Below are 69289 nucleotides of genomic sequence, written 5' to 3'. Positions count from 1 at the left end.
ATTATTTTTATGGTTGGTTTGTATCCTGATAATTATTGTAAAAATGGCAAAACCTGATCAATTTATAGTCATAATCAGAGTGGCTACAATGACACTAAAAAAAAAAAAACCGGGTTTGACCCGGAACCCAGAATCCGGTTATTTCAAAACCCGGGTACATCCGGGTTCCGGACCGGGTCTGATCCGGATTAACTCGGGCCGGATTTCGGCCCGGATTTTGAGACCCAGTTCCCGGCCCGGGTTCACCCGGGTTCCCGGGTTGGAACCCGGATGAACAGTCCTATTTGCATCATTATTTAACATGGTGTACAAACTCAGATGTAAGGAATTTTATTTTTAAAATTTTTTAAAATTATTTAAATATTTATCTTAAAATAATATTTTTTTTCTTTAATAAAGGGTCTATTCATGCAGTCTCCAAGTGCAAATAAAATTTCTCTTAATTTTAATAGCTATGAAAAAAAGTTTTATTTCATTTTTTTCATACATTTTGAGTTTTTATTAAAGGAATTTTCCTTTTTTTAAAATCGAAATTAAACATGATATATATATATATATATATATGATATGTCTTTTCTTCCCAATCATAAATTGCTAAAAAAGATTTTATTACTTACTCAAAATTTTAAGGTTTGAAATAAAAATATATTATATGTATATATTATATATAAAATAAATCTTATAATATCAACTATATATTATTCGTATGAATTTCTTAAATGATATTAAATATTTAATAAATATTATATATAAAACAAGATTATATAATTATCTGTCCCATTTAAGATCTTAAACTCAGTAATTAACTACCTCCACCCAAAAAAAAAAAAAAAAAAAAAAAACTTCCATGCATTTTTATCTTCTCCACTATAAAGCCTTCACTGGGGACGTATCCCCGCCATTTTCTTTAATCCATCCATTTCGTTCAACTCTCTCTCTCTCTCTCTCACGACTATGGAGCTCTTCTCTGCCCATTCCTTCCTCCTCTTCTTCCTTCTTTCTCTTTACGTCTATCTCCTCCTTAACAGTACTTCCAAAAAGAAATCCATCAACCAAGGTTTTAAGTTGTATCCTATACTTGGAACGCTGCCAGAATTTTTACAAAACCGACACCGTTTTCTTGACTGGACAACAGAAACTCTTAGTAGCTGTCCCACAAACACAGCTATATTTCGATATCCCGGCAGGAAAGGTGTCATCACCACAAAGCCATCCAACATTGAGCGCATGCTCAAGACCAACTTCGACAACTATCCCAAAGGCGACCGCTTCATAGCTCTTCTGCACGATTTTCTTGGCCGAGGAATCTTCAACTCCGACGGAGAACTCTGGAAGGTCCAGAGAAAAACCGCTAGCTATGAATTCAACACCAAATCCCTACGCCACTTTGTCATGGAAAACGTAACCGTGGAGATCAATTCGAGACTTATTCCGATTCTAACAAGAGCCTCGGAAACAGCAAGCGTCTTGGATTTGCAAGACATTTTGGAGCGCTTTGCATTCGACAACGTTTGCAAACTGGCTTTTAACGTCGACCCAGGCTGTCTCGGCGGTGATGGAACCTCCGGAGCGGAGTTCATGCGGGCTTTCGAGGACGCTACATCGCTTAGTTTCGAAAGGTTCATGTATGCCATCCCAGTTATGGCGAAGATTAACAAGTTTCTAAACATTGGACCAGAGCGAAGGCTAAGAAACGCAATCAAGACTGTCCATGAATTTGCGGATGATATTATTCAGTCGAGAGCGGGACAGAAGGTTGAAAAAGAAGCAGACCTATTGTCCCGGTTTATGGCAAACGAAGAAAACTCGCCCGAATTTCTCCGGGATATCGTCATAAGCTTCATTCTTGCAGGACGGGACACGACCTCTTCGGCTTTGAGCTGGTTCTTTTGGCTCCTGTCGTCGAGACCTGAAGTGGAGCGAAACATATTGCAGGAGTTGGAAAAAATCCGAGTTCAGAATGGAAAAGATATAGGCGATTCGTACAGCTTTGACGAGCTCCGGGAGATGCATTATCTGCATGCGGCAATCACTGAAGCCATGAGACTGTACCCCCCCGTACCGATAGATAGCAAAACTTGTCTAAATGACGATATCATGCCTGACGGCACGTTCGTGAAGAAGGGTTGGTTTGTGACCTACCACACGTACGCGATGGGGAGGATGGAGAGCATATGGGGAGAAAATTGCCGCGAGTTCTTGCCGGAAAGATGGCTAGAAAATGGAGTGTGTCGGCAAGAGAGCCCGTTTAGGTTTCCAGTTTTCCATGCCGGACCGAGCATGTGTCTGGGAAAAGACATGGCGTATATTCAGATGAAATCAATTGTAGCATCAATGATGGAGAGATTTGAGATCGAAGCAAAGAATAAGGACAAGGATCTGGAGCCTTTGTTGTCATTGACTTTGAGGATCAAAGGTGGCTTACCCGTGAATGTGAGGAAGAGAATATTATAAAGAATAAGCATCAAATCAGCAAGGGGGCACTAGCAGATATCTCCAAGTATCAAACCTAGAGTCAAGCATATTGTATATAGTCAGCTGTTATGCATGTTTTACTCCTTTATTGTAGCATTTTTTGTTAATTGCTTTATTTGTGTATAGTTTCCTTATAGAGAAGGTTGTAATTAATTAGGTAGATGACAGCTTGTAAAGCATCTATATATGTGAATAAGATACATCCTCTCTATCTCAACGCGTGAGATAATTTCATCTCAATATTTCTTTAGAGATCAGCATGTGTGGATGCCATCAATTGATCATCTCCACATGAATTATAAGGTTCAAGTTATACAAAACTGATCAGATTTCCTCCCATTATCGATATGAATGCATGAACTATTTTCTATAATTTTTTTTTTTTTGTCTTTTTGTAAATCTTAGACCTAAAAGGCGGAGATAATAAATAGTTAAGAGTCTTATAATATTTATTGTAATTTATGCAAATGTTTTTAAAAAAATATTTTAGCTTTTTTTTCCAGCTCATTGGGAATTAAATAACTGGTGAAACGGGACAGTTCCACGAAGTTGTTGATCACGGAGGACTTGCAAATAAATAAAAATAAAAGGATATAATATATATATATATATATATATCAATCCCAACCTTCTAGTTTCCACCCGACCGAGAGTATGTGTATGTGTGTGTGTGTATATATAAACACATACATGATATGGTAGGTTATATATATACCATGCATATATTTATTTTATAATCACCAAATCATACGCAGCGATTAGTCATTTAACTAGTGATTAGTCATACGCAGCAAAGAAAAAAATAAGTCATTTAACTCGTGGCTGATATGAAGCCGGGCTTGGCCCAATTAAGAGAATACCCAATAACCGCTGCAGCCTGCTTCTGACATATAGAATTTGTGATCCACGACATTATTAGAGCTTCAATATCTAGTTTAGAATTGGACCTATCCTAAGTAAACTCAGTGATCATCTGGGCCATGGTAAGCCCAATTCACCAGCAAGCAAAACTCAATGGTGTGGGCTCAATGTAGGTGGGCTTTTTTCAATATTCATTAATGGGTTGGTGGTCACCAAACCCAGAGATAAAATGATCTGCCATTATATTTGGCATTTTCCCAATTTTTGTTTTGGTAAGAAATATGGAGCTTGAACTAAAAATCTTATGCTTGGAGTTATTGGGGGGTAATCATTAAGTCCCATCCTATCTTTTCCACTATAAAGCCATGCATTATACGTGGAAAAGCCCTCGCCGCCGCTGCGTACTACGTATGCCTTCCCTATCCTTTTTCCTTTTCCTTATATCCAGAAATTTTGTTCATCTCTCTCTCTCTCTTCATTAATCAAACTCCAATTGGGTCTGATGAGACTGGGCCAGAGCCCATTGCACAGCCCACTTTCTCTTCAGCCTGATAGAACAAAACCATTCATTTTCCTCAGGCTGGGTTAGAACTCAGGGCTCAACCACTTTACTCATCTGCTAATGAATTCAAAACAGATAAAAATAATTGATAAAAAAATGGACTGGGCCAAGGCCCACGGCGCACAGCCCAAACCCATTTTCTTATAAACCGTACGCATTATGTATGTCCTTCTTCCTTAGGAAAATTGTTTAGCGCCGCACCAATTAATTTCTTCTTCCCTCAACACGCACACAGCACCACATCTCATGGCAACTCAAGAATGGTCCTCACCGGTAAGGAGGAGAACGGCAAGGCTTCCCTAACCTCGACCTTTTGCCGAGATCCACCTCATCTTTTTTTTTTTTTTTTAATAGTAGGAACTGTGGGCAGTGGGTTTGAAAGCCCTCTACCGCCTTTATAGAGACGCTGGTGAGGAGAATCTCAGCCTTCTCACGGCATTGGCCTCTCCCTCAGTTTTTTTTTTTTTTTTTTCAAAATAAACAAACCCGAGGAAAACTACCATACAACACCCATTCAGTTTCCATCTCAAATACAGTGTAAAACCATATAACACAATAGAGGAAATATAAATTAACACTCAATCAAAGGCAGATGCAAAACACGACAAGGGAGAAAACGATACATTCAAAACCAAAATACATTAAGCAATGTCTGTGTACTACTACGTGGTTCTTTCATAGAAAACACATAGTTGATGTTTCAAAACGTCATCATAATTTTACGTGTCAGATCAAAAGCTAATATTTTTAGTCTTTCTAAATATCATAATACACAAAAGCATATGTATTCACTATATATTTTATCGAGATCATAAAAAATCTATAACTTAAAGTTCTGATACCATATGTTAAATATTTTTACATGAACATTAATTATCGGATCTTTAATTTTATATGATTTATAATAATAATAAATGATAAATAAATGTGTGCCTTTCTCCATCAATTCGATGAAGAATGAGATCTGGCTATGAAAGAAGGATCACCCTAGCAACTTTACCTCTCAAGTATCTCACGATGACAAAAGGCACTCTGATGTTGTAGGTGAGAACTCTTTAACCCCTCAGTGCTATTTATAGATTTCTGACTATCAAGAAATTTCAGATTTTGTGTTTGACTATGATTAGAGATATAGAATTTTAATCTTATCTCTTAGGAGTTTTCTTATCCCATTATAACTCATCTATTAACTGATAAGTTTTGAACTATTTCAAACTCTATTAAGATGCGTGTGTGGGACATAGAATTTAAATAAAATTCTTACACTCTTCTCTGCCCAATCCTTCATCTTCTTCTTCCTTATTTCTCTTTACGTGTATCTCCTATTTAACAATTAGGATATTTCAAGTGTACATATGTCGTTAGATTATTAAATTGGTTTGTTAGTCAGTTAGGATATTTTGGTGTATATAAACACACCCGATTACTGCATTGAATTCAAATTTTTTCGAAAAGGGAAAATTGCTCATTCTTCATCGACTCTGCCTCTCTTTCAGGTATTTCTTCTTCTTGGCTTACCGTGCTCTGGTTGTTGTGCAAGGCCCTTTGTTTTAATTTCTTACATGGTATCAAAAGCTAGTGAGAGGTAATTTCGATGGCCGAATCCAACCCTAACCTTCAAACTCCACCCAATTCGCCTACAGCCAACCCTCCACCACAATCAACCAACCACAATAACACTCATATCTTGACTCGCTACCTCAATCTCTCTGACCCCTCCAACCCTTTTCGTCTGGACCATGGAGACAGTCCAGCCACTACCCTTGTTCCCAAGCTCCTCACCTCCGATAATTACGCCAAATGGTATCGGGCCATGCACCATGCTCTCTGTGCCAAGAACAAGCTTGGTTTCATCACTGGTTCTTTACAGCAACCTACAGATCTTTTGGACCCCTTACTCGATCTATGGGACCAATGCAATGATATGATGGTCTCATAGATTCAAAATTCCATCAATCCTCTCCCTCGTGATTCTACTCTCTCAGTCTACACTCAACTAGGGATATAAATTTAAACCGCTTAACCGATCCGGATTAACTTACCCAAAGTGAAACAGTTAAGAAACAGAAGCTTTCCATTTGAGTTTCAAAATTATTCGGCTAATTTGGTTAATACCCAATAACCTAATTTAAAGGCCAAACGTCTGTGTTTAATCATTTATTCGAATCTCTTCCTTCCAGACTTCCAGCAGACACTCAATCCTCTCCTTTGTCACAGCACTCTCCTCTCCCTTGGCCCTCGCAAGACTCAGTCGAAGCTTGCTTTCCTTACAGGCTCTTTCTTTGTCTTACAAGCTCAATCCTTGTCGCAGATTATAGACTCAGTCGAAGCTCGCTCTCTCTGTATCTCGGTCTCTCACTCTCTCAATCTCTCTATCTAGTTCTGACTGAAGGTATGGATGATCTAAACCATTAGGGTTCTTGAGTTTGGGTCAATCTTGGTTGTTGAACTTTTGGGTAAGGTTTTTCCGTTTTCAATTCTAAATCCTAGGCTGAAAATGCTTTTCCATTAGTTTGGGTCGATCTTGGTTGTTTTCAATCGCTGCAAATCTGATTTTGGTTGGGTAAAAATGGTTGTTTGATCTATTTTGTACGATGTTTGACTTCCTGACTACATTATGAAGAAAAAGGAAAATAAACTGCTCACTCACTTACACAAGTTGAATCAATCTTTGCTGCTATAAGTTTCATATACACAAATACTTGTATGCTCATAAATAATGAAATTTTTATCAGTTGATGGTTTTCTCATTTTCATTATTGCAATTGTTTCAGTTTCATGTCGATGTTCAGGTGATTAATACTTGCCCATGTAGGTTAATGATGAGATGAGCTTACCAAATGGTGTTACGTAGGGGTGGGCAGCGGGGCCCCGGAACCTGCTGCCCTGCTCCGTTCGCCCCGCCCCCGCATAGGGCGGGGCGGGGCATCCGCACCTTTAGGGTGGGGGGCGGGGCCCCCCGGCCCATATGGTGGATCCCAGCAGAGGCGGGGGACGGAAACGACCTCCCCCCGGTCCGTTTTTCCCCTGCCCTGCCCCGCCCCGGTTATTATATATATAATATATATTATATTATATATATATATATTAATAAGTTTGCTTATATGAAACGGCGCCGTTTCATTTAGTGGGTTAACCCTAAGTCCCCAGTCCCCTCCCCTCCCCGTGTCGTCCCCTCCTCACAGCCGAAACCCAATCTTCTCGAAAGCTCTCTCTCCCTCCCGTCGCCCCCGTGTTCCCTCCTCCCTCTCGCAACCAGTCGGTCCGCCACACGCCGTGTTCCCTCCTCCCTCTCTCTCACACTACGCACGGTACATGGTAAGTTAGCGTGTTCTCCTCCTCTTTTGATTTTCTCTGTTGATTTTTTTTTTATTTTTTATTTTTTGAGTTTTGATCTGAGATTGGAGGAATGATGGGTTGAATCGGAAATGGAGGATGAGATTTGTGACTTGTGTGCTGTGGGTTCGTGAATTGTGTGATTGTTGATTTGTTTCAAATTTCAATTTTTTTGGATTCATTGGATTGTTTTTTCTTTTTAATTTCATTGAAACCCTAACCCCTAAATTGATTTAGGGGTTAGGGTTTCGGATTGGGACCCTAAATTTAATTTAGGGTCCCAATCCGAAACCCTAATTTTTTTTAGGGGTTTCATTGATTGAAATCCCCAAATTGAATTAGGGGTTTCAATCAATAAAACCCCTAAATTGATTTAAGATTTGGTTCCAATCCGAAACCCTAATTTTTTTTTAGAGGTTTTAATCAATGAAACCCCTAAATTGATTTAGGGTTTCGGATTGGAACCCCAAATTAGGGTTCCAATCCGAAACCCTAATTTTTTTAGGGGTTTCATTGATTGAAACCCCCAAATTGAATTAGGGGTTTCATTAAATTGATTTAGAGTTTTGGATTGGAACCCCAAATTGGAGTTCCAATCCGAAACCCAATTATTTTTTTGATGTATGCAATTTTTGATGATTGTGTTGGATTGCATTGAATTTTTTTTTTTTTTTTGGAGAATCAAGAATGTCTTCGGATTTCAGTGATAGCTCGCCTTCCCCAACCAACACCCCTACCCCAGAACCTAACCCTACTCCTACCCCTATAACGAGTACATCTTGCCCTGCCCCGAAGCCCACACAGGGCAAGAAACCTATATCCATAGTTTGGTAACACTTTACCAAACTAGAGGGTGGTGACCCCAACAACCCACAAGCTAAATGTAATCACTGTGAAAAAATGTATAGATGTCACTATAGAAAACATGGTACATCCCAGTTGAAGATCCCATCTAAAGGAACAATGCAAGAAGAGTCCAATTTTAAAATCTTTAGTAGAGAAAGGTCAATTTAGACTAGATTTTAAAATGGTAGATAGGAGTAGTGGGGCTGGGGGGCCAACATTGAAGGGATATACGAAGTATAACCCCGATGAGTGTAGAAGGAAGTTAGCTCGTATGATTATCATGGATGAGCTGCCTTTTCAATTTGTGGAGAGTAAAGGGTTCCAAGAATTTGTCCAAGAGTTGGAACCGAGATTTGTACTTCCTTCTCGTCACACTATGGCAAAGGATATTAAGAAGATGTACATCTGTGATAAAGATGTTTTGAGGGGCCAATTGGCGGATTTGGTAGTTTGCCTCACTATTGATACCGATACTTAGACTTCTATCCAAAATATGAATTACATGTCTTGATTGTACATTTTGTTGATGCTGATTGGGTTCTGCATAAATAGATTATTAAATTTTGTCAAATAACTGATCATAAAGGTGAGACGATTGGGAATGCCTTGGAGGCCGCAATAAAGGATTGGGGGTTGAAAAAGGTTTTGTCTGTGTCAGTTGATAATGCATCGTCTAATGATGTCGCCTTGGGATATCTAAAGAATTATCTTAAATATGCAAATAAGACATTCTTGGGTGGTGAATACCTGCATGTTAGATGTACTGCACATATTTTGAATTTAATTGTGACTGAGGGGTTGAAAGATGTTGATGACTCAGTTGCACGACTTAGAATGGCTGTGAAATGGGTGAGGTCTTCTCCTTCTAGATTGGAGAAATTCAAAATTGCTACAACGGCTGCGGGCATAACATTAAAGAAGGGTCGTTGTACTGATGTTCCTACCGGATGAAACTCAACCTTCTTGATGTTGGAGGCGGCCCAAGAATATAAGGCAGCCTTTCAATTATTGGGTGATGAAAACATCCAATATGTCAAATACTTTGATAAGCACGGGGGATCACGAAAGCCTAATGATGATAATTGGGTGGTATTTTCTACTTTCGTTGATTTTATTGGATTATTTTATGATGTCACATAAAATATATCTGGTTCTTTGTACCCTACATCCCATGGATTTTGTCAACAAATATGTAGGGTAAAAGAAGAATTAGAAGATATGCGTAAGGATTCCAATGAAAGGATGGGGGGGATGACGGTGACCATGATGCTAAAATATGACAAGTATTGAGGACATTTGATTAGAATGAATATTTTCTTATATGTGGCTGTTATTCTTGATCCCCGTCTGAAAGCTTCAGGCTTGTTATATGGGTTGGGACTTGTTCACGATCAGGTATGGACTGAACTTATTAGTGAATTGGCTCGAGATACCCTGAAAAAATTATATGATGAGTTTAATGCAATTAAGGGTGGTACTACATCGAAGACACATACACCGACCCCAACGCCTTCTACAGACATCGTGACCGGGCCTCCTACAAAGAAGCGCAGAATGCCGTGATCTAAGACCCTCGCACAGAATTTCACACTAGTCCATCAATCTATGGAGGTCGTTTCTGAATTAGACAACTATTTATCAGCGGATATGGTCTAAGATGATGATGATAATTTCGATATATTATGATGGTGGAAGAATGTCTCAAAGAAATATCTCATCATTTCTGAGATTGCCCGCTGTATTTTGGTCATCCCTATTAGCACCGTTGTCTCAGAGTCAGCCTTTAGTACCGGAGGTCGTATATTGGATCCTTTCCGTAGTTCATTGTCTCCTACAATTGTAGAGGCATTGATATGCACACAGAGTTAGACGATAGGAAAGGATATTCATGTTTTGGATATTTTAGATTTTACGAAGACCGATGAAGGTGGTGATCAGTTTGGATCTGGACCACCTGGTAATTGTTTTTTATTTTATTATTTTAATTTATTTATATTCATTTCCATTTCATTGTTATTAATTTTAATATTAATTTTTATAGTAACACACGAGACATCTAGCACTTCTGTAACATAAAAATGTGCTCAAGTTCGGGCCGCCCCAACTGTCACACCCATTGACTCAAAGACAAGCCACAGCTGACAAGCCTCTTTAGAATATTCAATTTTTAATTATTTGTTCAAATTTTGTATTCAATGATTTGTAATGTTGATACAATGTCCCTTGGACACTTTTATGTTTGTAATTTTGTAATTGTTTAGCCTTTCAATTTTGTAATAGCTTAGTTATTATTATTAGTTTATTACGTATTAGACTTTTAGAATAGTAACTTTTATTAGCCATAAAATCAATTACCATTCATAACACTTTTTTTTTTAATCTGGTTTTTAAATTTTTTTTTCCTTTTTACTTATAATTTTATGGGCTGAAAAATGAAAATGATCTACAAGCTTTTTTTGGACCAAAAATACAACCTTGTGAGCCATTTTTAATCCATTGCTGAGGTTTCTGGGCCCAAAATGGCCCAGAAATTGCTTCTGGGCCATTTTCGGCCCAGAAAGGGGGTGCGGGGGGCAGACGGATTGCCCCCCCCACATCGTACCCCGTCATACGGGACGGGGTACCCCGCCCCTGCACACCGGGGGCGGGGGACGAGGAAGCATTTCCCCATCCGCCCCATGCAGGGGCCGGGGGGGGTGTCTACCCGCACCGTATGGTGCGATATGGTGCGGGTAGCACCCCTAGTATTACGAGGCTTCAGCCAAGGGCCAGGGACATGACCATCACACTCGGAAGTATGCAATAGAAGTAGGAATAAGATGTGATGTTAAGGAGGAAAAACTGGAACTTTTTTATTATGACGAAACTGAATTGCATGCTCATGAACTTTCATGATTGTAAATGAGGTCGTACTGGCAATAAAGATCAGAAACCTTTGAGAACATCCCAACTCAAATGGATGCAAAGTTCCACCAAATGATTTTATTACACCACGAGTTGAACCATGGAAGTGATTATGTTCTAAATCTACATGTAGATGGGGGAGAATCTACATCAAACCTTGAAACAAGGCTGAAAGCTTTTTACCTGCTAAACTAAAGACATTGCGATTGATACATCACATGGTGATGTTAGGCTACTTTTGCTAAACTGAATTGACTGCCTAGCAAGTCTTGGAAGCCAGCATAAAGGATATAACAAGGTGTTGAGATTGGCAATCTCAGCTTCTTAATTGAGTGACAAATTTGAGCTAAAAAAAAAACTCAGTGATAAATATTTCATTAGCAAAGGGTTACCACATAATATTATTCCTAATCTCAGCTGCTTAATCATATGAGCCACATCTCTAACACAAGGTTTTGCCAATTTCTTTTTCAATTTTTACCTTTAAAACAGAAAAAAGAAGATAAAAAGCAAACCAAGATGGCATACAGACTGATGCATGGCGGCATGTGCACAAAGGGACATGAAATATATATATATATATATATATATATGATGCGAGATCCTATCATGCCCTTTTAAGCTTGATGATAAACAATAAAGAGAACAAAAATATATTAATTGAGATATAATAAGTGGCCAATCAATACTTTATTACAGAAAAAGGATGGTTTTCTGCTAAGCCTTTGTCGATAAATATAAGCCTTTGTTAATTATCTCATTTTTCCAAAAACTTTTCAAAAAATATTTTCACAAAATTCAATTAAAAAAAACATCTTAGAAAGTTCCAAATATGCCTCAAAATTTTCATTAACTAAACATAGGTAAATCTTTTTTGAAAAATCCTTAGAGATACGGATATTTTTTTTTTTTCCTGATCTCCATGGTAAAACGTACTCCCGTCTCTCTATCACGGCCTTTGTTGTTTTTTTTTTTTTTTTTGAAATCATCAATCAAATCTTTATTGAAAGAAACTTAATACAACTTAGCCATTATAGTATTTTTCCTTCTGTATATCCTGTATGATATCTACTGGACATTCTTCTATCCATACCCTTTCATTAGTAAAAGTAAAAGCTAGTTTAGCTAACTTGTGTGCTATACCATTTGATTCCCTATACACAAATTTAACCCCCCAATTTGGTCTTTCAAGCAACACCTTTCGAACATCCTCAATAATATTCCCATACTCAGCCCAAATTTCTTCATCACTGTTTACTGCATTAACAATCACCTGGGAGTCACCTTCAAGTATTACTGAAGAAAAACCCAATTCTACACTTAGAATTGCAGCTCTCCTTAAAGCCAAGGCTTCAGCCACCAATGGGTTCTGTACATGATCACAGATGGAGCAGAGGCAAGCCAATAACTCACCCTCTGAGTCTCTGATAACCACTCCAGCACCCACCCTTCTGTTCTTTGCATCTACAGCAGCATCCCAATTAACCTTAACTGTCCAACCTGCAGGTTTTTCCCATTTTGTTTTCCTTCTATCATTCGACCCCTTCATAACTGCCTTCTGTTGATCCCTTTGAGCAGAGACAAACTCCCTTAATCCACAACTTGCAGCTTTTATAATGCTTCTCGGGTCATCAAACTTTTTTTCAAACAGCAATGAGTTTCTTCTAAGCCAAATCTTCCTCATAATGCAAGCCACCAACTCAACCTCCTCCCCTTTCAACTGTGAATTCAGTTTCTCCCAAACAACCATAAAATCAGTTTCAAGACAACTCCATTTCTGCACAGGACTACCTTCTTCTGCCGAAACATCTGACGTGGCAGGGCAACACCAAATTACATGCATAGTTGTTTCAGGCACCAGTTCACATACAGGACATCATTCTCCACAATATGCTTCTTATACAGATTCTGTCCAGTGGGAAGTAAGTCATGGCTTGCCTTCCACAAGAAATGTTTTACCACACTTGGGACATTCAAACCCCATATCAGATTCCATCCATTACCTGGATTACATCCTACCGAGGATTCCCCTATTCTCCTCTTCATTCTTTCATGTTCTAGATGGTAAGCATTCTTCACAGAAAATTTACCATCTTGTGATCTACCCCATCTACTCAAAGGAATGCCACATATAGCCTCAGCTTCATCTGCATTAAAAGTTTCAGCAATGAGTTCTTTCTTCCATCCCCTGGTATCATTATCAATAAGCTGCTGTACTTTCGCATCACTTGACAGGTTTCTAATTTGAGATTGGACACTGTGAGTAATTCTGGTTGGTAACCACTTGTCTTTCCAGATCTTTATACTATTGCCATCCCCCACTCTCCATAACATCCCTTCTTTAATTAAATCTAGAGAGGACCACAAGCTTCTCCATACAAGAGAAGGACCATACCCCAACTTAGCTTCCAAGAGGCCCTCATTTTTGAAATACTTCTCTTTCAAAACTTTTGTCACCAAAGCATTCGGATCTGTTAACATTCTCCAACATTGCTTATCAAGCATAGCCTTATTAAAACCTTCAAGGTCTCGGAAACCCAGCCCTCCATTCTTTTTTGATTCTCCCATTTTAAACCAACTCCTCCACTGAATTTTCTTATCATCCTGCTTATGTCCCCACCAACATCTAGCCAAAAGAGATGAAATCTCCTTACACAACCGTCTAGGGAGACTGAAAACACTCATAGCAAAGGTAGGAATTGCTTGAGCTACTGCCTTTAATAAAATCTCTTTTCCAGCCTGTGAAAGAAAAGAATTCTTCCAACTATTAATTTTTGACCAGATCCTTTCCTTCAGATTTCTGAATGTAAAGTATCTTGATCTCCCCACAATAGCTAGAAGACCAAGATATTTTTCATAACTCCCACAAACAGGAACTCTAGCAACTCTTAGGATCTGTGTTCTAGTAGCAGCAGCAGTATTTGAGCTAAAGAAGATGGTGGTCTTCTGCAGATTCAGACATTGACCCGAGGCCTCTTCATATACTTTTAATAAACCTTGGATCTTCAACCATTCGGTAATCTTTGCCCTTCCAAAAATCACACAATCATCCGCAAAGAGTAAGTGGTTTATCCTCATTCCTCCTCTGACTATAGCCACCCCCCTTATGTCCCCTTTTGATTCAACTGAGTTAATCAAGGCACTAAGACCTTCTGCACATACAATAAAGAGGTAAGGGGAGATGGGATCCCCTTGCCTGATTCCTCTAGTAGGTTTAATCATCCTTCCAGGTTCCCCATTAACAAGTACTGAGTAAGAAACTGTTGTCACACATCTCATGATTAAAGAGATCCACTTCTCACCAAACCCCAACTTTCTCATCACAGCCTCCAAATAGGACCACTCTAACCTGTCATATGCCTTTGACATATCAAGTTTGAGAGCCATACTTCCAACCTTACTTCTTTGTCTTGTCTTCATTGTGTGCAAGGTTTCATAGGCAATCATAACATTATCAGTTATGAGTCTTCCCGGGATAAATGCACTTTGATTGCTAGAGATAATGGCAGGGAGCACTTTCTTCAACCTGTTTGCAAGTATCTTTGAAACAAGTTTATAAAGCACGTTACAAAGACTAATAGGTCTAAACTCACTAGCAACCAGAGGATTTTTTATCTTAGGAATCAAAGCTACATGAGTACAATTTAAACCCCTTTCTAAATTGCCCTCCCCATTAAGAAAGTTTAGGACAGCCTTACTTACCTCCTCCCCCACGATGCTCCAGTAAGCTTGATAGAAACAAGCTCCATAACCATCCGAGCCTGGAGACTTCAATGGTCCCATCTGTTTCAAAGCTTCCTCCACCTCCCTTCTTGTAAACTCTCTTTGAAGATCTGCATTCATCTCGCTAGACACCCTAGGTTCCACCTCTTTGATTCAAGCTTCTATGGCTGCCCTTGAGGGTTGTGTTGAGCAGAAAATACCATTAAAGTACTCATAAAAGACCTCTTCTATCTCTTTTTTTTTTGTCACCCTGCTTCCCTGAGAGTTCAATAGCTCCTTAATCTGATTTTTTCTTCTTCTCTGGCTAGCACATGAATGAAAGAATTTTGTATTCTTGTCACCTAGCTGATACCAAATCCTCTTTGCACGTTGTCTCCATTTTAAATCTTCTTGCTCTAACAGGAGCCCCATCTCACCTTGTAGCTGCTTGATCAATTCAATATTATGAGGGCCTTCATTATCTAGTTCAAACTTTAACCTTTCAGTTTTTTGCTTCATAGCAGCACCAAAATCCTTATGTCTTCTTGAACTCCATCGAGTCAGGTCCCCTTGACAATTCAACAGCTTTCCTTGTATTCTTTTTAAGAAACTATCACCTGCTACCCATCTCTTCCAAGCTCCATCTACCACAAGCTCTCCTTCTTCATCTCGAATCCACTTTGCTTCAAATCTGAAAACTCTCCTCCTCATTTTTTGCACTATCAGTTCATGCCTCATATAAAGCAGGAGGGCTTTATGGTCAGATTGTGCTACTGGTAAAACCTCAACTTCTCTAAATTTGAAGGATTCAGACCATTGATGGTTTGCAACTGCTCTGTCCAACCTTTCTTTTGTAAAAGTATTATCACCATATTTATTACTCCAAGTATACATACTGCCCTTCCACCCCAAATCAAAAATACAATTTTCTTCCAAAACTTTTCTGAACTCTTCCATTTGGGTTTCTGATCTAGGTTTCCCACCCATCTTCTCTGCTTGACAAACAACTTCATTGAAATCTCCAATGATGCACCAAGGCTGATCTGGTGAAGGCTTTAGTAATGACAAAAGCTTCCATGACCCTTTTCTCTTGCTTGCTTCAGGATGCCCATAGAAACCAGTAAAAATCTATGGTGGTTTATTTTCCTCACTTTTTACAATTGCATTAATATGGTAAAGGGAGAAATTGAGAATCTCCACTTCCACCTCTTGGTTCCACATCAAAACCAATCCCCCTTTTCTACCCAAAGCCTCTACCACAAAACATCCCTCCATATACAACCTCTTCTTTATACCTTCAAATCTGCTTGCACCTAACTTTGTTTCCATTAAAAAGACCATTTTGGGTTTATTTTCATTCACTAATAGGTGAAGGTTTTGAACTGTCCGAAGATTCCCAAGCCCTCGGCAGTTCTAACTTAGTATTTTCATAATGGTTGGCAGGGCTGACAAGCAGCCTCCGCCAATCCCAAAACCACACTTTCATCCCCCTCATTAGTATCCCTTCTACTCTTTTTTGAGATGCCCTCACAACTGTCATCAGAAAAATCACCTCTCAAACTACGTTTTCCCCCAACTGAGGCCTCCTTAACATTACTTCTTCCTACAATACGTGCCCTCCTCTTCCACCTCCCCTTTTCTAACACCTCCTTTCCTCCACACAATCCTTTCTCATTTTGAAGAAGCAATTGAGAATTAGACTCAGATTCAGTATACAAGAGACCCTCCTTAGCAGTTGCCAAAATTTGAGCATCATCCATCCCCTCCCTACTTGCATTATCAACGATCTCATTTCTCTCAGTTTTTTCTACAAACACCTTATCTGCCCCTTCCTTTTTTGCTTCACACGACCCCTTACTTTTTTTTAAAACATCCACCATCTCATCCTCAAAGACCTCATCAACTGGTGTAGTTGAATATCCTGCTTTTGACATCCCTCCCTTACCCATACTACCACGATTAAACTCTCTTTCTTCCTCGGCACATCCTTCTCTGGAACTATACCTATTATTTTCTGTAATATTCCCCCTATCCGTGTGGTAAGTTCGAAGCCAAGTACCATATTGAGATCCACCACCCCTCCCATCCAATCCTACACAACCTTCTGCTCCATGTACTAATCTTCCGCATTTGAAACAAATTTTAGGAAGTTTTTCATAGCTCAAAGGCACCCAAATTTTGGATCCCAGCACGTTCGCAGTTCTTCCCCGTGCTATCGATTTCCTCAGGTCTAATTCAATCTTCACTCTCAAGTACCGTCCCCATCCTATCCCATCTTCACGTACGTCTACTTCTTTTACATTTCCAATAGTTTTTCCAATCTGAGTTCCAACTTCTAGATTCATACAGGCCAATGGTAAATTGTTCAGATGCACCCAAAAGGCTTCGTAGTCAAAATTCATCTTCTGTGGAAGGGTAAAACCATCAAAAGGTTTCAACAATAGTAGTTGATTGTCAAACAACCAAGGTTTTCCGTCCAGAACTCGCTGTTTATCCTTCTGGTTGTCAAACGTTACTACAAATAGATTTGGAAGAATATCATGAAAAGTGAATGATCCTGCCAATCTCCAAATGTTATTCATCGTAGATCTAATCACTTCCTTGTTAACTTTACGATCTGAGATCAGTTTTCCTACAAGACTCTTATCTCCCTTTGCCTTCACCCTCCCCAAGTGTACTGCATTAAGATCAATCACAGCATTCTCCTCCTCTGTTAGTTGCAGTTTATCCCATCTATCCTCTAGATCATCCATCACTACCTGAAGTAGACTCCTCCTCCCCCACTCTAAGAGCAGCCGAGACTAACCCTTCACCCAACCTTTCTCTCCAGAGAAAGCTCATAAAAGACTCGTTACAAAGCATCACGGCCTTTGTTGTTGGACGTTGATATGTTCGCCTCTCCTAGGGGCTACCGTTACTTATTTTATTGTTTTTTATTTTTTTAAAATATTTTTTTAAAAATTTACAACATTATTAAAAAATAATTTTTTTAATTATAAAATTAAAAAAATAGAAAAAAATATCAACGATAGCGAGGTGGGACAATCACATGGATTTTCGTTGTTGGTTCGTTCTTTTACTATTTGAAAAAACTATTATTGAAACTTTCTTGCCAAGCATTGTATATGTTATTCTATAAAATTTGTTTTCAATTAAAGAAAAAATATTCAACTAATTTATAGCTATATTCAACTTTCTCGGACAGTGAAATACATCTGTCATTCGCATGGTATAGTGGTAGCTATATTCAACTTTCTAATCGTATGCTGCTTTTATTCAACTTTCTCGGACAGTGGGATCGATCTGTTACACAATGCCAGAAATATATTCATACACTATACTTGCATGATCCAAAAATAGTGTCAATTATATAATATTTTAAAAATTTTATATATAATCATACGTATTTTTTTATATATTTTATTAATATAATTAATTATTTATTAAAAAAATTAATATAAGTGTGAATAGAATTGAGTTTTAGGTAAATAACAATAGTTGGCAACATCTACTTCAAGTCTTCAAGTATTATTATTATTATTATTATACCATAAATGTTTGACGTACGACTGTCTCACCAATCAAAAGTTCAAATCAAAATCAAACCATATTGTGATATATATTGGTGACTCACCACTCAGATAGAATTACTTAATAAGATTTTTTTAAATAAACCTTATATAGTATGTTTAGTATTTTCCTATTATTATTTCATTCTTTTTTTAAATGAATTCTCTCTCTCTCTCTCTCTTAATATGTCTTTAATTTCCATCTTTGAAAGAATAAAATTAAGGAAATTAGTATATTTGCATCATTATATAACACGGTGTACGAACTCACACCATTGGTGTTACTTTCGTGTTATGCTATGGATTTTATTCCTCACAGCGTTGAAAAAAAAAATTAATAATTATGAATAAAAGTTTTATTTCATTTTTTTTCATACATTTTTTTGTTTTTATTAAAGGATTTTTCATTTTTTTAAATTGAAATTAAACATGATATATACATGATATGTCTTGTCTTCCCAATCATAAATTGCTTAAAAAAGATTTTATTGCTTCGTCAAAAGTTTAAGGTTTGAAATAAAAATATATTATACATATATATTATATATAATATAAATCTTATAATATCTACTATATAATATTTGTATGAATTTCTTAAATGATATTAAATATATAGTAAATATTATATATAAAGCAAGATTATATAATTATCTGTCCCATTTAAGATCTTAAACTCAGTAATTAACTACCTCTACCCAAAAAGAAAAAAAGAAAAAAAAAAAAAAACTTCTATACATATATATCTTGTCCACTATAAAGCCTTCACTGCGGACATATCCCCGTCATTTTCTTTAATCCATCCATTTCGTTCATCTCTCTCTCTCTCCCGACTATGGAGCTCTTCTCTGCCCAATCCTTCCTCCTCTTCTTCCTTCTCTCTCTTTACGTCTATCTCCTCTTTAACGGTACTTCCAAAAAGAAATCCATCAACAAAGGTTTTAAGTCGTACCCCATACTCGGAACGCTGCCTGAATTTTGGCAAAACCGACACCGTTTTCTTGATTGGACAACAGAAACTCTCAGTAGCTGTCCCACAAACACAGCTATATTTCGACGTCCCGGCAAGACAGGTATCATCACCGCAAACCCATCCAACATTGAGCGCATGCTCAAGACCAACTTCGAAAACTATCCCAAAGGCGACCGCTTCATAGCTCTTCTCCAAGATTTTCTTGGCCGAGGAATCTTCAACTCCGACGGAGAACTCTGGAAGGTCCAGAGAAAAACCGCTAGCTATGAATTCAACACCAAATCGCTGCGCAACTTCGTCATGGAAAACGTAACCGTGGAGATCAATACGAGACTTATTCCGATTCTGACAAGAGCCTCCGAAACAGTACGCGTCTTGGATTTGCAGGACATTTTGGAGCGCTTTGCATTCGACAACGTTTGCAAACTGGCGTTTAACGTCGACCCAGGCTGTCTCGGCGGTGATGGAACCTCCGGAGCGGAGTTCATGCGGGCTTTCGAGGACGCTGCATCGCTTAGCTCCGGAAGGTTCATGTATGTCATCCCAGTTATGGCGAAGATTAACAAGTTTCTGAACATTGGACCAGAGCGAAGGTTAAGAAACGCAATCAAGACGGTCCATGAATTTGCGGATGATATTATTCAGTCGAGAGCGGAACAGAAGGTTGAAAAAGAAGCAGACCTGTTGTCCCGGTTCATGGCAAACGAAGAAAACTCGCCCGAATTTCTCCGGGATATCGTCATAAGCTTCATTCTTGCAGGACGGGACACGACCTCTTCGGCTTTGAGCTGGTTCTTTTGGCTCCTGTCGTCGAGACCTGAAGTGGAGCAAAACATATTGCAGGAGTTGGAAAAAATCCGAGTTCAGAATGGAAAAGATATAGGCGATTCGTACAGCTTTGACGAGCTCCGGGAGATGCATTATCTGCATGCGGCAATCACTGAAGCCATGAGACTGTACCCCCCCGTACCGATTGATAGTAAAGCTTGTCTAAATGACGATATCATGCCGGACGGCACGTTCGTGAAGAAGGGATGGTTTGTGTCGTACCACACGTACGCGATGGGGAGGATGGAGAGCATGTGGGGAGAAAATTGCCTTGAGTTTTTGCCGGAAAGATGGCTAGAAAATGGAGTGTGTCGGCAAGAGAGCCCTTTTAGGTTTCCAGTTTTCCATGCCGGACCGAGAATGTGTCTGGGAAAAGACATGGCGTATATTCAGATGAAATCGATTGCAGCATCAGTGATGGAGAGATTTGAGATCGAAGCGGAGGATAAGGACAAGGATCTGGACACTTTGTTGTCATTGACTCTGAGGATCAAAGGTGGCTTACCCGTGAATGTGAGGAAGAGATCAGCATGTGTGGATGCCATCAATTGATCATCTCCACATGAATTATAAGGTCCAGGTTTTACAAAACAGATAAGATTTCCTCCCATTATCGATATGAATGCATGAACTATGTACAAGAGAATTGTCATGTAGGAATCTTAGACCTTTATTTTTTTAATTATGTAGGAATCTTAGACCTAAAAGATTATATGATCTATTTATGAATAATTACTGAAAATGAGAAGCATCTTCAAGTTAATTAGATGGTTGAAGATACTGCCACGAATGCTAATTCTAAAAACAATAATTCTTTTCATTATACATACAAAATGATATTTTCACTACTTTAGGTTATTAGAAACTATGTATAAAGAAAACCCCTCGAGTGCATCCCACTTTATGGTTGAGAAGCTGCCTCCAGCATCCAACCCCATTCCATTTACTTAAATTGATAGGGCATCCCAAAACCAGATTCAAATATTATTTTTCAATCTGTAAATAACAGTGTTATTATAGCACACACCCATTAATGGGTCTGGAATCCATTGTTTCATCTGCCGCCCCGTTTTTAGAAAGGCAGGAGCTGGCATTTGAGGTGGAGCCATTGGACAAATTCAGCAATTCCTTGACACAAACACGCTGTACAGTTTGAAATAAGAATTTTGCTACATACAAACAAAATCGTGTACTAATCTACATACTAATACTAATTCATTCATATTTAAAATTTAAATTAATATTATTTTCAATTAAATCAACTTTTGACCAATCACATTCAATTGATGCACATATTAGTGTGCAGTTGTGCTTGCAACTAGATTTTTCCTTAAAATAAAATAGAAACTATTACAAAGCTCAGAGAGTATTAAATAACAAGAAATCAAATTTGAAAGAAATTATCAGGAAGCCTCTACATAGAGCTGTAATCGATCCATTGAAGAACCCTTACTTCTCATGAGGAAGCCTACATGATGGCCATTTCAACAGAGGAAAAGTGCCAAACTCGCGAATAGAAGGCTGGCACCACAATCATTGAGACTGTGAAAGCAACACAAGTACAAAAAGCAAAGTGCTAACACGTTCTTTCCCGACAATAATGGACTGACTAGAAGTTTCTAGGAAAAATCAAATATAAAAGATGGAAGCAGCAATGCTTTTACATGACCTTAAATTGATTAGGCAAAGGAAATGTGAGCGAATTTTATCATACCAACATAAGTCAAAACGAAAATCAAAGAATCCTACTCATTCTGAACATCAACAAGAAAGATACAAAAGTATATGTTCAAAAGTGGGGAAAAAAGGAGTTCTAATCTAGATGCAAATATATAACTCGAGCTTTTTTTCTGACATGAACACTCGTCAAGGTAGGACTTTTCAAATCCACCCAAGACTCAACTTCAGAAACACGAATCCACCAGCCACAACTGTGTATTAGGTAATCCAAGGGATTTGCTAGTGCAAAATCTAACCTAGGATGACTGAGTCTATAACTCATTCCAAGCCTACCTTCTGAACTTTAGGTTGCACCCTAATGTATATTTCAAGCCTTATTAATTGAAGTCCTTCAGTCTTTTCTTCAGTATATCCATTGATTTCTTCCGTGCACTTTGCTTCGCATTCCTGCTTGAAAGGCTTCCAAAGATCCCATCCGGAGAATCCTTGAATTTCTCATATATACTGGCCACCTTCTTGCAATCCAATGCATTATAGTTTTTCTCCCTTGTCACTGGATTGATGAAGTCATCTGGCTGGCTGCTTAACAAAAGATTTATCAATTGTCGCGCTTGTATTAAAAAGCCTCTAAAACTACCTTCCTTGTATATTTCACTCAGACCAGTGCTATGGAACTTCTCATCTGCAAAAGACTCCAGCATCTTTAGATCATTATCAATACCCATAACAGCATTAGCATTGAACCGCTTGACGCTATCACTGAGAAAAGCTGCCACTATTGAGTTGGATATATGATCAAGAGCTCGACCTCCAACCTTGAAGAGAGCATCTAAAGGTAAAATTTGTTGTGCTGTTGACATAATACTGTCAAGGTAATAGATCAGTTCATTCATATTCTCATTCCCATTCTGAGCTATTTCCTCTGAATTCCAATTGATACTTTCTGTTAGTGTCATAAACTCATCTAACTTGGAGTTCACCAAACTCAGCAAAGAATTGTAGGCTACATCCCTTGAAGCTCTGAGAGTCACCTTGGCATTTAAACTAGCTTGAGGCCTTTCAACTGATCGAGCAGGCATCCCACAAAGTTGGGCCGCATATCGAAGAAAAAAATCACAACTTCTTTCAAGAACAGATATGTTCGCAGCAATCTGCATGGCCTGAGACACGCCAATGGTGCCACTACTAATTGTATTTAGTATTGATTCATTTAAAACATCACTCAATATTTTGTCCAGATACTTCTTCACAACATCATAAACATTAGAATGCACCCCGTGAGACAAGTAATCAACAGACCCTTTAATGAATGATCTTATAATGCGGCAGGCATCAGGTACCATGGAGGAGAATGGCGCAATATAAGGGAAAGCTGGCATTATATTTGAGGTCTGGAGGTTAAATGCCAAAACATTATTCTCATAGTCAGTATCTTTTTTCAATATCATCTGCTCATAGGTGTCACTGGCAATAATATTAACAATTTGTTGACGACACTCTTCCAAAAGAAGCTCATAGTATTTGTCTCGACTCCTATCAAGCACCTCCAGAAGTGGACCAACCTCATACCCAAATTGTCTAAGAGTAGATCCAAGAAGTGTGACGTAATCCTTCACCAGGAGAAGGTGGGTAGCAGAATCCATATGAGAGAACTGTTCCTCCAACACCGATGTCATTTTAGAAATAGCAATTTCCCACATTGTCTTGACCTGATCAGCTGACAACAGCCCCCCAGCAGTCCTCAGGACCCGATCCTCCACTATAAAGTAACCAGCAATTTGAGCCAAAAAGGTCTGATAGGATTCAACAAAAGGTTGTGCAGAAGAAATTTGCAAGTCTGAACTGAGCTGCAATACTCTGTTTTTATAGTAATATTCACGAAACTGCTCTTGGATTCCAAGACAAGTATGAATGTGATATGCCCGGTATAGAGGTATCAGATCAAACTTCAATACAGAATCTTCATCAATTTCCTCAACATCTAACATATATGCAAAATCTCCTAAACCAAATACACTCTGTTCCTCGGCTTTCCTCTGGCATTCCAGCATTTCATCATCCCTCTGGCGAGCTGATGCAGCATGGCCTATTGCTGTCTGTCCAATATTCTTTCCAGAACTCCGTATGTGAACTAACCATTCATTAAACTGACTACGCACTTTCTTTTCAATGTGCAGTCTAATCACTGGAACTGTTTTCTCTATCACCATTCTTAGTGCCTTGACAGGAATATTCTGCAAGTGATTCTTTTCAATCAAATCCAGAGTCTTCAATGCAGGGTAAAACTGGCCTTCAGATATATGATTGTTACATTTAACACAAAGATCCAATACCAGCACACAAAAGTTAGACATTTTAATAGATTCAGTCACATTCTTCTTGATGGAATAAGATTCAAGAAGCTCCTCAAGTTTTATTAAAAGAGCACTGCCAACCTCTTGCAGTTTAAAATTATCACTTGAGAGTTCACCTTTCAACTCTTCAGCATCAACCAGCACACCGCGAAGTTCATCAACTGCCAAAATGAATTCCTCGTAGTGGGTCTTGCAGAGCTCCTCTATTTCAACTTCCTTCTTCTTCACAACAGCTCTTAGCTGGTGAAGGAGCGCTTCAGGCCGCCCCATCTCAAATGCGTGCCGGACAATAGGACCCAGATCATCTCCATTCCCAATCAAAGTTGCATTGACCAATTCCTCTCCCGCATCCCCATTTTCTGCAACAGGTCTCCTCTTTGGTTTTGTATCCATTTTTCTGATCAATCCTAGAAATAAAAAAAGATGAATAAATAAAATGGTAAAATGAAAAATGTCCAAATGGAAAACTTCTTGTTACCTATAAAATATATCTCAGAGACCCACAACTCTGATGTCACCTGTACCAAATCCTTGGAAAACCTTTTTCCATTACTCAAATGGATGTTGTAACCATTTGCGTGCGCATATGTATAGGGTTTAGAAAGTTCATTCATAACAAATATTATAACAGTTTTTTTTTTCCTCAAAAGATATTGACCATTATCGTACCCACAACATGTTGACAGTAAACAGTAATCCCCCAGCGGGGGACGCGACTACGATAAAGAATCAATAAAAATCATACTCATCCTAAGATTCCACAGAAACCCCCCCCCCCCCCCCCCCCCCAAAAAAAAAAAAAAAAAACTTTGGGGGTCCAACTCTTATAAAGAAAATGAAATGATATTCTTCAATTGGAAAACGAACAGGGAAAGAAAAAGAGTAATTAAAGAAATGGGAAGCATGCTTGGAATAGACATTTACAAATGGGCTCCAATCAAACAAATCAGTGAATAATAATAAGCAATCACTAGACGCATACTTAGAATTAGATATCAAGAAGATGGAGATATGTGCTCCTTTTAACCAACCAAACCCACAATCAACGAAGATAACAAAAACAAGAAGCAAAGCACAAATCTGCTCCCACCGAAACGGGTTGAACAAGCAAAACAAGAAAGAAAAAGAAAACAGAAACCACGAGAAGACCAAATACATTCAAGGAAAGGAGAGCTATGATCATGGCACGGACTTACTCACCGTTAGATACAGAAGCTGGTCGAAGTCCTCCTCAAAACTAAAAGGGTTTACAGAGAAATGAAAAATTATCTGCGAAATCGTTCTCCCTTTCTCGTTATTCTCGGGGGATCTTCTTCTCACCTTGTCTGCCGTCTACTTTGTCGCCTTTATTCCCCACTACTGTTTGTGTAGTACCGCAACACTTTTTTTTTTCGAAAGCGGGAATTGCTAATTCCACGCCTTGTTTTACGTTTTCCAGTGTGTGTGCTGGCCATTGTTTTTTTCATTCAACCTCGTTTTTAATGTGGTATTTAAAATTACAGAAAATATACACTTAAAATTAAAACCCCATTCTTGTTATCTCCAAAATTTATAAGATTGTATAGAACAAGCAAGGCTAAGCTGTAAGGATTACATTCCATTATAACAGTCATTTGCAAGCTTATTTATGGAAGCTCACCATCGACTTTTTATAATAATATTTATTAAAAAATTATATTCTCAAATTAATGTGTAAAACATACGTAGTGTTTTGATTTGAGAGATAAATTTAAAAATTTGAATATTATAAATCATTTAAGTGTTGTGTATGGTTAGGAGTGCAAGGACTGGAAAAATCGACCTGACTGGACAAAATCAAACTTTAGACCGGTCGGTCTCGATCCTATAAATTATGGACCGAAACCATTTGGTCCGATCTTGGGGTATATAAATTTTGGACCGGACTGAACTCATATATATATATTTAAAAAATATTTTTAATAATTTAATATATTATTTTTATATAATAATTATATAAGTTAATGATATAATTTTCATTTAATTTATTATTATTGCCCATATAAAATATTTTTTAATGACTTAGTTACATAATCTATATTAATAATTCAATTAATTTTAATTTAGTAATTTTAAGTACTTTTTTTATTAATTTATTTAGAAAAAATTAAAAATTAATTAGATCAGACTGAATGGTTCTTATGGATGTTCAGTCCATTCCAGTTGGGAAAAAGTGATGGCCAAAATTTTCAGTCCATCACCCCCAAACTTGATCGGATCGATTTACACCTCTACGTATTGTGTACTCTTCACACCAACTTGAGAATAGAATAATTATATTTCTTCATTGATTTCTTCTACTTATAGTAGTCTTACACTACACACCTACTAACGTGGATTTGTATTTGTTTTTCCTCGATAAATGTGTGGTGTAAGATTGCTTAATATAATTTTTCTTCGTCATTATATATCTCACCATTCGATAATCTTTATATTTTTATGGTTTTTTAAATAAATATAGAAACTTGAAATGATATTAAATAGAAAAATATAAAAGTAATTAAATAATTGTGTAGTTACTAACAAGATAAATCCAACCATTATATTCATATTAAATAGTTTAGTTTTTCTCGTACTATGATTTAGAATATATATATTGTAAAATATAATAGATATAAAAGTGATAAATATGGTGTTAATATAAATGATAAATATCAGAAGATTAAAACGTCTCAGTAATTTAATTTTAAATAATATAAGTAATAGTGTTTGAGCAAATCATATAAAGAAATAAAAATTAAATGAGCATACATCTTATACAAACGCAATTGTTTCAAGCAACCTCCGCACATCTTCAGCTTGTATCCTGTTCATTGTCTCGTCGCCGAAGTAAACTATGATTCATATCACAAGAATCTTGGATATGCTGCAGCCTTGGCCTCCTTTCCCACCAAGATTTCATGTGTGTTGAATCAAGGAATGAGACTTCTAAGAAACTGCCGACCAAATTAAAGACGGATTAGGAAATATCTCTCTCAACTTATCCAATCCATCATGTGCTTTTTGTGGGTCTGTTCTCCAGAGAAAGCATCTCTATCTTTACGGGTTAACTTTGCAAGAAATATTCTCTCCCCCCCTTCCTGTATAGAAGATTATCCTCTCAACTACACCTTCCTTCAAGGACTCATTCATGACTACAAGAAACCAGTTCCAACAAGTACAACTTTTGCCTAATCCATGTCTCAACTTACCGCATACAATTGAGGGGAAACAAAAGGAGGGCGGTGCCGGTTATTAATCAGGTCGACATTGCTTGGCATCTACTACTTTCAGTTATTTGTTTTCCATAGAATGTTGCATGGCTTAACAATTTGCAGATTGACTTTAGTACATTTCTTAAATTCGATTCTCCCATATAAACAAAAGTGCGACCTTAGGTCCATATATGATCTACAAATGAACCACGATTTGCTCCATCTTCTCAATTAGAATTGCACCATTATGTATCATATGGTGTGTTTGGTCGGAAAGAAATGCACGTTGCTTTGAAAACAAGAAACGCAACATGGAGGAGAACTTCTGTTTTCAAACTTTAATGCTTTGGTTCTCCGCTATTGTACTAAATGGGACAATGTTCATGATTTTTTATCTTTAATTCCTTGAGCATAAAATGTATCTGTGTAACTTATGTATACTTCCTGTACACATGGGTCACGCCTATTATATTCTGAGTAATAATATTTATCTTTTACTTATTAAAAAAAAAAAAGAATTGCACCAAAACGCTTGCCCCTGTATATCAAGTAATATGGCTGCAATCAGTAAATTGCCCGATTGCAAGCCGTGTTGCCTGCCAACTATCGATCTATCTACACCTATGAATGTTACCTCAGGGAACAACAGGCGAGAGAGAGAGACGAGCTAGCTTTTTAAGGTATTGCATCTCAACTGAAGAACATTACAGTATAACTTAACACCCTTAAGTTAGGAAAGTATTGGAAGTTCCGACTACATGCAGTGGTTAAAAATGCTATAGATGCTGCTAATTATTCTGTTATATACAAAAACGGATTAGTGTTCCATATCTCCAAAAACTAAAATCCACCTTCAAGTCATCACTAGATGAGGACCAGATCGTGGAAGCCCACATGAATAAGTCACATACTTCACGCTGTCCAAAAGCACAACAACAAAAATTCGAGAAAGGGACTTTGGTTTGATCATGCCATCAACTTCAATGTCTCCAGCCTCCCTGGGATCTACAAGCACAGAAACAATCATTGGTGAAGAAGATTTATTACCTTGAAAGCCTTTCTTCTGCGATGTTTTTCTAATGTGCTCTTCAGTGATGTTATAATTGGATCCAGCCAGTGAAGCTGGAAGACCATTGAGGATCCTTCTATTCCTCCCCCCCTTGTTAAGACGAGTGGCATTCTGTTGATGTTCTGCAGGAACATTGGAAAATGAGGATGCTGGAACTATAGCTCCAGAAGCAGAAGCTGGAGAGACATCAAACTGGAACACCTCAGTGCACATGCCAGAACTCAACATTGGCCCTGTAAAAGGGAAAAGAACTAAGTATTAAATAAGGTGATGAATGAGTGCCAATCATGACTGACTGCCAATTTCCAAATTCAGTTCAATTAAAAAAACATGCATGGACACCAGAAACATGAGACCAATGGTAAACCATCAATAAAACTCACAGCCCAGCACTGAAACACCAGAAATGAGAACCAAAATGATGAGGTAATTAATTTTTCAACAGTCAGGGTCGTTACAACTAATGATTTACCTGACAAACTAAATTTAGTTAGAAAATGATGGGAAATGTTCTCTTAAACATCTTATATGAAAGTCAGAATGTCGGGAGCCTGAACTCAGAAGTTGGTTTAACACATCAATGCTCAAAGAGAAACTACAAGCATAATACCATGGTGTAAGTATCTTGCCCTTAAGGCAAATGGCAGCTGAAGAACATGCACCACTTAAGTATCTCAATTTGCGTGTTTCAAAGGTTGTTATCCAGTGCACTCACTAGATAAACATTTTGACCCTATATTAAGCTCAAGGTCTGCATTTGTTCTAGTGACTAGGAATGCAAATATAAAACACCATTAATCCCTTCAAATGTACATATAACTATGTGTACAGTTAAAACCTGAATCAAGAAACTTGAACATGGCGATAGTATACATTTCCTCAATTACTGAAGCCCGACAGCAACCCAAATTTCAAAAATATATGGGCGATAGTAGAAAACAAAAGGCAACCTAAACCAAGCCGATCAGGTAAAAAGTTTGTGCCAATTCCTTAAAAATCCCAACTAGATGAATGGGCTAATAAAACAGAACCATAGAGAATACATAGGGCAGTATCAAAATATTGAAACCGGGGAAAAAGTCTACCATTAACAAGTTTACTGCTGAAATAGCCCATAAAACCATCACTGAAAATGTTTATATTTTTGCTGATGGAAATAATTCACAGACCTATTGATAAATGTATCAGTGTCTCTTGTATACGATGCATTGATGAACTTCAAAAAAAATTTCAAAGTCCGAATTCTTAATTTTATTCTACAAATCTTGTCACTTTATGCAATCTAATACACACACACACACATATTTATATATTTAAATATATATATATTTATATTTATCATAAAAGAAGAATCATTGATGAGAAATAGGCATGGCTCAAGTACAAACATACATACAAATATATATATATATTAACTTTGCAGTGAAATAAGAGGACATCCTACAGCATGTAACAGCAAATAACTCCAGCCATGAAGCATGCAAGGGCTGATTTTGCATCTGACATAAAGACTGCATGATAGGTGATTCATTTGCTTGTCGCTACTGGTAAAACTAATTTTACAAAAGTGAAAGATTAAATTTAATACAACCACTTTTAATGGCAAGAACATTCATGATTTCCTTGTACTTGAGCTATGACTACTTTTCTCATCAATAGAGTCTTCTTTAATGATACAAAAAATATAACCACCACAAGGAATACTGAAATCCATTGCAAAACTACCTAAACGAGTATATATATATATATATATATATATCTATTAGTGTATATATGCACTGTCAAAAGTAAGGAATCAAATGCTCCTCTCCAACATATCAGGCATGCGCCACCATCCTAAATGCATACATAAAGAATCTAGGAAAATAGACAAGTTAAGAGCACAATGACTTTATCTTATTTTCGTATAAGTTAAGTTGATAGCACAATTATTACCTGCAAGGCCTTCGCGGAACCATTGGTGTAGTTTACCATCTACCGCAGTCGACTTCAAATGGTCTTTCAAAGTATCGGTAGAACCAGAGGCAAGAGCCTTCTGTCCTCCAGTAGGATTTCTAAACACGTGAGAATGTCTCACTCTATTGCCTCCAACTTCAGGAATTGCCAGTGCTGGAGCTAAATCTCCAGGAATTGCCAAGCCAGTTTCTCTATTAACCTCCTTTACAGGAGTAACTTGAGATGCCATAGCTTTCTCACTGGCCAGGACAGAATGAATAATCAAGTTACCATCAATCTTCACAAGCTTATCATTCCTTGGCACATACAAAGAAGCAACAAGAGGCTCGCTAGCATTTCCTAGATTAACAAATTCATCTGAACCCAGTAAAGGCTGTGTTGCTTGTCTTTTCCGTTCAAAATCCGACTCTTTCGCTCTAACGCGACCTCTCTCATAATTTACCCTGTGAGAAGTATCATATTCACCACTAGAAAATCCAACTCTCACACCTTCTCCAGATCCATTACAATTTCTATCAACGTTCAAAACCCTACCAAGGTGCTGACCGTAGAACTTATCACTGACATAACCCAATCCTCCAGGAACTTTGTCCCCTACTCCTCCATATCTAACATTCACAAAAGGAACTAACCCACCAAAAAGCAAGAAGAAAAACAATAAACCCAGAAAACTAACACTCGCAACCTTCTTAGTTTTCCCCTCACTCTTCTTAGTCTCCGACTTCTTCGCCTTTGGCGCTGATACAGGCTGCTGAGGTTTCAATCTCGGTATCGGTACCAAAGGTACCTGAGACCCTTGCGGTTTCACCACATACGGCGGACATGGCACCCACGGATAACCCACGGGCGCCATCGCAGGATGGGGGAACATTCCCGGATGCGGTGCACACATGCCACCAGCGGCGCCACCGCTCAGTTGCTGACGTAAACTGGCATTCTCGGCCATAATATAAGATATCTTAGTGTTCAATTCGGCAATAGTGGAATGCATGGTCCTCAGTTTATCTTCCAGCTCCTCCACGTAGTGTTTTTTCCTCTGCCTAGACAACTGAGCACTCTCGCGGTTCCTCATCAGCCTCGCCTTCTTCTTCTCTTCCTCTTCGTCTGCCGGGGCATTGAAATTCGCATTCTCTGACGACCTCCTGTACTTAGTGGTCCTCGAATCCGTAGAGGTCCCTTCCCCCTGCTCTTTCTTCCTCTTCGACACGCAATTTTTGGACCCCATCCCCTCCTCCACCTTAATCTTCTGATCGACGACTATAACATTTGACGAATCCGGTGAAGGAGGACGGTACCCTGAACCCTGCGATGACACAGACCCGCCCCCGCCCGAGAACTCGCGGTCGCAACGGCCAGATTCCGGTGACGGAGAATTCAAAGCTCCAGCCACAATCGGGTCCCCGTTGCCGGAATTATCAGAAGAAACCGGTGGACAATACTCGCGGCCGTAGCTATCAGACTCGGAAGCTGGGAAATTAAGAAATTCACCAACGTCCGCGCCCCGATCGCAGGAGACTCCGGAAGCACTCGATTCCTCAGACAAAGAATTTAAGAGCTGAAAAGGTTGATCCGGGGCCGAACAGGGCAGTTGAAGCTCGTGGTGCCCATCGGAGGTGAGAAAGTCTTCAGTTTCGAAGGGAAGGTAGAGATCTCCGAGATAGTCAAAATTGAAGTCGAAATCAACGTTCTCGTCGAACCCTAACACCATGCCAAGATCCGACACAAATGTTTCGGAGCGCATACTGTTGGTACTGTTGTTGACCTCCTCAGAGAAGAATATAGAATCGAGAGGAGGAATTGGGAGCGAATCCAAATCCGTTGCGAAATTGTTAAGGTGTTGGTTAGAGTCCGTTGGTGATGGCTCGGCGACCAGTCGGTCAGCCATTGCTAGGGTTTTTCGAACAAAAAAGAGGGTTCCAGAAGTCAGAAACCCGTTTATAGTCTTTCCCCTCTTTTATTCTCTCTCTATCCGGGTCACGCAACGGAATTTGTAAACGAAAGAATTTGGAAACGGAGCGGATCTACTTTCCCAAGTGCGTGCATCGAGCGTGAACAACGCGCCTAAAGTCAGGCTCCTTGTCCTCCACGTGTCAAAAGCAACGCGAAAACTGGGACCCACGAAAATCATTGGGAACTCCATGGATCCTGACCACACTCGCGGCCCGCCACAGCAGTATATTTAAGAATTCTAATTTTATTTTATTTTTTTATTTTTTATCATGTGATCTTACAATATTCGGTAATTAACTATTTCCATCTTTTTTCTAATTTTTATTTGAATTTTAGATATGATTATATAAGAGACAGAGGCAGATACATGAGCCTTGTTTTTCTATACTATCTTTTAAGTTGTGTGCTTGTGTGTCTACTTCTCTTTAACGTGTTTATTTTTTTCTCTATCTTAAAATTTAAATAAAAACCAGAAAAGTTCTAAATCTAAATTTAATACATTTGCCATGGTCAATGTACTATATTTTTATTTTTTAACAGTATTTATTAATAATGTTACGTTAATACAGTAAAATATGTATAAAATAATAGTATATATAACATATTTTTATTTTAGATTGGTTATTTAAATAGAATAATTACTTAAAAAAACAAATTCAGAAAAAATAATATTTCTTGCTTTAAATCGATTAATATGATAACTAGTAACGATTCAGTCACATTGTGACGCTCTTTTGAAATTATTTTAGTTAAAAAAGAAAAAGTATTTTTTGAGGGGTAACAGCTATTATAGCCTATGGGGCAATGCGGATATGGAAACTTCATTATGTGGCGTTGGTGGAGAATTACCGTTTACGCCACGCATACTCAGTGGTGGGTGTAGCTTCAATTCCATGTCACTTGCTTGTGTTGTTGATGTACTCCGTATTTTAATCATTTTCATATTATTAAATGAAAACCCTTTTTTCTATAAATGTCATTTTTTTTTTCTTTTCTTGATTAAAGGGGTAGAAATTTTGAATTCAAAATCATTTTTCTTATTGTGTTATTTGTATTCAGAGTAATCTTAGCTATAAATTCTAAATAATCAAATTTCACGCAAGCCTTTTATAAAAATGTGAGTCTCACTAAAAAATAAATTATGGTGGAGCTTACTTTTTTTATAAAGGACATACACACGATTTGTCTATTTAAATTTGTACAAATTATTTTGCTTACGTGCATGGTTTATATTGTCGAATAAAATATTTGTATGCAATGATTGGCAGCTAGGACCTCTCTTCTCATTAAGATATCTAGCCAGCAAATTTTGATTATAAGTTTTGAGAAATGTTACTAGTAAACCTTACACCGTATAATTTAAAAAAGTAAATATGTGTGATGTAAGACTTTTATATAGAATTTCTTTTGTCATAAATTATACCACACTTTTTAAAAATATAGAATGAAAAGTAAAAAATAAAAATAAAATTTGGTTGGAACTTCAAGTATACTCAAAGCATGTCTCTTCCTTTCACGACATCCACTTAACACAAATTTCTTTCATTTTGCTGCGTCATTGCGTGTCGAATTTCTACATGCTAAGTCATTAGAAGCTTAACAAGTTGGGTAGTTAAGGATCTGGTCGATATCTCATAAAAAGTTTGATTTAAAATGGAAATGATAGTTACATGAAGTATACAGTATATATAGCATTTATCAGTCTTTAATGTTACCTAAAAACTTTGTAAGAACTCAAACAAATATTCATATTATATTTTATCACCACTTAACTCTCAAATTTAAACAACATAAATTTTTAAATATGTAAAAAATATTTAAAAATAAAATAAAATTTCCACGTCAGCAGTGTATTGAATATGTAAAAAATGAAAATTTTAAATAGATTTTTTATTTTTTTTTCGTGTTTGATATCACAAAAAGGAACAGAACAACGTCAAACAAAGAGCATAAGACTGTTTTTGTAGCCAACCCAAAAACATCAAACATTCACAAATACGTGGGTGGAAAATAGGAAGGGGAAACATGCTGGGCCGTCTTCCTTTATTTATCCTTCAAGGCTTCAAGCTAGGCAATCAGCCTCTTTTTCCTCTACATCCAGAGTAGTAGAGTTGACGACAGAACGTTCCCAACTCGCATGCAAAGGCAAGGCAATGGGCCAGCTTGGCGAGCTTTCGTCGTTAAGTACAGTCGGCCTCCCAATGCTCTTTCAGGGCGGAGCCCAGCGTGGCACGGCGAGGGTAAGGTGTGGTCTATTGGGTTCGTTAAAATGGAATCGGGCCTATATTTTAGACTATTTTTTTTTTATCTTGTAATGTTATTTTAAAATCTTTCAGACTATAGAAAAAAATATATAATTTTTGTGAGCAAACTTTTTTAAAAGACATTGCAGAAATTGTATACCTCAGGACTATTTATAATAGTACTATATAATAAAAAGATAATAAGAATGTAGTAGAACCAACAACTCACATGCTGTTCATGTGACCAATAAGAGTTATGATTGCAACTTACGTTTTATTACGTGGTATGGAACTTCTACATACTACATAGTATGTATGAATCGGGGCAAAACTGCAGAGAAAAAACCAAAATTTAGAAAAATAAAAAATAATAAAGAGGGTGAGAAAATATTGGGCAGACTTTTTTGTCCTAGTAAATAAAGATTTCAACACAACTTTGACGAAGAAAAGTTTCCGGGACCTATAAAAATCTTTTCGTATCCATCTTTAGCTTCTCTATGTTGGTAGGATAAGAAAGGAAGGGTTCCTTCCCCTCCCTGAATGCTTCAAAGGCAATAACCCTTTCCTTCTTCTTTCTTCTTGGCTAAGAAGAAGAAGAAGAGGAATCTTTTAGGGGAGGTTTTAGAGAGAGAAATTACAGGAGACTTCATGGCCATGGACGCCTCTGCTACCAATGATGGCGTTGCTGGGCTCAAAGATAAGGTGTCAATGTTGGACCCCTTCTTGGTAGAGGCTCTCCAGAACCCTCGTCACCGTCTCACCAGTTAGTACTTTTTTCCTTCTAAATTTTATTCATTCAGTCCCAAGTCTCATTTGCTAACCCGAGATTTCATTTAATTTGATCTGGCGCGTATGGGTTCAATTGATGGGTGTTCTGTAATTTCTGGTTTTGTGATTATTTTCTTTTGCTATTTTTTTAGTTTTAGGGTTTATGGGTTTTTATTGAATTGGATTGGGTTTAGGGTTTGGGTGGATAGTTGTGAACTTGTCAGATCTGGGTTTGACCTGGGGTTCAACTTTTGATTGGTTTTCTGTCTGGGAAAAATTGATGCAAACCAATGGAAAACGAGGCTATGAATATGTATATGTATGCTGAATTGATACACCATTTGTGTATTTGTAAGTTCAAGCTCCATTAAGGAAACAGGTGGTATATAAGGCTCATTCCAGTGGAGCTTTGTGCCCAAAATGATTAGAAACCTTGTCTTTTACACATTTGTTGAGTACTTTATCCCAGACTTTAATTCGCTCATGATATGAATTCCCACTTCTTCCAAATAGATGCTTGTACCACCTTTTGTGCTATTTTCACTATCAATGTGGTAAATTAAGGCTGCTAGTATCTTTTAGAAGGATTATGCTTTGTTAACCTGTTCTAATTAAAAGAAATTGAATTTCTGAAATTCATTTCTATCATCATGAGTAGGATGTGAAACATTAGGTATTCTAGCCTCATGACACCTAGTAGGAATGGCCTAGTCACTCATTGTTTTCTGAGGAAGTTGGTGGGCCTTTGGCCCATGTATTGCATTGCCTTGACCAAACCTTGTAGTGAAATGTCAAGCGAACCATTCATTGTCATGGTAACATTGTGTGGCTCAAAATCCGTCTTCACCCCCGACCTGTTGATCTTGGACCGTTGTCCAAGAAAAAAGAAAAAGAAGAAGAAATAGGGTTGGAAAATGAAGTGTAGGATTATGCAGGCTTGAAAGAGAGAGATTTTACCATCTAAATTTTAAGCTGTGGAAATTATATATGTTTCTCAACAAAATTAAGAAAATTATGTACAGATCAATTGCTTTAGATTTGAATGGTCTCAGCTTCCAGATTTCCTTGTAACTGTTTCTAGTTCTTAAATAGGTGTATTCACATGTATTCTTCCGGTGTATCTGGGCTATGCCTATCTTTATATTAATGAAATGACTTATTACTTATAAAAATAAAAATAAAAAATTTAACCAAAAACTTATATTATATACTTGTTCCCATGTAATGTGTGCTTATTTGGTTGTGATGCATATGCCTTAAGTCCTAGTTATCAAAGAGATAAGTTAGATCAAAAGTCCGAAAAAGGTATTTTTGTTGGTTGATTCTCCTTTTGATAGGTAATTAGGATATTTTATTAATAAGGTAATATCAATAGCCCAAGCACATTGGACATATACTCGAGTAACACCTAATTAGGATTTACAACCAAAACAAGTAAAAAATGGGCACTTAGTGTGTTAAATATGAATGCTTAGGTGCTCATGATAAAATTAATACATTTCTATTCAGATGATTAATACATTACTTATCAAAAATAATAATAATTGTATTTTGACTCTTATATTCACTCGATAGAGAACAATCATGGCCATTTGGTTAATAGATGGTGAGTTTTATTCCTTGGAAACATAGTCAAGGCCACCTATTTTTTTTTTTTTTAATATTATAGATAAGATCTAGATAAAAAAACAATATCTTCAGTATTTACATTAGGCTGCAATTTGATTTGAATGTTGTACATTTCTTGAATATTTCCCAATGATATAAAACTGTAGTAATTAAGTATTCATTAAAATTTACAAAAATCTAGTTATATTGTGTTAGAATCTTCTGGCCTCTGTGTCTAACATTTCTTTAGACACGTGTAAAAGGGATGCTCAACACAAATGAAGACATCTTGGATGAGGATTCTGTGTAAAGAATATACTTTTTGAGGATCTGCATATTCCATAGACATATATACCGACATGCATACATGCATATAGATATAACCCTTTTCGTCTTTTCCACGATAGAGATCTGGTCTAAATTTACTTTTGTAAGGCACAACATACGGTAAAATTGACAATTCGACACTGAGAGGGTGTCTTCTCTTCCATTCCTTCCCTCTTCAACTAGACAACAAGAGGGGGGAGCTGGACTCTTCTTCTTTCCCTCTTCAATATCTGCCTTTCCCCTTTCCATCTCTTCTACCAAACATAGGGTTAGTTGCAAGGAGATGTTTTTTCACTGCTCTCATCTGTAGTTGCTGCAGGGGGTGGTGTGTTATTGAATTCCCCAGTTAATATTCTCCTAAGAATGGATGCAAACCATGTTATTCCTTTAGTGGTGCTTCACATGTATTGTGACTGGAGGTTGAGTATTTGATTTCAGCTCTGATGTTTTCTGGATTAAACTTCAGCTAGAACAAAATAGGTTCCAGCTAGAACAAAATAGGTTCCAGGTATATGTCTGATTGGGCTTCATTTCACTCATAGAGTGATGAATCCATGTTGCTCTTGATTGGGTGGCCACATATGTATCATAATTTTTGAGGTTCGAGTATATTTTCGACATTGACAGGATTTTTTAGTCGTAGCTCTGAGTAAGGTGGTGCACAGCAAGAGGTAGGTTGATTTGGGGAGTTCTTCTTTTTTCCTCTGATTTTAAGTTGGAGATTGTATTCAAATTAGCTGAACCTGCCGTTGCCTTTTTTATCTACCAAGGGGGTTTGGTTGTTCTTTTGATAGATTTTTGTTGAGAGCAACTTAGAAGTTGCTTCCTTGATTTTATTTTTGTAATAATTTTTCGCCTTCCTTTCTTTATTTCTTTTTCTTTAAATAGTTGCTAATGTCTTTCTTTCTGTTTCAGTTTTGAGAATGGAACTCGATATCCAGAGGTTTTTGAGCATTCCTGATCAGCAGCAATTTGAGTTCCAACATTTTCCTACTTCCTACCTTCGACTCGCTGCACATCGTGTTGCTCAACACTATGGCCTTCAAACTATGGTTCAGGATATTGGCGTGGATGGTCAGGGAAATAGAATTTTGGTGAGGAAAACAGGAGCAAGTAGACACCCTACTGTGTTTTTATCTGAAATACCTGCAAATCAGCCAGAAAATGATAAACCTGAGAAGATTAAAATTGTCATCAGGCCGAGGCCGAACAGAGCATCTGTAAATGGAGGTAATGATGTTGGTATCAGACGAAATCCTGTGAGAAGTGTGGAGGAGAGGAAGGAGGAGTATGACAGGGCACGGGCTCGCATCTTTTGTAGCCCTAGCAGTCCTGACTCAAATGATACATTTTCTCAGGTCCCAACGGAAAATATTTGTTTGAGCAGGGATGAGACCGAAGGTTTCAGGAACTCTGTGATCAATCAAGAAAATAATACTGAAATCAAGGATGCTGGCACTTCATCTCGAGTTGCCATTTTCAGAGATAGGGAAAAGGATCGTACCGACCCAGATTATGATCGTAGTTATGAGAGGTAGGACTCTGTTGTTTCTATTGAGTTTGGATTATGCAGTTATCAATATTATGGATGTTCATATTTGCATTCCACTTTATACTTCTACATATCAAAAAAGATTGTGGATGTTTTATTTTTCCTTTTTTTATATAAGTAAAAAAAAAAAAAAAGATGGTGGATGTTTGTGTAGCAAGGACACGTCTGTTGTGGCATTTGTGGCATGCTTGCTGCAGACAATTCAGAGCACTGTCCTTGGTATCTGTTTTCAAATTTGATCTGTCTGTTTTTATAAGAATTTTATTTTAGAACTTTTTGCCCTTTCTGTCCAGTGATGTCAGTTCCCCCTTCCCCAAAAAAAAATCTATTTTGGGATTCATCGAATAAGGAATAAATCTGCTTAGTAATTAAGGATTGGGATGTTTTGTCATGGCACCTGTTGTCTTCTTTGATCTAATCCTTACTTTCGTGACACGTATTTTGGTGCTTTCTTTCAGAATTTGTGGTCCAGTACACATTTCTCTATTGTGAAATAAACTCTGTTGTTGATCATATTGAATTACCATCTGCTGCAGGTATGTTAGGAACCTTCCATCCAATCAAAATTATAACTTGGTGCCTTTCAATATGCAAAAGGTACAACACCCATTTGTGCAGTACGACATTGGTTTTTCTCAGTTGGGTCAGATGCAGAGGACGCTCAGCTACAGGCCTCCAACAAGCCCGGCTATGGGCCCTTTTTCTGCCATGGGATTGAATCAGACATCTAGAGATGCTACATACATGCAGTGGCCAAGTGCTGCTATGATGTATGCACATTCGTATGAGCCATTTAGACATGCTGTTTTCCAGGTGGGCCACATTACTCGATGTTCTTACTGATTATGCTTTTGGGAATATAAAGATGTATTACAAATGATTGATTGCTATGCTATTTTATTGTCTTTATGCCAATATCCAGTTATCTCATGTCTTTGTCGTTGGGATCATCTGTTTTTAACTCAAAATGCTTTAGTAATTTTGTAGTAGCAAGAAAGAATTTGATAGAGAATAGTTGGCAAGAATGCAAACACTTATTTTGAGGTTTTTCCCTTTTTTATTAAAAATAATATTTGAGTTAACTTAGCAGCTACTTTGGCAGGGTACCTGAAGGGGTCTTTTGTCACACAAATGTAATTTGAGATAGTAGGTACCTGAAGGAGTCTTGTGTCACACAAATGTAATTTGAGATAGTAGTCGAGGCTTTTGAACTTGATAACATTAATAGTGGGTTTGTTTAAAAAGGTAGATCTGTTCCTGATATTAATCAACCATTGAATGCACAAAGTTATGTTTACCTGTCAATGTCTTGTTTATACTGAGAACGCTGCAAGGTCCTCCTTTTTTCTGCTGATTCACAACTTATATTTGGGAAAGTACATCTCAGATATGGCTGTGTTTGCGATGCTAGGTTTTGGGTTTGTTGATACCATTTTTTTTAATTTAATACGGTGGATCTTCCTTTATTTTGGAGACAGCTTCTAAGGGATTCTGATGATAGCCTTGCTCGCACTGCATTTTTCTCATTTACTTTCCCAATTTTCTTGAAGTTTTTTCTGCTTTTGGATTGGGGGAATCTGTGATTTCACAGTTTCTATGTCAATGTCTTTCACATCTCATTTAATACATTTTTTTAACTTTGCAGGCTCCGCTCTGTCAGCAGCCACTGACCTTTGATTATTCACAGAATCATTAAGTGCCAATTATGTGGGGATCTGGATTACGCTACCGATTCATTAGTAGACCTCGTTATACTTTAGACTGTTTTGCTATTAGGTTTATTGTTTGAGACTCTTATGGACCTCTGTTGCAGTTCTAGTTTGTTTCTTTTTAAATTTGGATACTGACATTAGTAATGGAGTGTAATGCTTTTACTCTTCAAAAACACTTAAAAAAAAAAAATCCTTTTGTCGTGGAATCATGCATTTCATTTCCAGGTCGTGTGTCATTTGTTGGCTGTCTTTCTTAGTTGTGGGAGAGGCATTGCTTAGGAAGTGCCAAATCTTGTCATCAGCTTATGTTCAAATAATCCGCCTAATAGGTTAAGAAAGTATCAAATATTGTAATCAACTTATGCTTGGGTGCATGTCCAAACAGCTCAACTAGAGTTTTGATTCGTTGACTCCTGAAATGAAGGCAATCATCTCACATGGGAACTTTGTATTTAGTTTAAAACAAAGAATGGAACAACTCGATTACATCACTGCCAGCCGAGTTTCCATCGTGCGTTTATTACTGGATATTTAACAACTTAATCTTCTTCTTTAAATTATTCCAAAGTATTCTCCCTTCGTATGATACAGGTTATGTTTATCTTATCTCTGAGCTGTCAAAGCATTCAGACCTAATTTTTTTATTTTATTTTATTTCAAGTTAGCAATGACGGAATTTGTAACGTCATATGGTTCCTAAAAACACATTGGTAAATCGGTGGCATGACCTTAAAATTGTAGACACGTAGGATGCATATCAAAATTCTAAAATGCTGGGGCCTATTTGTTGGAATAACGTGATGTCACAAACGGGATGCTGGAGGCGAGGGACATAGGTTTCGTCCTGTCCTCACCCTAACTGCAACTGTTGAAAGAAAAAGATGATGAAAATCAAGGCTATGGAAATCGTAAGATTCAATTTTTTTGTCTTTCATCATTTGGAATTTGGGAGCTACTTTAATAAGCAAGCACACATGCTTTGTAAGGGAAGCAGATTCTTGAGTATGATTGGAACTCTTCCTCTCGTGATAAGATTTTAGTATTTCTTCAGAGTACACAATTATTAGGTGAGATCCAGGTTGTCTTCCACCTGCTCGCAGCTTGAGGTGTTGGGAATCTTAAATGTCATGTCGGCTCGAGGAGGCATCCGACTTTACTTTTTCTTCGTGGAGGAGGAAGAGGCGGGAGGATGAAAAGGCTCACTTAAAAATTCCTTAACTTTGATGGGGCGCATGTGAGACCAAGCCATCACCCAAGCTTAGAACCAGAGAGAGAGAGAGAGAGAGAGAGAGAGAGAGAGATACTTCCCCAAGAATCATTGCAATTTGCAAATGTAAAACACCTGAGTATGGTGCAAATATTATTTCCATTCGCGAAGCGGAAAAACTTGCATGCATTTGGCACATTCTCATCTGCCCTTCTTCTGGTGAAAAAGGAAAGACCAACAAAACTATTTACTCGCATTTTCTGAGCCCAATGGAAGCAGAAAACGACCGGCTGGGTCATCTTGCGACTATCCAATTTTGCATCGGCTTCAAATATAGAAAACATAGTTTGGAATGACATGATTATTGACCCAAGAGTAAAACTTTAATGATCTTTCTAAAATTTCTTATGCTTTTCTTTGAGTTGGCACCACTTTTTGTAAAAGTGGTACAAAATGGTCTTTCATGAAAATGATCATATGCTTAAAAGAGTATGGAAAAATGACTGCAAACTACAAGGTGGATTGCCTCCATCTAAGGCATGTAACAGCTATGATGACATGGACCAGTGACCAGTCGGAAGGTTGCAGTCAAGCCACGGTGAACAACTTACCATTATATGTAGAAATGCAATCATCCCTGTATGTGGTAGGATATTGTAGGAGGCACATCAACAACTAAAAGGACAGGTTTAATTTATTAATCCAGGGAGGTCAATGGCTTTGACCAAAACATAACAGTGCGCTCTCTGATGACGAAATATAATCTCATTCATTCCCAAATGTACCAACTTAATGCACTATGCCTAGCAGAAGTAATACAAAAAGAAAGAGGAGACTTGAAATGTACAATGATCACTCCAACTGCATGCAACCTACTATGAATGCTAGAAGTTGCCCTTTAATTTCCTAGATTTACTTGGCAAACAAATAGAACATATTGCAATTCCAGGCCAAGTCTCTGTGGAATAAAGATGAAAAACTCAAGCATGTTATACCGAGATGCAGAGCAAATTGATACCCAATATATTAAGGTAGTGCAACAAACTTGTAAGAAATTGTGGCATATTGGGTTTAACTAGAGAAGAAAAATGCAGATTCTCTCAAAGCATAATGGATGTTTCCACATGATCAACATGTTATGCAGGTAAACTAAATGACTAATTAGCTACATCACTAACTGACAATGGGTGCCAAATCTGAATTCTAACTGGGAAGCTAAAACAGCTTAGTTCAGAATTAAAATTTTGCAAGTGATGGAAAAATTCCAAAAATTTGAAAAACACGAAGAAAATTACAATGAAGAACATAGCGCATGACAAGGAGTAACATGTTTCTAAGAATTATAAACTAGAACGGTTAACCTATGTCAATAGTTAAATTGAGTGTTTATAGTAAGGTACTCAGTTTCTTCTTACGAAATTAAATTCCCAATTCAAAAGGACCTATCCGCATTTTATCAATTAGAATTTCAGAACCAATATACTGAAGAGAGTATCTATCTAACTAAGATCAATTAATTATTAACTCAATATAGAATTCTAAAATGATTATAAAAGTTTAAAAATCTCCGTATTTCTTTTGAAATTGATGTATTTTGGTGAAAGCAAGTATTAGTTCATATGCAAATGTATGCCTAAATGATGAACTGCTGGGTGCCCAATTATTATTATTATTATTTTTTTTTTTTTTAACTAAGAAAATTTATTGATCCTCATAATTAGGCACTGCATGCTATGCTACATGAAAGAATATATTGGCAATGCAAAGCAGACTATACATTTTAATAATGATAACTAAGAAGTATTAGAAAATTATACTAATTTAATATTGTTGGAGCATTAAAATAACTCCAACAATGTAATATAAATCAGATTTTTTTTAAGAGGTCTGCTTGCAGCAAGGTTTCAAGTCTTCTATGGAGTCACACAATGTACAACAGGTACAGCTCAGCTCTACATAAAATCAGACTAATAAACATGAGGTCTTACACATGCGAGATTCCAGGGTATTGCTGAGAAATTCAGCACCCGACTTGCCAACTATGGGTACTAGACACATTTTTAGATTTCTAGAGAAACATAATGGTATTTCCCAACATTATTTATCCTCACATGTCATCCCAATGATTCATAAATTTGATGCTTCAGCCATGCACACTTTTAATGCCAATAAGAACCTTTCACCAGTGAGAAGACTGAGGTTTAGAAAACCAGCTGATTCCCAGACTACCATGGGATAAATAAACTTCTAAGACATCCAGATTGACTCCTTCTCAAAACACTAGAGTAGTTGTGGAGGAGCTTAGAAACATAATTGCCGCCCGGAGTGACATCATGATCAATATTCGTCACCAGAAGCTCACAGAAGACAGAGATCGCTAAAAACAATGTAATTATACATGTAGAAGTCCACAGAACTAAAGGACGCAGTGAGGGACACTGCCCACCAATTCTAACCTCATAAAGCATGGTGAAAGACATCCAACTGGCAACAGAAGCTTAATTGACCCAAGTTGTTTGACCCAGAAACGTGCCGATTTCAATAGAAGCCCAACACCACTTACTATGACCAGGATAACTAAGGCCAACTAACACGACAATAAAAACAAAGAGTCTAAGCAAAACAAAAATCTAACAAATACCGCCAGATACCAGTACCACAAAGACCCAGAAACGGAATGAAACGAAAACTAAGACGTTAAAGGAGGCACTAACAATTACCAAAACTCAATCATCCCCAGTTGGAAATAGAGTGAGAACCTTCCTTCCTCCTGTCCCATTAGCCGATTCCAAGTCCTCCACATACCCCGGTACTGGATTGTGCACTGGTGCCCCCATCCTATGCACCGACTGTGACTGCCTACTCAGAAATGGATGCTCAAATTGCCCATTCGGTGGCGACCCGAAATGCCCTACCTGCCTATGATACTGCGGCTGTAGCTGTGGGTGGGCTGCGACCGCCGCAATCTGCTGCTGCTGGTGATGGTGGTGCTGCATTGCAGCCACCGGTACCGGCACAAACGGCAAGAAATGTTCCGAATTGGAGCGACCTGGATGCAGGAAATGCGGCGGCACCGGGGAGCTCGCGAACAAATGGTCAGTAGCAGGATCGACACTGGCTGTCAATCCACCGGCGCCACCACCTCCACCGGCACCGCCGCTACCGCCAAGTCCCTGCATTCGCTTGAGATAAAGGCGATACTTCTGCAAATGGCTGGCGACGTTCTCCCTAGTGAGCCCATCCACACTCATCAGTTGCATTATGGTTTTGGGTACAGCATTTTTGATCCCCAAGTGAGCCACAGCGTCCACAAAACGCTTGTGTAGCTGTGGCGTCCACACGAGGCGCGGCCGCTTGAGAGTACGGGCAGGCTCCTCCCCACCGGCCCCGGAACCCAACTCGGCAGAATCGGCAGCGAATTCCGCGGAGTTTGGGTGGGGAGGAGTGGTGGCTGAAGCGGGCAAAGGATTCGAAGGAGGAGGTTGGGGCTGGGGTTGGGGGGAGGTATGCTGTTGGATAGGGGAAATATTATTATTGCTGTTGTTGGGACTACGTATGTCAAAAGCCAAAGCAAGATCAGGGGTAATTAGGGTTTGAGAGAGGGGCATCAGCTCTTCAGGCGATGGGAGCTCTTCTTCCCATCTCGAGAACCAATTAGAGTCCTCTTCCCTCATGTTACCCCTTCAAATCTGGCTCTTCCCACGCCCAATTCACTATTTCTCGTATCTGGGTTCTTCAGTTCTGAGCTGATTCTTTTCTGGCAGAAATATCAAGGTTTGAATAACAAAGAGAATACAACAACCGAGAGGAAAGCTAGTAAGGGTGGTTTTGAAAGAGAGAGACGGAGACAGAGACACAGACAGAGAACCGAGAGACCCACATAAACGCATACATAGAGATGGGTTTCTTTGAAAAAGCTCTCGCCTGCCTGCCTCCCCTAATTGATTTAAGCATAGAGAGAAACGAAAGGGAGGGAGGGAGGGAGAGAGAGAGAGAGAGAGAGAGAGAGACAGAGAGACAGAGGTGGTGTTGGTGACAGTGGAGGAATTGGGAGGGGGGAGGCAGAGAAGGGGGTGTGTGTGTGGAGAAAGGTTCGAGGTGGATCGTGTTTTCTTGTTTTCAGCTTTTAAATTACACAAGAATGACCGACTAGTGAAGTGTTCGCCTTAATAATGTAATTGAGAAATGATATTTACAGTCGTGGTTGTGTAAGCGGTGTGCAGTTATTTTAAAAAATTAATTAATATAGGACCCACATGAAAAAATAACTTTTTAATCATGAACCTCACTCTTTTTCAAAGCTATTACACAGTATTTATAATTCTACGACTGTATGTAACATTGCTCAATCTGCTTTTCTTCTGATTTTTCTTGTGGTATTTTGTATTTACTTCTTTTTTTCTTTTTTCCTTTTTTTTTTCGGGATTTGGGGGTCTTATTCTTATAAAGATGTTTTTATCTCTTATTTTTATCCCCCATTGGTTTTGGCAGCGCTTGAGAGTCACGCTCCGCTGCTTACTCCCCCGCGTTGGTGGTTATGGTCTGCCTGTGGGTTTTACTTTATTGCACAAATGCCAAGCACCTAGCTTCTAGGAAAGGAAAACAGGGTGCATGAGAGGAAAAAAGTACGCTAGAAATGAAGAGGTGGAGCGTGTGTGGCACACTCTGGGGAGTGGTGTGGATATAATTCATTGGTCCCAAGATGGCCTGTACGGAAATTGGAGTTGGGGATTAGGAAAGGATTAGAGAGAGAGAAAGAGAGATGCAAAGTATGATGACTTTGTGGGATTTCTTTTTTAGGTTGTTGATGGGGGAATGGAATCAACTGAGGTTTGAGTTTAGTTATGAAGATAAGTTTCTATTGTTTTTTGGTGGTTTGGTTCTCTTTTTGGTAGAGCAAAAAAAAAAAAAAACATAATGTGAATATCAAAATGTTTTGTTTCTTAAGTCTTAATGATTGATCTCTCTAATAATCGATCTGGGTTGACCCCAAATTAAGGATTCTTAAACTTTCTATGTAAACCTGTTTTTGTTGTATTTTTTGAGGCTGGACCAGCATATAAAAAAGATAGAAATATAAATTCCAAACTCAAAAGGGACGCAGAGTATCTTCCAGAGGATGAACAGAATCCACAAAGTGCCAAGCAGGGAAGCTTGTCTCCATAGTTTGCTTGTACTTGTTGGGTCCAAAAGTTACACTTGGCGCAATCAAATCTTGCATTTACATACATGGCTCATAGCTGTCTTCCCCTTTTTAGCCATGGAATTGGTTGTGGTTCACCGTCTTCACAAGGGTGATTGCTAGTGAATAGAGCGTAGGGACCAATAAAATCAACGGAACATTGATAAGAGTTGATGGATCAGGTGAGGATCATGTGCCTATGGATAGTTGACCTCCTACTCTTATTTGCATAACCTCCTATCCGACTCCGTATCATCGGATTTGGACTTTTTGTATTGAACTTTTTTTCTTCACCCATTTGAATTTTCAATTTGACAATTTTAGGCTTTCATTAATCGGATTTGAGCTTCCAAATTTCAATTTTTTTTTAAAAAAAAAAATATTAGTTTTTCAATTTCAATTTTATTAAAATATAACAAAAATTGAAAAATAAATCATTGTACAAATTAATATTATCATACATTAGTATTATATGTTATTATATGCTAATGTTTGTATAATAGTATTACATGTTATTATACATTAGTATTACATGGTAGTAATAGTCAATTTATATTATAGTATAAGTATATTATTTTATAATAATTTGCTCATACTAGTATATTATTGAATTTGTTACTTAAAAAGTCATAGTTATACAAAATTATATATAATTAATATATAAAAATGCATATATTTTATATAAAATTTATACAATATCGGAGTCAGGGTTGAAATCGGAGTTGGAGGGAGTGGGTACATCACTACCTCGGAGTGGAGTGGGTACATCGCTGCCTCCGACTCTTCACTTTTTTGGTTAAAAAACTCCGACTTTGACTTATTGGAGGCGGTGCAGAGTTAGATTTTCAAATTGTTGCTCATTTCCACCCCACACAAATCTAAAAATCCAACTTTGCATAACCCCTATTTTATATTTCAGTATTGTACTTTCAGATATTCCTCCAGTGTGTATTAAACCTGAAGAAATTAGCTGTATGCAAATTTGGGATGAAATAGATGTTAGAGTTGAGACAACTCATTTAAAAAAATTGTGGGAACAGGAAAGCTCTCGGTGGGTTTCATGGTTGCTGAGCTGGCACCATCACATGGATCAATTCTCAGAGGTCTAATCATTTATATAGAACATCAACAATCAATATTTTTGGATTTTTCTCTCTCCCAGCGCTACGCTCTCTCCCTGGCCAAAACCCACCTAAAAAACATCCAGCCTTCTCTGCCCAGAGGGGGTGAAGGGGTTGAAGTTTCGGCTCCTCCTTCCCTATTCCCATCTAGCCAGTCTAGATATTGTGCAGCTTTTATTTTTCTAGTGTTTTTTTAAGGTTTTCCATCGAAAGCAAGTAGAATGGCCAATCTGTTGCTTACCAAAGCACAAAGACCATCACGTGCCCCACCACAAGATTTTCTAGCCTCCGATCCTTCAAAGAGTAGAAAAATTTTACCGAACGAAGCGGCGCGTGAGCCATACGCAAGGACCATAGCACACATGAGATCCATGTGCCCCTACAATGGGAAGCTCCTATTGCCGCCACGCACGACCTTTTTGGAACCAGCGACCTCAAATCCTTTAGATTTGACTGACCGCTACACTCATAGCGTAGTGTGTGTCGCTCACGCATTGCCACAGTCCCTATCCGTCATCCTCTGGGGTTTCGATAGCTCTTCTGTTTGCTTTCTGTCTATATTATCGCTTCCCCTAACCAAGGATTGTGGAAAAGAGATAGTGAAAGTCTCTTGCAACTAGTCCAAACTAGCAAAATGCAACACACAAATATCATCACTGCGACTTTCAATCATAGTATCACAATTCGTTTATCGAATTGTATCAAAACCGTTTTAAGCGGCACCCTTTGTGAGATATTGAATTGGGTCAAGTTTTTGACCCCAACTCCTACTTCTCTTCTTTTAAAAAAAAAAATTTTCTCTTGTTGTATTTGCTCGTTTAGGTTAAATGTTGGGACCTCTCACCCTAATGACTACTGTATCTTATAACTGTTTAATATATCTTTAATATGCTTACTTAAATATATATATAGAACAGCGGCAGTTATTTTTGAACCCTCTCTCTCTCTGTGGACTGCTTAATATCAGGTTTTCAAAACCCCACCATAATGCTGTATGAAATCAATTCAAACAAATTATTAAAAAAAATTGGAGACAGATTTTATTCATCTAAGTAAGCTAATCATCCCGTTGAAAATGAAGTTCTTACTCACAAATTTCTCTACAAAATATAAGCCAAAATCTTGAAACTCAGACCACGAAACTCCAAAGTCCTAGTCTTGGGGATACCGAGCGCTTTTCGGCAGAACTTGCTGATTTCTGCCATCATGGCTTCCACAGTAGCTCAAATCCATGGTGAAAATCTCAAGAGTTTTCCATATACGCTTTTGGAGAAAAGTAAAAATAAAAAGGATAAAAACTGCTTGTACAAAGGACTAAAGACGAGGACAAACAATGGTAGTCCCTACATCTCACGGGCTGCTCCCCTCCCTATTGTCCAATAGCAAGGATGTTGATTGCTCAAGTGCAACCAAGAACTCTCCATTGCAAAATATCATCACGCAATCTCTGTGTCCCACCAAAACGGGTTACTTGGCTTAGCTGCAATCGGAGCTTAGAGCACAAACCTCTGATGGACATGTAAGAAGTTAAGAACAAAAAACTCTCTCCTCAAATTGCAATGCCAACCGTTTACAAGATCCCATCCTCCTCAAAATACTATGCTTGTACTCGAGTTCTTCAACATTTTTCTTATTTAAGTCCCAAACACTCCCCAACTTTTCTAGGCCTCAAAAGTCATATCGAAATCAGCAATGTGACATCTTCAATTCATTTCTGGTTGTACTTGCGTACGACATTTCTTCTTTTTGAAGCCCCAAGCACTCCTTAAGAATATACATCTCATATCGAAATCATCAGGTGACATCTTCTATACTTTTTTCTGTGTGAGCTTATGTAAATGAAATCCCGTTACAAAAAGGCCACGAAGATCATATATAGTAAGCTGAAGAAAAGTTGGGCTACACACTTGAAACGGACTTTGGGTGAAAAAGGGATACTGGGAATTGATAGAGGAAGAATGCAACAGATTTTATAAGGTTCCTGCTTCATCGAAAAAAATCAAAGAAAATGAAGAAGAACGTTAAATTAATTTATCTTTTTGAAGGATATAAAAATATAAATGTAACCACAGCTACAGCCACAAAATATTTATTCCAAGTGAAGGAAATTTCTTCATATAAACAAAATACAGAAAGTACCTTTAACCAAGCAAAATCCTAATTCTAACAAATTCTGAATGTATGAGCCTTATAAGATAAATACGCATATTTTGGTAATGCCCCGGATGTTATTATTATTCCCTAAAGGGTGAAACATGCAAAAAATGTTGTTTTTATGCAAACAGTTAAGAATTGCCTTTATAATAAGTTCAGCAGCAAAGCCGTGCTATTTTTATTGGACTATCATTTTCTTTATCCAACTTCTCTGGACGATTCTGAGACATCAGCCAATTTATGTGACCCACTCATCGATTCATATGGTCAAGGACTTCAGTCATTCAAAACATTTATCAAGTTACTTTTGACAATTCTTAGTCTCCCATGATAAAGCCATCTTTAAAAATAATTGATAATATCAGGACTAGAACACCCTTTTTAAACTCACAACATAAAAACATATTGCTGACCCATTTTCACTGTTATTATTGTACAATATTTCTGAACTATATTTTTTTAAGTAATATTGCTGTAATATTATTGGCCACAACAGGCTTGTTCCCTTGGGCAATTGGACCTCAGCACTGAGTTTTCAACGTGTGTGTGTGTGTGTGTGTGTGTGTGTGTGTGAGAGAGAGAGAGAGAGAGAGAGAGAGAGAGAGAGAGAGCATCTCAATTCAGCCGCATATTCAATTCTAGCTTACTGACCAAAATAATAATATTATGTTAGAAAAAAATTAAGTATGAGAAGAAATGTTTTACCAGATAGGAAACCGGTTTGATTTACTAGAATACTGCTGAATTACTAATTCTTTTTCTGTTGCAGCAGAATGAACAAGCCTTTGAAATTTTGCAGACAGCTCTTCATAAGAGTGAATTTCTGATGGCTGCATTTGTCTGATTGCAGTCCTTAAATGTTGCATTGATATTTCTGAAGCATCATGGCACTCCTGGTTGTGAATAAAATGAAAAATTAATCACGATTTCAAAGACAAAGCTATCTAATCATAAATAAACTTAAGATACCTCAATAGCTACAACAGCTGCCTCCCGGCAGGTCAATGATATATCAGCCCCAGTAAATCCTTCTGTGAGACTAGCCAGCACCTTTATGCTGATGTCAGAACTGCATGAAATTTTGCGCAAGTGGATGCGGAATATCTCTTCTCGGTCAGTGTGATTAGGAGGCCCCACATATAGCAGCCGGTCAAAGCGTCCTGTCCAAATCTTTTATCACTATTAGGAATCTTAACAAATTCCTGGGAGAGGGAATAGTAAGCTACTGGCAACACCTCGCTCACTATATGGGCATGGATCAGTGGGCATGTCAGGGGTGGGTGGGTGTGTGTGTGTGTTTTTTTTTTTTGGTGGGGAAGAGAGATGATGTTGGGGGGGGGGGGGGGGGGGGGGGGTGAGAGTGAACCTGGTCTTAAAAGGGCAGAATCAATCTTGTCTGGTCGATTTGTAGCAGCAATTACAGTAACATCAACTCTTTGATGCAAACCTAAATTCAACAAGATATTTGGGTGAGAGAGAAGCAATGCCAATGTCGATATTCAAGATTAAATCTCCCAAATTTTACTTACTACTGTAGAAGCTTAAGAAATAGCAATGTGACTAAAACAGAAGCCATGGTAAAAAAAAAAAAAAATTCAATTGGTGGTATTTATTGCCCAGAATTTATCACTAACCATCCATTTCAACAAGAAGTTGACTCATAACCCTATCAGAAACTGAAACTCCATCACTTTCCTTCCCACGGATGACAGCAAGACTGTCAATTTCATCAAAAAATATAATTGAAGGGGCATTGGCCCTTGCCTTTGCAAATAGTGATCTTACAGCCTTCTCGGATTCGCCAACCCATTTGCTGAAAAGTTCTGGACCCTTCACGGAAAGGAAATTCAGTCCTGCTTCTGAAGCTACTGCACGTGCCATGAGAGTTTTGCTGCAACCGGGAGGACCAAACATCAATATCCCTGTTGGGGGACGAGTCCCAATACGGTTGAAAGCATCCTGGTGTTTTTGAGGCCATTCTATGGCTTCCATTAACTGAGTTTTAACCTCACTTTGGCCACCAACATCTTCCCAATTGACCTTTGGAACCTCAAGTATTACCTAGGAATAAATAAACAAGAAGATAGTTGATTAAGGCTGATTATATATGAGAGTTTTGCTACATACAAACAAAGTCGCGCACTAATCTGCGTACCAATACTGATTCCTTCATACTTAAAATTTAAATTAGCATTGTTTTCAATAAAATCTACTTTTTGACCAATCACAATAAATTGGTGCACGATTGTGCTTGCAACTAGATTTTTTCTATATATGAAGCACTTAAGGCTGCAATAAAGGGAGAAGCTAAGAGCAATAATGGAAGTTGGACTCTGACTGTAGCAATCACTTAGTCATCATCATTTTAATACATGCTTAATATATAGCATATATTGCTCATGCTTTTTTTTAAGCATGCAGCAAAAACCTATTCCCAAATCAATAGGCCACTAACTTTGTAGTCCCACAATCCTTGCCTGCATCTGGCTGCTCATCATTTGGGTACTAATTTAAATACTCATGATAGATCTCTTTCTCACATGCCCATATTTTTTTCTTGTTCTCCCACTTTTGACTTTTGAGCTCATTGTATCTGAGAGATTTTTCCATCGTATTATTGGTTTATATAAAAGAATAATGAGCCAATAGTACTCCCATAAAATAGGTGTAAATTACAGATACCAGACCTCACTGCTGCAATATAACTTAAAACAATAATAATGCAACATAAATGCAGAAACCGTACCTCCCGCATGGCACTGGGCCTCACTTTCATCCTGGCCTTTTCAAAATCTTCAAAAGCTACTCTTAACCCACACTCATCTTCAATGCCATCCAAGATATTTTCTGCATGTTCCAGAACAGTAGCCGTCAAGTGTAAATATGGTCGAATCTCTGAGGAAACGGAAAAATTTGAAGCAGAGGAAGTTGCTGAATTTGCATAATCCCTTGAAATATCTCTTTTCACTTCTAAGCAATCAGATCCGTCCATTATAACGTCAGAGCAGCCTTCACATGCAATAGGTGTTGAACTGATCTCCAAATCATGACAAGAATTTCTAAACTTAACATAATGCCTAAGACAAACCAAAGCTGCCTCGTTGCAAAGGGAAGCTAGATCAGCACCCACAAATCCATGTGTGACTGTGGCCAGGTGTTGAACTTGCAAATCAGAAAGCGAGTGCTCCATTTCACTGAGAAGGGTATGTAATATGTCCAGCCGCTGCTTGGGAGATGGCACACCTATATTTGGATTTTTGACAGAAACAAAATTAACAACACATCCGTCAAACAATGACAAACTCAACTGATTCCAACTCCCTGCTTAATTATTATTATTATTTTTTTTTGACAAATAAGAAAGAATTTTATTCATCGAATGAAATAGGTGCAGCCCATGAATACAGGAAGTATACAAAAGATTTCCCTGCTTAATTTTCCACTTATAACAAATGTACATACCTGATTCCCTAGCACGCCCATCTTGCAAACATAGTTATTACCCAATAATGATTTAACTAGCTCAAGCAAGTCAACTCATCATTTTCTTATTTTTCCTATTAACCATTGAGTAGATGACACATACACAGATGGTACAAATGCATGTATTTCCTTTCAATCCTTTAAGAATACTGAAAGCAAATTGCTAAATTTTAAATGTCCTTGAGTCATATAGAAATTCAAACCTATACCCTAAATTTCAGGGACAATGTGATGTCAATTCATGTTTCTTTTTTTGAATAAGTTTGAAGAAGGACTCACCAAATACATACTATAACTTTCCTAGGAGCACTATCAAAGTAAATCAACTTCATTCCCAGAAAAATCGAAGATGGTAGTTTAAATCACCTACTTTCTTTTGCAATTTCTGAGTTTTGGAGTCATTGAGATATTCCCATAAGGACTCCAATTTACAGAGGAGATATACAGCACAGATGAGGGCAGTCATGATACCGGACCACTACCATATTAGGCAATCATGTCGGTTTCAACATGTCAGATTTGGTGAATTTACACCATCCTTGCTACACTTAATATAATATGAAAACAGTTATTTGATAGGCAGAGTAAGGCAAAAAAACAAAAAAAATCTGGTATAAGGCATAACAGTTTGGCAATGTCGTACAATGCGAATCACCTGAAAGCTTAAGCAGAATGTATCATTCAGAAAGGTTCCTAATATAACACCATATTGTAATCACACAAACACTGAGTAGTACCTATTTCAATTTCCCTGTCAAGTCTTCCAGGTCGTCTCAGCGCAGGCTCAATACTATCAGGTCTATTTGTCGCAGCAATTACAATAATTCCATCAGCTCTGTTAATACCATCCATCAAATTTAACAGCGTAGCAACCATTCTTTGAGAAAGCTCTTCACCTCCATCTTTCCGAGCAGGGGCAATGGCATCAAGTTCATCAATGAATATCTGTAATAATATACAACCCTCAACAAAGCAAGAATATATCATGCCCAAAGGCAAAATCTTGATTTGTTTAATTGAATGACATGGAATTTGTACACTTGTTTTCTTTTTAGTTTAAGTTGAAAAATACAGTTAGAACATGAAGGGAATATTTTTTTATTTAGCTGTCCTACTTGATCATACCTCTATATAAGACGAAAAGTTACAAAATGTAAGTTATTCTTACAAAATTTCTCCAGTACCCAGAAGATTTTCATTTGTATGACAACACAGATATCTTCTCTTAATACAGCTTAGACGGTTTGTTTATTTTCGTATATCAATAAGTTAGTCATTATAGTTCACAAAATGAGTATACAGTTATCTAGAATAGTAAAACCTTGGTGTTGGAGTTTAAGTCTTTCGTTAAGACCCCTTAGCGCCATGGGACAGGAGTGGGGGACTTTCTTAACATCTCGTTATCATTGGACAATGGCCCATTACGGTTCTCCTATTTCTATTTCTGATTTTGTAGCACTTTTTCCTTTTGTTTGTTAAGTGACTTTATGTATACTTCCAATGTACAGGGACCACATCCCTTTCCATCATTAATAGAAATAAATCTTAATCACACATAAAAATCTTATTTTTCCTATCAGTGATGAATCCTTTATTGATGAGAAGGAAAATCTCATGCACGCATCAAGTATAGGAGAGGATTGTAAGAACAGTAAAATTTAGGTGCAGTTTGGTTTCAGAGTTTAGATGGTTTCTTTGTACGGAGAGATACTCTCCTAGCCAAACGCTTTGTTTCACTTTATGAGATTGAAAACCATCTCACTTCACTAACGACAAATGGCCTGTCATCTTGAAGCTTTTGCAGACGAAAGGACAATGGGAGCGAGCCCACACAGCTCCAACCTCTGGGTTTTTTGAACCCCTTCCCCTCATTGAAACCATTAATGCATCTCTCATCCTCCATCTTGGAGCAGTGCCATGGATTGAACCATCGAGCATGGATGCTTGCAATGATGGAGTCCACTGAGCGAGCAAAAAGCTTGCCTACTGTGGTGAGGTGAGAAAATGGTCATGGTGGCAAGTAAGCATGTTGTGAGCGAAGGAGGGTTGCAAGATGGTGTGGCGAGGGCCTTCCATGGCTGAGGAGTGCCTCGGCCACTTTGTGGGTGAAAAGCTTGTGGCCAAGGGAGGGTGGCGAGATTCTCCATCCTTGTGCGAGAAGCTCATGGCCAAGTGACTATCGTTGCCCATCACAGAACTGGACGAGGACCTACTAGGCCAAGGAGGCTTCCTGTCACACCGAGGAGCTTGTGGCGAGGTCCACGGCCGAGCAACTCATTCCGTGGTTGGGATCCGGAGTCCGCTGCTGTGAGACTGGTGGGGAAGGTCTCATAGGCACTTTCTGTTGCCGAGGGCCATCACATCAGCGATTGAAAACGCCAGCACGTCCTATTGTGGCCCCTGCCAACCTCAGTATGTCGTGGGAAGCTGGCAGTGATTGCATGGCCTGAAAAGCCTGGGCGATTGAAGGACACCTTGCCAATGATAGAAAATGCCGATCATCCTGGTGTTGGCCAATGGTGGCCCTGCCTGCCCACGGACGCACGGGGAGGGCCCCTTTGGGTGCACGACAATGTGAACCCACTGCCCGTCGTGAGCCTCACGAATGCACTTTATGTTGTGGCTACCGTGCCTCAGGGCCATGACGAGCACGACCTTCATGGGTCAGTGACCATTCCTACTGTAGCATAAGGCACCAACAGTCCATGAGGACTGAGCTCGTGGTTGGAGGTTGTGAGCCACATGGGTGCAGATTACGTGCACCCGTATTCCATTGTGCATGCCATCAGTGGGTGCATGTGCTACATGCACAATGCAAAAGTTAATTTATAAATTACTAGTACATATTTATAAATTACTACTAATATTACATTACAAACACAATGCAATAATTGGTAGGACCCACATCTATGAAATCTCCAAAAAGTTAAAACCATCTCATCTCACTTCCTAATCCAAACATAAAATTTTCAAAAACCATCTCAACTTAACAATCTCACTACTATTCACAAACCATCTCAACTCATTCCATCTCATCTCACTATCCAAACGGGGTCTTAAAGTTCTAAAAAATAAAGAAAACTCAAAAGAGCTGAGCATGGATACTTTCCATGTCAGTTATCTATTCCTACATTAATCTTAAGAAAAAATATGTGGTTACCTAAACCTCTTGTGGCTCAAGTTGATTCCAGTATCGTTCGCTTTGTTTTCATCATTTCTAATCACATCCCATGTTAATTGTGCTAATTCAGCACCCCCATTCCCCTTCCGTAAAATTTACAAATGGAACTTCTGATACATGAGATAACATGACTTTATGCACACATCGACAACTCCAAATGGAATGACAATATAAATGTTAGAGAGAAAAGGGGGAGAAAGAAGGCAGGACAGAAACAAGGTTGTTAGGTAGAGAATGGAGAGCATTTTGGCGCACAGACATTGCGATCATAACCAATTATTAAGTTCACTGTAAATAAAATGCAAGCAGTTAAAATGTATATTTTACACAAAATTTTCCTGACTCTTTTTTTTTTTTTTTTTTGCTTTTAATCATAAAAACATGAAACTCTAATCCACGTGAAATTGACATGTTCTAAACATTTTTGTTTTTTGGTTTTAAAATCCAAGTATAACACCATATCCATCAGTACTTCAAGCAGGGTGAAGGTCCACGTTTGAAACATAAATCAATCTAGGTAAACAAATCTAACCATTGCTGGTGCTGCTTGGCTTGCTGACTCAAAGACTTCATGCAAAGCTTTCTCACTTTCTCCATAAAAGTTACTGACAACTTCAGGTCCATTCACAGAGAAAAGCTTGACACCAGCATCATGGGCACACAGTCGTGCCAAAGAAGTCTTTCCCGTGCCAGGAGGGCCATGAAGAAGCACACCCTTCGTAGTTCGTAAACCGAAACTAAAATAGTTACATCAGTGATCAACATTTAATTTTGAATATGTGGATGACAAGAAAACCACATCAAGGATGCAATCAAAAGAAGACAAGAACCATCCCCAAAGAGATACGAAGCTCCAAAAGTCTAATATAGAATATAGCATGACCTTAGAAAGGAATTCAATGCTACAAAACTGCACAAATAAGCAAGAAGCAATATCCTATGTGACATACCTCGATAATGTGTCCACTGAGGAGGAGATTATTATATCTTTCAAAATTGCATATTCTTTTGAAAGACCACCCAATTTCAAAGTATTTTCTACCACAGTAGCTTTAACATCCTGATATTCGAGTTCAACACTTGAAAAAACCCCTTTTTGGGAAGTTTCAGATGTCACATTTGAAGAGGCACACAGATGGATTTCCGTATCATGGTTTATCAAAAAAGCACGGATGGCATGGTCCACCAGTTCAGGAGCTTCAGGGAGAAAATTATCACCTTTCTCATTTGTCAAATCATGACTGCTACTCTGTGCTGACAATTCCTTAGCACCTACTACGCGAAAGATGAAAAGCTCTGAAAGTATCGGGATGGAAACAAAATTTCCACAGAGCAGGTAACGAGAAAACAGCCAAGTACTGGCACATGTTTGCAGAAGTTTCTTTGAACTTTTATCTGCTAATACCTCTCTAATGTCAAATGAATCAACAGATGAACTGTTTTGATTTGTCAAACAGGATACTGAATCATCATATATTGGTGAAATTGTGTGAAAACTATTAGATGAGCTAAGTTTCGACTGATACAACGGAGTTTTGGGGGATGAAAGCATTCCACTTTCGAATGGATTTCGAGGCTTTTCTTCAGAGAAGTTCATGGAAGGCAACAAACTACTTCTCACAATTGACCTATTCTCTGAAAGAGCCAGCTCAAGATACAATTCCTTGCAGTTGTATACAGAAAAACACTTAATTCTGGTGCCATTTGGTACTTCACGACCATTTACAAGACCAGATGAAAATTGACTTTGTATGGGGTAAACAAACACAACACTGCCCGAAGTAGGACAACCCAGGGTGTAGGAAAGGTTGGAGGACAGTTGCACTTCATTCTTCATAATCTGGGAAAGGTAAAAACAAAACCAAAGAAAAAAAAAAGTCTCAGTAATAAGATAGACCCAAATCTCTGTTTAATATGATGTATTAAGATCCAATAAGTTTGTGAAAAATTAGGCACACCAGCAATTCCAATATATATATATATATATATATATAAATGCTGAGACATAAAATCAAAAATTGATGCATGGGGAGTATGAAATAACATGTTCTTTAAAACTCGTACACTGCATCTGTCTGTTTTAAAAGCTGCACTGGACCAGATATAGATAGTCCATTCTATTTCTAGAAGCTGCCAACCTCATAGGGCATAAAAAACGTCCAGTCTATCCTTAAAAAGATTATAGTAACTTCCACCCTCCCAAAGGCTGAACACCTTCTTGCAATTAACCAAATCAAAGCGCTAAGCATAAATTATAAATGCAAAATGATTTGATAATTAGATTTTGCAAATCCCACTTGCAGGAATGGCACTGAACTCACTTCAAACCAGCACAACAATTGAAGACCTGAAACTTTTGATGGAAGTGGAAAAATAAATACCACGAAATTACTCTTCCAAATTCTACCCATCAATGCCAAATGTTGCCAACTTTATTCCCTTTTTCTCTGAATCATTTTTTTTTTTGTTCAAATTGTCATTCAAACCTTACTAGAAGGAAAAACAGTTGCGAGAGCGAAGTAGTTCCCAACTTCATTAGCCATTTTCTCTCCATTATCAGTCCCAAAGTATGCTGCACATTCATCTGCCAATGAGCTAAAAGGGAAGCTAGATGAAAATTTCATCCTTGAAGAAGCAAGTGATACCTGTCAACAATTTTAAGATAAAGGATGAGCAGCCGAAAAATAGATAATTATGCAATCACGCATTCCCTTTGGACACACTGTTAAAAGTTAAAGATATATGATTATAGAATGACAAATATAATCAAAAATATATCTTAATGTTTTCTATTTATTTTCTATTTATAGAAGGATACAAATTTCTACAATCGAACTGTTATTACAGAAACAAAAAGACAAAGAAACTGAACGTGAATTAAAACGGCAATGTAGCATATGGCTAATGGAGAAGTGAATTCTTGACAACCGGATAACACAAACGAAAAGGGAAACATTATTTTAAGCTAAGAGCTTCAAAATCAAAGTAACTCTTCATCAACCGTGTACTTGATAATCCTTTTCTTTTTTCATGGTTCAAATTTTTTTTTTTTTTTACAAAAAAAGAAACTCAATCGATTATTATATTTTTTACAAGGATTTTATTAATAGAATCGGCAAAGCCGGAGTACACAGGAAGTATACGAGACACCTAGCTAAGAGGAGAGAGAGAGAGAGAGAGAGAGAGAGAGAGAGAGAGAGAGAGAGAGAGAGAGAGAGAGAGAGAGAGAGAGAGAGAGCCAATCACTTATTTATGAGACACATATAAAACACCAATATGTCCAATTCCAACGGAAATAAAGTTACGTAGTATAAGAATAATGTGAGTTACCGATACGATAGAACCAACGGCAATGGAAGAAGAAACCATGGAACTCTCGGAGAGCCAAATTTTACAGCCTTTGGGCTCACGCACAACACCAGCAACTTTACCAATGATAGCAGATTTACCGATGAGAGCAGGAAATTTGGTCGAAGCCTGTTCAAGAAAGCAGAAAAGGTCCTCCTCACTAGTTCCAAGATCTATAGAAGGCGTCGATGAGGGTGTCGAAGGAGATGCGGAGCAGTCATCAGCTTTCGACAGCCTCGACTGTGCCTTGGAATGCTTCTTCGTCTTGGGCGGCATCTTTTCCCGCTGTAGTCTCCAAATAGGCGTAGTATTTGAAGAAGTGGAGCAACGCAACGCAACGCAAGAGATAGAGAGAGTAAGCGAGCGAACGAGGCAGAGAGTTTTTAGTTCAGAAATTAAACCCACCTTTAGGGTTTAAAGAAAGAAAAGAGAAACCTTGAGAAAAAAGCTCCTGCTTTGCCAAAAAGTATATTTGCACTGATGATTGATGTACTTAATGGGCTGTTAAACCCAATCGATAACCAGAGCCCAGAGCCCAATGCTGCTGTTAAACGTGGGTTTCAAAATATTTATTTTTTTAGCAATATATCAATATTATAAAATAACATAAAAATTTTATATGCAGTATTTTTTTAAAACTATACTGATATAATTAGTTGTATATTAAAAAAATAATCTAATCAATTATATTGGTGGAATATATAAAAAATACACAAAAATAACTGTATGTAACATTACTTTTATTACAAAATTCATGGACGAAATAGAAAGACAACCAAGAAATCTCCCCGGAATGCAACATGTGGAACACAGCCAGCTTCCCCACAGACGATCACGAAGACAAAATATTTCGGTATGGTTTGGGGAGTGAGATGAGAATTTTAAATTTTAGATAAAAGTTTAAAATATTATATTTTAATATTATTATTGTTTTAGGATTTGAAAAAATTAAATTATTTATTATATTTTACATTGAGATTTAAAAAATTTATAATGATGAAATGAAAATTTTATATTTGAGATCAGAATTTTGAAAACTTTAACTTGCCCGAACCGAACAGAAGACTATTACAATTCTTCTCATCTTCTTCGATTTTCTTCTTCTTCGCACGCCTTAAGCCAAAGATATAGAACCCGTGCCAATGTCGGATATGTAGCATCGCAGTAGAATGACTGCCACCACTCCTAGAGGAAACTTGGCACTGAGGAATTGCACGCATTACGAGGGAAACAAATGTGAAGAATGGAAGTTTCAATAAAATGATCAAACCCCACAACTTGAAATGTCCATATCAAATTGCTTGGACCTGATCTCTATAGGCTATAGCGCTGGTCAATACTACATACAATTCCAAAAGATACATAAAAATTAGCCAACTTCGCATGAATTCAACATTAAAGCAAAAATGAAACAAAATTCGTAAAAGATTAAATCCTGGACCATTCACCAGGTTGCTATTAATCCATCCCAATTCCTTATTCCGTTTACCACTTAAACAACACAGTTAACTTTGTTTGATTCTATTTCCACGAAAATGTACCATCCTTCTACTGCAAATAGTCAAATTAGATACGGTTAAAGCAAGGAGAGGTTGGGGTGTTCAGAAAATTTCAGTTTGTTTGCCTGCAAGAATCCTATGGAAAAATAAAATGAAGCCGTAAATAGATACACGAGCAGTCAGAGTGTTCTTACCTGAGAGAAGGGTGGAATAATCAAGAGGAAAGATGAAGACAGCAAGGGAGTGAAGCGCACGAAGCGCACAAATAACTTGGTTGATTTTTTATTTTTGCCTCTTTTTTTTTTTTTAAATAACATATCAACTACCCAAGTTAGCCGATTTCCCAAAGGTATCCAACCCCGGTACCTATAGTAGAATTGTTGCAACAATGGAGAGGTTTTACAGTTGTGTCCAAATTCGAAAAGTGCAAACACGTTCAAATTTGAAACATACCGTTTCGTTATTGTACATGTAAAGAGATGGTACGTGTGAGGTTCACCAACCCCGGGTGCTAAGTAAACTTTTTCATAAAATAAACGAAAACAAATAGTACGCCGTCTGAAGCATACTGCTCCCACTTGACTGCTAATCATTTTTTTTTTTAACTTAATGATTAAGAATGTGATTTTAAGCATTTTAATATATTTTTTTAAATATATTAAAAAATGTGGAAAAAAAATTTGCTGGACAGTACAGTAGCCCAACTTTTGCGTACTCCCTGCGTACTCTACTGATATGATTGGCTGGATTAATTTTTTTTTAATATCCAACCAATCATATCACTGGAGTGCATAAAAGAGTGCACAAAAATAACTGCACATAAAATTTTTGTTTTTATAAAACATACATGATTTGTCATTTTATAATTTACACATGATACATTTTTTATACATGTTAAAAAAACACATGCATTTTTACAAAGGTTGCCAAGGTTTGGTACTTGGTGCATTTGGGGATTGTCCTTATTATCATCATCCGAGCTAGAATTGTTATGTGTAGTTGGAATTGCGGAGACTTCAAATTAGAGAGAGAGGAGAAAAAGAAAGTAGAGAGAGAGAAAAAGGGAAAAAAAACATTGGAAGGAAAAAAATATGGAGATTTTTTTATGTGTGCTCGTTTCGAAGCATTCATTCTATTTAAATTGCTCTCTAATTCAAGCTTCCACATGAAATGTAAACGAATGAATCATCTGGTGGTAATCTAAAAGTTTAACAAATTAGATGTATCCTAATAATACTCTTAAATGTCTCCTCATTGGAGATATTCAAAAGCTGCTGCTGCAGGTGACAAAAAGAATCAAAGAAAAGCAAACTTAAATCAATCCCATGCACATGATATGTCCATTAAGCCGTGGATGCGCGTACACCGCCAGACAAGAGAGCTTTTGCCGGCGAAAGCAGTGCCACGGCTCCCCTTTCAGATTTTGAGTACTTTCTGAACACAGCCTGAAGCCTACTTTTCGCAGCCATCGAGTGGAGGCTCGCCAGCAGTTTTGCACAATCCATGAGTTGTGGTTCGGAGAAGCCGGTATGAAGCTTAAGGGTGGCGTTCCAAGCGGGGATCTTCTTTAGAGTGCAACGAGCGGCATAGACTGCTGAGGCAGCAATCATTGATGGGCAATACATTATGGTTGCATAATGCATCATACCCAACTCACCAAGAAAATACACCAAGTTTTCCAGCTACACAATTTGAACAAAACAACACAGCTTAGCTTCAAACTACACCCGGAAAATAATAACCATAAACAGCTATTATCTGTATAACGCGCAGAGAAAGAATACTGACTTCTTGATCAGGAATCGATGCCTTGATGAAACGAACGAGGAAAACGTATGGTGTTGGCACTGTCAAGGTCCATTCCAGCTTGCCCAATATGATTTTCTCCATGACTAGAATCTGTTCATTGGTGTAAGCTCTGTCTGAAAGGTGTACAAAGTCATTGACCTGCATACAAACACGGTTCATCTTACACTCGAGCTGACTAAAGAACCGATTATGAGATCTGAAATTAGGCCTGAGAATAGCATTGCTACATACCTGAGGGGGCCATATTTCTTCGTACTTAGAGGCCATGAGCATCGCACTGATGCCCACCAACTGCAATTCCCTCCTTGGCACTGTCTTAATTGCGAGGAACCGATCAATTATATTGACTGTCAGATAAAGAGTTTCTAGAGACAGTTCAAACTTCCTATGAACATCTATCAGCCAGTCCACCAGAATCCCTCTCATACTTTCATTGATATCCGGCTGGGAGTCTATATAATCAGAAGGGCGACTCTCATTCTGAATCAAGCACATAATTAATGGGCAATTCATTAGTCAGAGCACGGAAGGGAACTTAAATAGGAAAAGGAAATTTACCTCAAGAAATTGATGAAAAAATATACCTCAACTAGTTTATAGAACTTGTAGATGTCCTCAATGTATTCTACAGCAGCCAAGTCATTACAAGCGTCTGCAGCATCAATATCAACGATCTGCTCCTTTGGTTTGTTAGTTAAACCACAAGAAGCCTGCCAGATTAAGATCAGACTTTTCAGCGAAAGTGCCCCAGATTTCAAGAACAGTCAACACTTAATCTAGGAATAAAAAGGCCACCTTGCTACGAGCAGTTAGGACCGAAGTAAAGGCATGTGCTTTCTTCCTCAACATTTCTTCTCCATCCTTTTTCTTGTTGATAGGATTTTCTTGCTTAGCCTTAGCATCATCGTCCTTCGTATCCAGGCTTATGACAACGGCTTCTTCGGGCTTCGGCTTAACAGCAGCTTTCTTCTGAGGCTTTGGTGCCACGGCTCGTTTACCTGCCGCAACCCCATCAAGAAGAAGAGGAGCTCCATCAACATTCACACAGAGCTGTTTCTGCAAGATTCAGACAGACACGATATGCAAAATCAAGCATATTCTCAATCACAAACTCATAAATTCCAATAAAGAGGCCAAAGAAATTAGACAGATGACTGGAACCTTGTTATTTTCAGCAGCTGCTGCAGCTTGCGCATTTGCGAGCAGTTGAGCACAGAAACTCCTAAAAAGACCATCAGATAAAATTCAATGAGAGGGAAAACAAAATCAAAATCAATAAATAAGAGAGGAGGAGTGTAAGGAGACCTTGTGATGGGACGATTTGGTTTGCCCTCGATTCCTTGGATGGTTCCCAGATTCCCAATATCACCGAGTGCTCTGCGGTTTCTTGCTTCGGCTGCATCATTCTTCTTCTGCTGCTTACCTCCTCCAACTACTGCCTCACCTAAGCAAAATTCAAAAGGAAGTCAAATGATATATATTATAGCGTTTGGTCTGAAATAAAGGATTCCAAGGCATATCAGACTATATGAACAGACGAACAAAACCCGTTCCGGTTCGGTTCCTGGCAAGATGGAAGAAAATAAAATTGCTTTTCCTCGAGTGAAAACTCAAAATAACGCCAATCAATCACAAGTAGGATTTTTTGTGTTTTCCTCCCAGTTTTATCGGCAGCCAAGAGAATAAAGAATATCGACCGATTAAAAAAATCGAAGAAACTGAACCCCTTGTCCTCAAGATCTACACTTTAGAGTAAAAAATCAGTGAAACCAGAGTAATCTGAATAACAAGTAAAAGAAAAAACAAATGTAAAGTCTTATATTACCAAAGAGTAGAGAAGCCCAAACAAATTCAGAAATGAAAAATCAGATTAAAAAATGGAAAGTAATCAAATCCGTACTATCCCATGAGCGTTCTGACTATCAAGCAGTGTATCAAAAACCCAAACAGATTCTCATCTCCACAGATAAAAAGAATATTGATCCTCGAAAGAACACCTCAAGAATCTAGAGAGCGAACAAAATACCTCTGGGCTGTGGCGGAACGATGGGTCTTGACGCCATTTCCTAGTTGCTCGAATGTGTCCAAGAACTACAGCTACAGGCGACCGATTTCCTTACGAGTCTCTTAATCGCCCCCTCCCTGTTTCCCTCTCTCTCTCCCTCTCTCGCATGTACAGAATAAGAACAACGAAGACTGAATGAACCGGTGGCCTTTTGAAGTGGAGCAGCCAACGGTCGAATTTTTGTTAACTTTCTAACCGTTGGATCTGGGGAAATCCAACAGCGGAAGATTGGTCTGGAGAATTTGTAGCCGTTGGGATTAAAGTTAGCGTGCCGGGACCAAAGGTCGTGCGTGACCTGTGGTGAGACTGAAATTCTGTGCAATACGTGTCAATCAATGACACGTGCGTGAAGGGTGGAGCGCTTATTGTTTTTTCCTAAGTTATTACAATTAAAATTAGTCTCCTGCCTGTCCCAAACATTTTTATTAAAATTACTATATATAATAGGAAATGGCGCTCTCATTTTATCATAAAATGTAGTGTTATAATTTATTTAAGTTGTGAGTAATGCTACATACAATCGTGGAGTGTGCAAGAGTTATGTAGTCGCTTTAAAAAAAAGTATGGTCTATTATTAAAAAATTAATTTTTTTTTCATGTAAGTCCCGTATTTATTCACTTTTTTAAAATAATTGTGTAGCGCTTACGCACTCAAAACTGTAACTATCATTTCTCATACCTTTATGAATACCTTTTTCATCCCTCAAATTTTTGTTATCAGATTGAAACGTCTTCATTTCATGTTATATTTAATTCAAGTTAAAAAAGAAAAAATATATTTATTATTTATTTTCTCATTATCCTTTCATTATCCCATAATGTGGTATTACAGGGTAGATTCACAAGAGAAATATAATAATTAATCTCTATTCATTTAATATCACATGATGAGAGGATGATGAAAATTAAAATAATAAATAGCATTACTTAAAAATGGAAAATTTTTATTTGTTAGTTTCCTAGTCGGTACGGATAACACATCTAATAAACTACTTATATGATATATTTGATTTAGAAAATAAATTTTAATCTAAATCTTATAAATCAAATTTTATCATTTAAAGCGATGTAGATGATATGCTTTTTACACCGAATTAAGAATAGAATAACTCTAAAAAAATTTGATAAATAGAAAATTATGTACAAAATCATTTTGTGTAATTTTGCATAATTTGTTCAAATATATCAATTGGTATTACAATCAATTAAGAGTGCTTCCTTGTAGGGGGGAAAAGACGGAGAGTAGAGTCAATAGTTACAGTTATCCCTGAAGATCTCACCGTTTGAAAATTTCACACATAATGTGCCTATTTTGTTTCTTCAATTAGAATATCCATTTTAGGCAAAGAATTGAAGAGAAATTCAATTCGAAAGCATATAGGGAATGAAAATCTTTTTAATAATTAGACCATGTTCTGTTGGGTGAAAATAAATTTGTCAAATCAAGGCACATTGGTGCCATGGAAAATGGGCACGACTCTCCATGGGCATTTTCTTTGTGGGTCAAAGCACTCTCTCAAAACGATTTTTCTCATCAAATATATATAGCATGTCTCCAAATTGATACCGTACTGGAGAATGGCCTCAAGCAGAGATGAAATCTTTGGTATTTATGTCTATGAGATGGCTTTCAAGCCTATTATTGGGCAGACGAGCAGTGCCACAAGGGTAAGTGCTGTTCTTTTATAGGCTTCTGCAGCAACCCCCTCATAAATTGTCTATAGTTTCCATTTTTATTTTATTTTATTTTTTTTTAGCATATTTCATTTGGTAACTTGGAATTTATTTATTTTTTTCTTTTTCTTTTTTTCTGCTTCCCGCTTAGCAAGATTTCAACATAAATAAAAGCAAACCAACTCCACCCTTTCTGTCACCTGATTATGTAATTTATGTCATAAACTGCCATCCCTTGTTGCAAATGTACCAACATATAAACTAGAGTGAATATTTGCAAATCAGCCAAACAGCACAAATGAACCCATTAATATAGAAGTGGTAACTTTGTTACAACAAATGATTAGGCAAACAAAAACCATGCCTAAAATGATTCAACCCTATTAGTGGAATCCCGATTACTATAACAAGCACCAATCTTTTTTGGACAACACAAACGCACACACATTACTCACACTATGAAAACCTGGTTTTACTTACATTTTGTGAAAGATTCAGTCAGTAGGTTAACTTCTATACTTGATCATCTGGTCCAGCAAGCATCACCTGTTATTAAAGGTTTCCAATTTCAAAACTATGTAAATTGAAAACTAAAGCAAGAATGGTAGGGTGCAGGCAGAACTAATTTCCATCAAACAACCCATGTAGCCTTTATAAATAGATTGGTATATGCCCAAAAATAAGCGCTGAGCATAAAGAAATAGTTTTTCAAAGCTATACCAGTGGCTTCAACCAGTATTCAAGATACAGAAGAAACAGAAGCCACATAATCAGAACCCAGAAAATGGAAAATTACAGTAAGCACTTAATCATGGTGATTAAGATCTTCAAATATTATTTCTTTTTATTTTTTATTTTTTTATTTTTTTATGAATAAGATCTCCTAATATTCAAAATAAATGATAACATAAGCTAGATGCGGCAACAATTGCGTATAACTTTTGGGGTAGATGGGGGAGGGAGTGGGGGCTCCTGGGATTAAACTTTCATATGTCCTACCAAATGTCTGGAATAGCGGAAAAGGTACTTACATTGCAATCAAGAGCATATTTCCTGGCGAGCATAATTGCTGCATTCCTGTCTCGTTCCAATTCAAATGTTAAAACAAACGAAAGGCCCTTCCTTGATTGCCAAAACATTGCCTTGGCTGCATTATTACCATCGCCTCTAACTCCACAAAGCTAGAGGTAGAGAAAAAGTTAGTTTAAGAAAATTCTGTCGGTGAAAGTTCTTCAACCATTTTGGTACCAACTTTTAATGTAAAGGCTTAAGTCTCAAGGAAAGATAATTTCAAGTACAGAAAGAATATGGGAGACATCAATGATCAGAGGCCATGACAAAAAAATTAGACTCCAGTTTCTGCATAGCATGACTGACACATTGCCAGAGGAAGTACATATATTTCTGCCAAAAGTACAAGTTCAAAAGGGAGGAAGGGGAAAGAGAAAGGAGGGGGGGGGGGGGGGGGGGTGTCAAATCTTTGAAGCAAAGAATAATAGAAAACTTTCATCTGCCAGAAACCTGTGCCAAAGGCTAATTCAAATTCAAATTAACAGTATGACATGCAATAAAAAATTTCACAAAGAAAATGATCGCACAGTTGGAAGACTTTCCCTGCAAAGAGGCTTAAAAGAAATGGAAAGATGATGGAGTTCACAGCTCTTGAAGGCAACTAAATCTGTATCAGCAATGGAGCCAAGGAAAATATGGAGCTTCAATGACAAACTACAGTTAACAGGTAAAATGATGGGGTCTTGTGAATCTCAACATGCAAAAATGAGCCTTCTTCCCATTAAGAAGATAGTCACTATAAATGCTAAGAATAGTGGAAGGAGACCTGCATTGACGATGAATAATTTTCTCTAGCCTTTGTGATCCATCCTCTACAGAGCTTTATCCTCATCTTTCCCACATGAAATACATGAACTGAGTGTGACGCGTGATCTTGTCCATTCATCTGAGAAATAACTACCTAACAGAGACAAATATCAAAACTTGATAAGAATTAGATGTGCAGACTAGTGTCCTAGTCCATACTACCCCAGTTTACTTTTGTCAACACTTGGAATTAATTAGAACCAG

The 69289-nt window shown here is 37.8% G+C and overlaps 11 protein-coding genes across 15 annotated transcripts in view; 3 read left to right on the top strand and 8 right to left on the bottom strand.

Moving 5' to 3' along the window:
- The first annotated feature begins 863 nt into the window (after nucleotides 1-863).
- LOC122277316 (cytochrome P450 94A1-like) lies at nucleotides 864-2717 on the top strand. The gene has a single exon (XM_043087273.1). The coding sequence runs from the start codon at nucleotides 955-957 to the stop codon at nucleotides 2452-2454; it is 1500 nt and encodes a 499-aa protein (XP_042943207.1). The 5' UTR covers nucleotides 864-954; the 3' UTR covers nucleotides 2455-2717.
- Nucleotides 2718-12008: 9291 nt separating this feature from the next.
- LOC122275981 lies at nucleotides 12009-12734 on the bottom strand. Its single transcript, XM_043085383.1, has one exon. The coding sequence runs from the start codon at nucleotides 12732-12734 to the stop codon at nucleotides 12009-12011; it is 726 nt and encodes a 241-aa protein (XP_042941317.1).
- Nucleotides 12735-14860: 2126 nt separating this feature from the next.
- Nucleotides 14861-17439, bottom strand: LOC122275977. Its single transcript, XM_043085360.1, has 2 exons — nucleotides 16137-17439; nucleotides 14861-15783 (listed from the first exon to the last, which is right to left on the bottom strand). The coding sequence occupies exons 1-2, from the start codon at nucleotides 17437-17439 to the stop codon at nucleotides 14861-14863; spliced, it is 2226 nt and encodes a 741-aa protein (XP_042941294.1).
- Nucleotides 17440-19087: 1648 nt separating this feature from the next.
- On the top strand, nucleotides 19088-20816 carry LOC122275917 (cytochrome P450 94A1-like). Its single transcript, XM_043085263.1, has one exon. It carries the CDS (start codon nucleotides 19088-19090, stop codon nucleotides 20603-20605), a length of 1518 nt encoding a protein of 505 aa, XP_042941197.1. The 3' UTR covers nucleotides 20606-20816.
- A 968-nt stretch (nucleotides 20817-21784) lies between these two features.
- Nucleotides 21785-25513, bottom strand: LOC122275916 (exocyst complex component SEC15A-like). Its single transcript, XM_043085261.1, has 2 exons — nucleotides 25288-25513; nucleotides 21785-24494 (listed from the first exon to the last, which is right to left on the bottom strand). Exon 2 carries the CDS (start codon nucleotides 24478-24480, stop codon nucleotides 22111-22113), a length of 2370 nt encoding a protein of 789 aa, XP_042941195.1. The 5' UTR covers nucleotides 24481-24494; nucleotides 25288-25513; the 3' UTR covers nucleotides 21785-22110.
- Nucleotides 25514-27967: 2454 nt separating this feature from the next.
- On the bottom strand, nucleotides 27968-32308 carry LOC122275544 (bZIP transcription factor 17-like). The gene is made up of 2 exons (XM_043084647.1): nucleotides 30304-32308; nucleotides 27968-28601 (listed from the first exon to the last, which is right to left on the bottom strand). Exons 1-2 carry the CDS (start codon nucleotides 32207-32209, stop codon nucleotides 28153-28155), a joined length of 2355 nt encoding a protein of 784 aa, XP_042940581.1. The 5' UTR covers nucleotides 32210-32308; the 3' UTR covers nucleotides 27968-28152.
- LOC122275545 (R3H domain-containing protein 1-like) lies at nucleotides 28380-40690 on the top strand. Of its 2 annotated transcripts, XM_043084649.1 has the most exons (6): nucleotides 28380-28390; nucleotides 33892-33897; nucleotides 35035-35280; nucleotides 38136-38754; nucleotides 39309-39585; nucleotides 40418-40690. In XM_043084649.1, exons 3-6 carry the CDS (start codon nucleotides 35166-35168, stop codon nucleotides 40466-40468), a joined length of 1062 nt encoding a protein of 353 aa, XP_042940583.1. In that variant the 5' UTR covers nucleotides 28380-28390; nucleotides 33892-33897; nucleotides 35035-35165; the 3' UTR covers nucleotides 40469-40690. The 2 variants fall into 2 exon arrangements, with proteins under 2 accessions (XP_042940583.1, XP_042940582.1); XM_043084648.1 differs by lacking the exons at nucleotides 28380-28390; nucleotides 33892-33897 and having other exon boundaries at nucleotides 35025-35280.
- Nucleotides 40691-43622: 2932 nt separating this feature from the next.
- Nucleotides 43623-45816, bottom strand: LOC122275546 (transcription factor MYBC1-like). Its single transcript, XM_043084651.1, has one exon. The coding sequence runs from the start codon at nucleotides 45363-45365 to the stop codon at nucleotides 44418-44420; it is 948 nt and encodes a 315-aa protein (XP_042940585.1). The 5' UTR covers nucleotides 45366-45816; the 3' UTR covers nucleotides 43623-44417.
- Nucleotides 45817-49011: 3195 nt separating this feature from the next.
- Nucleotides 49012-60602, bottom strand: LOC122275543 (calmodulin-interacting protein 111). Of its 3 annotated transcripts, XM_043084645.1 has the most exons (11): nucleotides 60143-60601; nucleotides 59299-59457; nucleotides 57763-58652; nucleotides 57345-57549; nucleotides 54369-54576; nucleotides 52895-53391; nucleotides 51783-52209; nucleotides 51515-51595; nucleotides 51118-51308; nucleotides 50854-51041; nucleotides 49012-49975 (listed from the first exon to the last, which is right to left on the bottom strand). In XM_043084645.1, exons 1-11 carry the CDS (start codon nucleotides 60434-60436, stop codon nucleotides 49894-49896), a joined length of 3222 nt encoding a protein of 1073 aa, XP_042940579.1. In that variant the 5' UTR covers nucleotides 60437-60601; the 3' UTR covers nucleotides 49012-49893. The 3 variants fall into 3 exon arrangements, 2 of the variants coding, with proteins under 2 accessions (XP_042940579.1, XP_042940580.1); XM_043084646.1 differs by lacking the exon at nucleotides 60143-60601 and having other exon boundaries at nucleotides 59194-59334; XR_006228589.1 differs by lacking the exons at nucleotides 49012-49975; nucleotides 50854-51041 and having other exon boundaries at nucleotides 51252-51308; nucleotides 51913-52209; nucleotides 60143-60602.
- A 2132-nt stretch (nucleotides 60603-62734) lies between these two features.
- On the bottom strand, nucleotides 62735-65653 carry LOC122275169 (G2/mitotic-specific cyclin S13-7-like). Its single transcript, XM_043084139.1, has 8 exons — nucleotides 65495-65653; nucleotides 64774-64912; nucleotides 64630-64690; nucleotides 64264-64524; nucleotides 64053-64178; nucleotides 63700-63948; nucleotides 63448-63606; nucleotides 62735-63341 (listed from the first exon to the last, which is right to left on the bottom strand). The coding sequence occupies exons 1-8, from the start codon at nucleotides 65529-65531 to the stop codon at nucleotides 63003-63005; spliced, it is 1371 nt and encodes a 456-aa protein (XP_042940073.1). The 5' UTR covers nucleotides 65532-65653; the 3' UTR covers nucleotides 62735-63002.
- A 1827-nt stretch (nucleotides 65654-67480) lies between these two features.
- Nucleotides 67481-69289, bottom strand: part of LOC122276509 (stomatal closure-related actin-binding protein 3-like) — an 11944-nt gene continuing 10135 nt past the window's right edge. For both annotated transcript variants that reach the window (XM_043086295.1, XM_043086294.1), the window contains 3 exons: nucleotides 69045-69179; nucleotides 68239-68388; nucleotides 67481-67753 (listed from right to left, as the gene is read on the bottom strand). In XM_043086295.1, the coding sequence (XP_042942229.1) occupies nucleotides 67721-67753; nucleotides 68239-68388; nucleotides 69045-69179 (318 nt within the window). In that variant the 3' untranslated portion in view covers nucleotides 67481-67720. The remainder of the gene's footprint in view (nucleotides 67754-68238; nucleotides 68389-69044; nucleotides 69180-69289) is intronic.

This window comes from Carya illinoinensis, chromosome 9, assembly GCF_018687715.1.
Source record: "Carya illinoinensis cultivar Pawnee chromosome 9, C.illinoinensisPawnee_v1, whole genome shotgun sequence".
NCBI lineage: Eukaryota > Viridiplantae > Streptophyta > Magnoliopsida > Fagales > Juglandaceae > Carya > Carya illinoinensis.
Note: the sequence above shows the minus strand (reverse complement) of the source record. Positions and strands in the feature narration are given on the sequence as shown.

Bases quoted from the DNA above. Each gene is read 5' to 3' on its own strand.
- LOC122275545 (XM_043084649.1), top strand. From the start codon at position 35,166: ATGGCCATGGACGCCTCTGCTACCAATGATGGCGTTGCTGGGCTCAAA. The intron at 35,281-38,135 runs GTTAGTACTTTT...TTTCTGTTTCAG, and splicing joins CCCTCGTCACCGTCTCACCA to TTTTGAGAATGGAACTCGAT. The intron at 38,755-39,308 runs GTAGGACTCTGT...CATCTGCTGCAG, and splicing joins TATGATCGTAGTTATGAGAG to GTATGTTAGGAACCTTCCAT.
- LOC122277316 (XM_043087273.1), top strand. From the start codon at position 955: ATGGAGCTCTTCTCTGCCCATTCCTTCCTCCTCTTCTTCCTTCTTTCT.
- LOC122275546 (XM_043084651.1), bottom strand. From the start codon at position 45,365: ATGAGGGAAGAGGACTCTAATTGGTTCTCGAGATGGGAAGAAGAGCTC.
- LOC122275981 (XM_043085383.1), bottom strand. From the start codon at position 12,734: ATGGTTGTTTGGGAGAAACTGAATTCACAGTTGAAAGGGGAGGAGGTT.
- LOC122275544 (XM_043084647.1), bottom strand. From the start codon at position 32,209: ATGGCTGACCGACTGGTCGCCGAGCCATCACCAACGGACTCTAACCAA. The intron at 28,602-30,303 runs GTAATAATTGTG...TCCCTTTTACAG, and splicing joins GTTCCGCGAAGGCCTTGCAG to GGCCAATGTTGAGTTCTGGC.
- LOC122275169 (XM_043084139.1), bottom strand. From the start codon at position 65,531: ATGGCGTCAAGACCCATCGTTCCGCCACAGCCCAGAG. The intron at 64,913-65,494 runs GTATTTTGTTCG...AATTTTGCTTAG, and splicing joins CGTTCCGCCACAGCCCAGAG to GTGAGGCAGTAGTTGGAGGA. The intron at 63,607-63,699 runs GTATGTAGCAAT...GTTTGTATGCAG, and splicing joins AAGAAATATGGCCCCCTCAG to GTCAATGACTTTGTACACCT.
- LOC122275916 (XM_043085261.1), bottom strand. From the start codon at position 24,480: ATGGATACAAAACCAAAGAGGAGACCTGTTGCAGAAAATGGGGATGCG.
- LOC122275977 (XM_043085360.1), bottom strand. From the start codon at position 17,439: ATGGATGATCTAGAGGATAGATGGGATAAACTGCAACTAACAGAGGAG. The intron at 15,784-16,136 runs GTCAGCCCTGCC...GGCATCCTGAAG, and splicing joins GGGATTGGCGGAGGCTGCTT to CAAGCAAGAGAAAAGGGTCA.
- LOC122275543 (XM_043084645.1), bottom strand. From the start codon at position 60,436: ATGCCGCCCAAGACGAAGAAGCATTCCAAGGCACAGTCGAGGCTGTCG. The intron at 53,392-54,368 runs GTACTACTCAGT...ATCCAAATATAG, and splicing joins TGACAGGGAAATTGAAATAG to GTGTGCCATCTCCCAAGCAG. The intron at 51,309-51,514 runs GTTCACTCTCAC...AGATTTGGACAG, and splicing joins TTCTGCCCTTTTAAGACCAG to GACGCTTTGACCGGCTGCTA.
- LOC122275917 (XM_043085263.1), top strand. From the start codon at position 19,088: ATGGAGCTCTTCTCTGCCCAATCCTTCCTCCTCTTCTTCCTTCTCTCT.